General features: G+C 35.4%; 1 protein-coding gene across 1 annotated transcript; it reads left to right on the top strand.

Annotated features, from left to right (window-relative positions):
* Positions 1 to 22,088: 22,088 nt before the first annotated feature.
* LOC150100104 (uncharacterized) lies at positions 22,089 to 33,979 on the top strand. Its single transcript, XM_090403211.1, has 6 exons — positions 22,089 to 22,142; positions 25,306 to 25,406; positions 26,957 to 27,044; positions 29,169 to 29,286; positions 31,961 to 32,190; positions 33,695 to 33,979. Exons 1-6 carry the CDS (start codon positions 22,089 to 22,091, stop codon positions 33,977 to 33,979), a joined length of 876 nt encoding a protein of 291 aa, XP_090259337.1.
* The last annotated feature ends 38,110 nt before the right edge of the window (positions 33,980 to 72,089 follow it).

The following is a 72,089-nucleotide window of genomic DNA, read 5'->3' as shown; positions in this document are numbered from 1 at the left end:
TACCTTTAGATAAACTGTTTTTTAAAAAAGATGTCACGATTTACTTATTGTAGTGTTTCTCGCAGTTCAAACAGATTTTATTAGATATTTCTAATAATTTTATTAGATGATTCTAATATTTCTTATTTTAATTTTAAAAACGTTTTAGTACTTGCTACCATTCATTGCGTTAGTTTGCATAACGAATAAGTCAGAAATTAATTCAAAGTTATTAGTATTAGCGAAACATGGCTTACGGAATATAATGTAGTTATTAGTATAGAATATGAAGACTATGGTATTTTCAGGGCGAATATGATTGATTTTTGATTGATGATAGTAGATAAACTGCAATAAAAAAGAGTATTATGAGGTCCTTGAAATGGAACGTAGTTCATTTCAGTTAGAATCCAAACAGGACAAAATATACATTCCGCTTCTGCTATAGATCAGAGAAATGCAAAGGAAGATGTGAATGGTATGCGACGGCAAATAAACTCAATCAATAGAGGATGGCTACAAATTATGAGATATGGTGCATAGATTGCAAGAAAAATGGGTCACTTAAACATAAGGAAATGGAATTATTGCAGCTAATAAGGAATAATTACCTAAGACAGCATGGGATGAGAAGTATTCGAGGATTAAGAGTGCTGGATCTTCTGATTAAATCAGAGGATTTTGTCTATAATTAAGACGCTACATTGATAGCAATCTTCAAGAACCACTTTAGATTTAACCTGGAGGTGTATAAACGTGTGGAAGTTTCAGTAAAGAAGCGTTACATGTAGAATTACAGAGCTAATTAGGACAAACTCAAGAAACTGCTTGCAGAGGTGCCACTACTGGGAAAAGGGTGTTAGTAGTGCATAGGAAATGGTCAAAGTGTATTTGAAGGAACGACTAATAGACTGCATATTTAGTTTCAGGAGGATAAATCAAGTAGGAATTAAATAAATGAGTTTATTATTTAAGCAGGAGTTTAAAAGCTGGGGAAATAGTTCCGTTGCCTAAAGAAGGCTCTAAGAAAGAAATAGCATGTTATCGACCGATAAACATATTAGGAGAAGTGGTCAACATATTGCAGAAGTTGATTAAAGGCAAAATATAAGAATGAGTGGACAGGAATAGGATATTCTATGGTTGGTAGCATGTTTTTGTGAAGCATGCTACCAAGGTCATGGGTCAGTAATTTACTCCCTTTGATAATAAAGTAAAACTGAGTTCGATAAAGGTTAACGATGATATCGCCGAAATTTAAAAAGCATTTGGAAGTATATCGCACAGAACTTTGCTGAATGAACCGTAGCAAATGGGTTTGGGTATGAAACCAGTGACGAGATTAAGCGATTGGCTAATGGATATACAAGAGTAATTTATGAAGTCCAGGAGAAGCCGTGTGGCTGGCGATGTGCCACAGAGCTCTATACTTGGACCAGTGCTATTTAATTATTACATTAATGATACAGGAAATGTTGCGAATATTCAGTTATTATCTAATAATGATGTAAAGTTGAGTGAAACAACAGTTAATGAGAATAATGTACAGCTATCCCGATTAGAATTTAGCATATTTAAATAATGGTCATAGATCCATCGCTTTAATTCGAAATATGTAAGTAATGGATCTATAATACCCTCTGTACCAAAAACGAAATTAATTCACTACGAAATTTATAAATTACAAAAAAAATGAGGAAAATGTACCAAAAACGAAATTAATTCACTACGAAATTAAATTAAATTACAAAAAATGAGGAAAATTTTATATAAAGTTTTCAGTCATTAGTCCTTATAAGGACTGCAGGACGCAGGACATATATGGCGCAGAGGGTGACCCTTGACGCTTTTCATATTCCCTGTTGTCTGTTTCGGGAGCAGTGATGGAAGAGATTTGTGAGCTACTTTAGCTCCCCCTGAGTGGGCAGAAGTGGTTACTCGTCGTTGAGTATTAGGATGGCTTTCGGTCTTTTATCTTTCCAGTGGTCATTACCGTCATAGCTTCCGGCTTGCTGTATTAGTTGGTTTGGATGCGTAGATGTCTTCATAAAGAATTTCTCTGCTAGGGAATGTAGTAGTGGAGAGATGTAGGGGATATTTATGTCTTGGTGGATCTGGGCGTTCCTGGTGAACCACGGGGCATCCAGAATCATTCGCAGGCATTTGTTCTGTATTCTTTGTAGCTTGAGGATGTTTGTCTTGGAGGTATGGCTCCAGGCTGGGGAGGCTTATATGACTGTGGGAGGGATCACTGTCTTGTACAGTAGTATTTTATTTCTTGAGCTTAGTTTGCTGTGTCTGTTAATCAAGGGGTATAGTTGGGCGATAACTTTTGAAGCTTTGGTGCACGTGCTCTTGATGTGGCTGTTGAAGCATAATCGCTTATCGAGAAGTATTCCAAGGTATTTTGTTTTAGTTTTCCAGGGAATTTTAGAGTTGAACAGGGTGATGTCTCCTTTGGGGGATGCTCGTCTTCTTGTGAAGAGTATCGTTGTACTTTTCTGGCGGTTTAATTGTAGTCGCCAGTCTTTAAACCATTTTTCTAGATTCAGGATGGTGTCTTGTTGTGTTTTGGTAACAAGAAGTGGTTGACGAGATCTGGCTAGAATAGCCGTGTAATCTGCATAAAGGGCGATGGTGGATGTGAGAGGATTTTGAGGGATGTCTGCCGTATAGATGTTGAACAGGATCGGGGCTAGCAGTGATCCTTGAGGAACTCCAGCGAGGATTTTCCATTAGGTTCAGGCTGTTTCATTGATTTTGACTTGCATCCTCCTGTTGGAGAGGTATGATTTGATCAGGTGTATCATATTTAGTGGAAGGTTAGCGATGATAAGTTTGTAGAGGAGACCTTGGTGCCAGATCTTATCGAAGGCCTTTGAGATGTCTAGAAAGAGAGCTCCAGTGTGTTGATTCCAATTGAATCCTGTGGTGATGTATTCTACCAGGCTATGGATTTGATGGGTGGTGCTGTGATTTTGACGGAAGCCAAATTGTTTTTCTGGAATGATATTTAGTTGGTTGACATGCTCTTGGAGTCTGATGAGGATGCTTTTCTCAGCTATTTTCCCTAAATTGGATAGCAGGCTGATGGGACGGTAATTTTCAGGTAGGTGTGGGTCTTTGCCTGGTTTGTGAATTGGGATGATGTCAGCTATTTTCTATGACTGGGGGGAGGTGCTGCCATTGGAGGATGGAGTTTATGATGTTTGCCAGATGTGCTATGGCTTTGCGTGGTAGTGCCTTGATGACTTGGTTAGTAATGCCGTCAGGACCTGGGGCTTTTTTGATCTTGAGATGGTTGATGATGCCGATTATTTCGATAGGTGAGGTAGGCATTATAGGACTTGGATTGACATCGGGACGATTTACTGTGAACCTGACTTTACGATGGATCTTGTATACGTGGCTGATGTTTAGGTTATCATATGCAGGACTGCCTTGTTTCTCTAGGTATCTTTGCTATGGCTTCGGCTTTGTCAGCATCTGTGTATGCAAGGTGCTGTTCTGCTTGCAGAGGGGGAAGGGATTTGCGCTTGTTCCTGAGGTTGTTTAGGAATTTCCATATGGAATGATCTGCTGTGGAGATGGAGGTGAGCTTGTTGTCCCATTGCTGGTTCCTATGGTTCTGGAGAGCTTCTCAGACAGATTTCTTTAATCTGTTGAGGGCTGTTTTGTCCTGGGGGAGCACGAGTGTTGTGATATCTTTTTCTTTGTCTGTTTTTTTCCCTTATTAAGTCCATGATTTCTTCCGGGAGATGATTTTGTTTGTGGGTAATCGTGGATACTGTGGCTCCTGTTATGGCTTTATTGATTTGATTGGTGAGGTTCTTTATTGCCGTGTCTATTTCTTCCTTGGCTTTTATATGGGGGAACCGGACCAGTTTGTTCTGGTAGCACTTTCTTAAGTTTCTCCCAGATGGTGGAGGTTTGGGGGGGGGGTGACTGATCTTTGTTCCCTAAGTGAAGTAGGATTGGGTTGTGGTCTGATGATAAATCGTTCAGTGCTTGAATGCTGTGTTGGTATTTGATGTTGTGTAGAATGGCGATGTCTAGGATGTCGGCTGTTCTAGTTGGGCTGTGGTGGGTTGGTTCAGTGGGTCCTGTTACGACAGTGTTGTTTAATCCTGTGTAGTTGAAGAGGATACGGCCATTTTTATTTGTGGTTCTGCTGTTCCAGGAGGGATGTTTGGAGTTTAAGTCCCCAGCGACGATGATGGATTCGTTTGTGCCTAGTACAGCATCCAAGTCAGAAAATAGCAGGGTCTTAGCAGGGGAGTTGTGGGCGGTAGATTTTAAGTCTTCCAGTTCAGTTTGTGTGGACTTCGACACCGGTGAGTTCTAGGTTGGAGATTGGGGGGGGGATGAGTATTCCATTGCGCCTGATGCAGTTCCTGATAAATATGGCTGTACCACCACCTCTGTACTCCAGTCGGTCGTTTCTATATAGTGTGTAGCCTCTCAGTTTTGGATTGTCTGCAGGTCTTAGATGAGTTTCATTAATTAGGATGACGTCAGTGTTGTATCTGTGAGAGAATTCTTGAAGTTCCAGAGTCTTGTTTTTTAGGACATTGGCGTTCCAAGCGGCGATCTGTAGTGAGTCTGGGAGTAATCTAGTTTTATTCATTAACACGCATTAATAATATGGTTTGAGTTTCTTTTAGAAATCTTTTTGTGGAGTTTGGTGAAGGGTTTGACTTACTGAAGTCTTGAAGCATGTTTGCAAATGAGGCTGTGATGACTGTTATAATGTTTGGAAGAATTTGGTCCTGCTGGATATATTTGGATGAGCGGGCTACTTCGGCTTATGTCCTTCTTCGACGGTGGCTTTCCGGACTGTTGGTATTTTCCACTTGTGAGAGCTGGTATTTTGTTGTCTGTTGTTGGTGTCAGGCAACTGGGGAGCCGTCAACTCTGGTGCCTGTGGGCAGGGTTGAGAGATCTGTTTCCTTTTGTTGTCTGTTTTATTCTTAGGGTAGTGACTGCAGCCTCTGTAGTTTGCCGGGTGGGGGCCCCCGCAGTTCGCGCATTTGGCTGGTGTGGTCCTGGGTTTTGAGGAGGTTGCTGTGGGGTGGTTGTGCCCACATTTGAGGCATTTGTAGTCTGCTCTGCAGAGTTTCTTTGCGTGTTCGCACTTCTGACATCTGTAGCACTGGCCTGACGAGGCTCTTTTTCTTAGTGGTTCTGTTGTGATTTTCAGACCACAGATCGTTGTTAAGTTGTATATGTTCTTGTGTGTGTTAGGTATCTCAACGAGTACTAGGGGCATTGGACTCTTGTCAGCCCGTAGCATTCTGCTAACTTTGATAGGTGGGAGATCGTGGAGGCAGAGGTCTTCAGTAATTTCATCTGTGCAGATGTTTTCTGTTACTCCCCTGATTACAACGTTTAGGTTTTTCTCCGACTTCAGTGAGTAAGTATGATATTTAATATTTGACTCGTCCATTGTTTTTGTGAGGAGTCTGTAGTCGCCTACTGTGGTAGGCTAGATTTTAACTCCGTCGTCTACGTTTTTTGCTCATGAATAGGCAATTTGGTGGTTTTGCATAATAGGTCTAAGGGCCGTCCAACGTTCTTTTTCCCGTAGAACAATTAGAGGAACGTTTTCGTTGTTGGGTGTGGGGAGGTCAGTGTTGGGGGTATCTTCTTCCATCCCCTAGTTTATCTGAGTCTCCGCTGTTTTACGTTTTTTCCGTGCATGGGTTTCTGTATCATGTTTTGGAGTGGGAGCACAGATTATCAGGTTCATCTTCTCTTCTTCCCCTGATGTTGAGTTGTCTCCTTCTGTGGAGTCGTCTGTCGCTGAATATAGGTTTAGAAACCCTGGCCACTCTACCTCGAATTTCTTCAACAGTGTTTTGAGGAGGTCGAGCGCCATCTTCTTATCCAACGATTGGATAAAGTCATCGGGACTTAAACTGGTCATGTTTAAAATATTCAAATATATGTTTACCTGAGCTGGATCTCAAGGATTTCCGTATAGCTTATAAACACAAAATATAACACACTAAAGGACTATCGTGAGACCGCAATCACTAATTAACAACACAATCATCAGCTACTTGTTTACTTGCGCTTTCCGCTTATATCAAAAATCTGAATCAACACTCCGTATTATTCATAACAACTATTAAAATCACTGATCATGTATATAAACACTTGGCAACTGCCATCACGCACCCTATTCTGATGATCTCCGCGTACAGGTATCAATCACACTGGAAATCCGGGAAGGTCAATATCCCTTATAAGGACTGTCCTTATCCTTATATATATAATGACTGGCTTAAAGGGGCGAAGCAAGATTGCTTTTCATCTTCCCCGTTATCTGTAGAGGACAATGTAGGGATAAGGTGTTATTGAGCTATTAAAGCTCTGGTCATGGCAGGAGGGTAACAGCAATAGCCAAGCCTCGGTTAGAACTTCATTGGCTACAGCAATGCCATCCATTACCCTCCAAGGGTATTAATTCACCGCATCTCACGGTCGATCTTATAAGGACTGTTCTTATAAGAACTGGGCGATGGACTGAGTCCTTGACTCTTTATCCCGTCATCTAAATGAAGAGAATCTGTGTGGATGGAGTGTTGTTGAGCTAAAAAGCTCTAGTCATGGCTGGGTAACGGCAATAGCCGAGCCTCAGTTAAAACTTCACTGGCCACAGCATTGCCATTTGTTACCCTGGAAGTCCTAAAAAGGACTTTTTTTGAATCACTGGCTTAGTTGTCTATTTATATATTTTAGAAATATTTCAATTATAACAAGGTGTGAGAAAGTTATCATTGTTTATTATTTATTTTTTCCGCATTTACATATGTTTTTGTTAATTTGAATTTATTCTGTAGAATAATTAATTGATGTATAGACAAATATGAAAAATTATCGAGAGCATCATGGGAATTGTAATGGTGTGACCTACTCCTGAGATGTTAATGCAAAATAGTTCATTATTATTTATGTTTAATATAAATACTTATTTATCTATTATTATTTTCATTGAGACTAATGGATTATTGATTATTATTTATTATTGAGAATAATAATTTATTCATTCATTATTTACTATTTAGCAATACATTACATATTTGAGACAGCTATTTAAATTCGTTTGTGTATTATCTATGCCCACATTGCGCTATATCTATTGGTTGAGGCATTGACCGTATATTGCACTCTCGTCGTTGTCCTCTGTTACCAATACCGCTCTCATATTTTTAAATTCGGTAACTTGGAAAATACATTTTCTGAGATGGAATACGAAGTATCATTTCAGAGTGCCTTATCTGATGAATATTTGCAATATATTTTTATGATTGGCAATATTAACTTTCATCTCCAAATAAACTGGTATTAATGTAAATCCTTATAAGGACTGGCTTAAAGGAGCAAAGCAAGAATGCTTTTCATCTTCCCTGTTATCTGTAGAGGACAGTGTAGGGATAAGGTGTTATTGAGCTATTAAAGCTCTAATCATGGCAGGTGAGTAACAGCTATAGCCGAGCCTCAGTTAGAACTTCATTGGCTACAGCATTGCCATCCATTATCCTCCAAGGGTATTAATCACCGCATCTCACGGTTCATAAACATTAATGTAAATATCTTAAAGTTTTTAAAAGAACTGGGCGATTGACTGAGTCCTTGACTCTTTATCCCGTCATCTGAATGAAGAAAATCTGTGTGGATGGAGTTGTTGAGCTAAAAAGCTCTAGTCATGGCTGGGTAACGGCAATAGCCGAGCCTCAGTTAAAACTTCATTGTCTACAGCATTGCCATTTGTTACCCTGGAAGTCCTAAAAAGGACTTATCTTCCAATGTATTGTTACCCTGGAAGTCCCAAAAAGGACTTATCTTCCAATGTAAATATAATGCCCTCTCTAATAATTTAAGTAAAATCATATTAATAAATAAAAGGTGTTCTAATAAAATTTAATTTTTACCTGAAAATCTAAAAGTTTTATTATTTCTTTTATAAATATAATATAAATTTTATTTTAGATAAGAGTTCTTTTTTTTGCATAAAGCAGAATAATAATTTCCTGATAATATAATATATATATATATTCACTTAGAATGACTGATATGCAACATTTTATTCTGTTTTGATATTTTACCACTTATCTGTCATAGAATATAGCCATGATTCTTCATCTCTAGAAAATGAAGGAACATGCTTGGCATTTTTCGATTTATGATAATACACGTACACTGTATTATCATCGTATGCATTATGATATAACGGATATAAAACACATTATATAATTTGTGTTTTAGTTGTCATTTTTACACAAAAGTTTTGTTAACACTCTGATCCCATTTTTTTCTCCAAAGACGAAAGCCAATGTGTTAACATTGACTTTATTGCACTCATCATGAAAACAGTGAATTCCAATATTTTTTAAAGTCATTTAAATTCTTACATCAATTATCGGTGCATTTTCCATATATATCAACAGCTACGATTGAATTTCTAATGATTATTTATGAAATTATTTTATTTACCTGTTTATTAATAGCAATTTGATACCTTTTTTAAAATGATTTTTCAGAGAAGGACAATTTTTTCAAGCCAGTGCTTACCACATAAGTTTAAACAATGTGAAACTGTGCACTTGATACTAAAGTACGACCATTTGGGAACTAAAAGAAAACAACATGGTTTTATTTTGGGGATTGTTAGAATATTTATACCCATTTCAATAGGCGTGTATTTTATTGATCACAGAACTAATGTAAATAACTATTTGGGAACATTGATCAAGTATAAACGGATAAGTATTTTAATACCGACTAGTTTCACCAAACTTAAGCTATTGGCATCGTCAGGGTACAAGCACTGAGGTTAAAACATATTATAAAATAGGCCTTAACTGTAAATTCTAAAAATTATAGTTACAAGCTAAAATAGCATTGAACGTGAATAATACACGCATACATGATTTACTAGTTGTTGCTAAGGAACGTTCTATTGCTGGCATTAAAGTTCATTTCTTGTGTGTTCAGAGATCTAATTAGGGTTTTCCATATCTCTGGAATTACCTCTGGAGATTAGGCAGAAGGAACACATTGGTTATGTTAAAAATAACAGACAAGACATATCAGGCCTGTCATGACATTTCTCCACAGCAAACCATATCATTGAGTTGGCCAAAGCAAGTTGTACCCCTTACATAGAGGAAGAATACCGCTCTCGAATGTTTAAAGCAGTAGCCACAGTTGCACGCACTACAGATAACCTTAACAGGAACCAAGGTTTAATACTTCCAGAGATATGGAAAAACCTAATTAGATCTCTGAACACACAAGAAATGAACTTTAATGCCAACTATAGAACGTTCCTTAGCAACAACTAGTAAATTCATGTACACGTGATACGTGTATTATTCACGTTCAATGCTATTTCAGTTTGTAACTATAATTTTTAGAATTTACAATTAAGATCGATTTTGTGATATGTTTTAATCTCAGTGCTTGTACCCTGACGATGCCAACAGCTTACATTTAGTGAAACTAGTCGGTATTAAAATACTTATCCGTTTACACTTGATCAAAGTTCCCAAATAGTTATTTTACATTTATACCATTATGTTATTTCAGAAATTTCAGGTTGGATTCAACAACTAAATACAAGTTTTCAGGCATCGTGTGCTAACAAATCATATATTATTCCCAAACGATAGCTATCTGTACTAATTTATTTTAAAACCTTTATTAATTTGTATTATTAAAATGTTCTCTTTATTTAGAGCAGATAAATCCGACGCAAGATGCAAAACGAAACATTTTTTTTCATAAGTTGTCAAATTTGAATCGTTACTATGAAATGGGAGTGTGAAAGATCAACATCGAGTTTCTTGGTCACTAGTCTTGGCTGCTAAATGGCTTTAAATGACATTAATTTAAACATTAAAATAAAACAGCTGTTTAAGAAATTTTCTAGCATCATATTTATTTAAATTATGAGTAAAAGAATGTCTGGACATTCTTTAAAGAGGTTAGAACTGTTATATACCATAAATAATTAATATGTTTCCAGCAATAGTTCAGTTCCTTCATTCGATCGGTTGCAAAAAAAAAAAAAAAAGGTTTCATTAAAAGTGATAGGACAAATCAACCTGCCGAATATTTAATCCAATTAATAAAAAAATTCAAAAAGAATATAGAACTTAGAATACAGAACGAAAGAAATCATGAGGACAGTAAAGAGATGACACCATTTCATAGAAGAATTAGAGGCAGTTCTTATTTGACAAAATGCTTATAAGTACTACTGATCAGAGCCAACAGAGATCCGTACATAGTTTTAACAGTAACAAACAGTTCCCGCTGGCAACAATGCTCGCAATCACATGTGCAACTTACATATTTCGGATAATATTTGAACACTTGATTTTATATCTTCAGCAGAAATGGTTACGAATTCTTTCACTCTTTCAATCGTAAAGAATTTCTTTTGCAGGTGCGAAGAAAATTTCCATGTAAAGTTTCGCTATATTCCATTTCTTCATCCATTATGACTTTGATTCTTCATTGTCATAATCGATGACTCTTACTGTTGGTCTTGATTTATTTAGAAAAATAGATGTAATATAATGTTTATGTTATCATTATACAACAAAATAGTAACTTTTAAATATATTCAAAAATAAATTATAATTTTACGTATTTATATTTTTGTTAAATTTAAATTGCAAGTTTATTTAAGACCTTTCATTTTTTTAAATAACTTAATATTTATAATGACTACCAAATAGACCGTTAGATGCGGAGAAGAATGGATCAATCGACCGTTAGATGTGGTGATTGGTTCATTCAATCCAATACCCTTTTGGAGGGTAATGAATGGCAATGCTATAGCCAATGAAGTTCTAACTGAGGCTCGGCTATTGCTGTTACCCTCCTGCCATGTTCAGAGCTTTAATTGCTCAATAACACCTTATCCACACACTGTCTACAGATAACGGGAAGATGAAAAGCATTCTTGCTTCGCCCCTTTAAGCCAGTCCTTATAAGGACCGTTAGATGTGGTGATTAATACCCTTGGAGGGTAATGGATGGCAATGCTGTAGCCAATGAAGTTCTAACTGAAGCATGGCTATTGCTGTTACCCTCCTGCCATGATAAGAGCTTTAATAGCTCAATAACACCTTATCCCTACACTTTCCTCTACAGATAACGGGGAAGATGAAAATCCCTACACTGTCCTCTACAGATAACGGGGGAGATGAAAAGCATTCTTGCTTTGTCCATCTAGCCAAAAAAAAAAAAAAAATATATATATATATATATATATGATGTGTATGGTCTGTGATCCAGAGGTAACAGATAGCAATGCTTCAGCCAATGAAGTTTTAACTGAGGCTCGGCTAATGCCGTTATTCGGCCATGACTAGAGCTTTTAGCTCAATAACAACCCATCCACACAGATTTCCTTCATTCAGATGAAGAGATAAAGAGTCAAGGACTCAGTCCATCTCCCAGTCCTTTTTAGGACTTTAGCTGGTTTACGGTTGTTTGTCAAGAACATCTACATCTACTTCATAATTTGAGCTCCATCTAATGACGTTCGTCATTGGAGTTGTGCTTGTTTCCTGGGAACCAGAGAGGCTGTGAATGGTGATTTGTTTTTGCCTGTCACTGAGTGTAACCGCCGCTGAATTTCCTGTTCTGGAGTGATGAGTTTAGTGGGGAATCTTTAGGGTTACTGAGTGAGATAAGATATAGAGTGATCGTGTAGATCATCGGTTCCCAACCGGTGGTAAGCGTACCCACGGGGGTACGTACTGGGCCGTTCAGGAGTACACGAAAAATTATCAGTAATGGCGAAAAAAACAAGTAAAGTAAACAAAATGCAAAACGTTAGTTATGGAACAATAAATGTTAAGTTTGAATCACCTTCAGTAACACTGAACTAGTGGAGAGAGCATCTTCTTCTTACACTTTAAATAAATACCGCAACAAGTTTGATGCAAGTCCGGATTTAAGACTGTATCGTGCATCTTTTGAGCCTGATTAAAAGAAACTAAGTGCATCAAAGCAAGCTCAATGTTCTCACCAACACTGTTTAAATCGGCTAGTGATATGTATACTAGTTATTACAGACTTTTCAGATAACAGAAATATAAACAAGTATTAAACGTGGTTCTCTACCATTTTTAATACTTGTACCACAAAAATCAAAATTTAAAAATTGGTACCACTTATTAAAATCCGAACGTAGCTTGAAAAAATTCTATTTGTTGTCTATAGCATGGTTTCTGACTGTGTAAAAATATTAAATCTTAAAATGATCATAACACAGACCCAGATACTTGTCTAGAATTGCAGACCGATTCTAAAGAAGTTGGTCTTGCATTCGACCGATGTTTTAATTTTTCTCAAATGTACTGAGGCTCCGTGTTCAGATCACAGTTCTGTGCTCACCCATGTAACATTTCCACTCCATTTCTTCAAACTTTCCACAAACGTACAGTTACTTAACACGGCGCATTATCATGTTGACAAACAACTGGATCGTTTCCATAGAAGCCACATAAGAAAATCGACATGTGTTCAGAATGTCGACATAACATACGGAGTTTACTTTTCCACTCAGCACGAGAAGGAATCACAATTTAAGAAACGTTTCTATATAAACTGCGGAGCGATATAGACTAGTAAATGACGATATCCTCGAAGTCACCATAATTAAACTCCATATTAGTTGAAAATATTCCTCACTTCATACCAAAACGCTGTAATTGGCAAACTGGGTATCACGTGAATGAATCATGAGCATTGTTTAGAGTGATATTTGACTTAATAAGCAGCAGCTCTCTCATGAAGAAATCGGGCTTAGGAAATTCAGTAACTTAATGTTCAAACACAAACCTCTACAGCGGATGCCCCGAATTCGTGAGTTAGAGATTCTTTTGTTGTATGTATAATATAGAAAACGGACAACTATATTCAGCACTCTTCTATCAGTTTATGTATTTCACTTGTTCTTTTCATCATATTTTCTTGTATTACTGATGCAGCCACAGTTAATTTCATGAGGGCAATCAGATTACCCAATTGATTAGTAATTCATTAGTTTATGGTAGCACATCTGTGGAAGGCAGATTTTCTTAACAACGGTTGATTAGCGCTATACATTGTCTTTATACTCTGCTGTACTACATAGTTCGCCTCTAATTATACTGATGACATATCTCTATGTCATCAGTATAATTTTTCAAGATGTCGTATATATGTTTAAAATAATTTCCTTACTAAGTTATGCACTGAAAGAGTCAGTTGCACTCAATGGTCTAACAGTAGTGTTCTGAGTTGAAAAATTGTTGGATGTAACGTGCATTCTGTTGGATGATGTATTAGATTTATATTAAGAAGAATAATGTACTAAAAGATAATATTTTCTATTAAATGAGTTCTCCGTGTTCATAGAAGCACCTCTTCATTTCACAGGGTTAAAGCTTGATTACAATATGCGTTTTTCGATATGTTTTTGTTTAGAAGAGTGTAGCTTAATACAGAGATGTTTTCTCTATATCTTTGCGGGTTTCGTTAACATCAAAACGTTTTATCTACTTTCATATTAATCCACTCGATAGATTTTGCTATCGACTGGATTAATTATTTTTTTTTTTCGTATGATTACGCCATTGGACATCTTATTACACCCAAAATGCGTGACTTTATATTTACTGACATTCAATAGCTATTTTCACATCCGCACAATGCCAGATTTTTCAAATCATTTTGCAAGCAATACAAGTGGGTTACTTTCCTGATTACTCTGCCTAGCTTTGCATCATCAGCAAATATCTCTATGTCATTAGTTTATAGATTGAATAACAGTGGAAAAAGGACTGATCTCTGTAATACACCACTGGCCAGCTTAAATCTTGCAGACGCCTTTGCCACATAAACCAGCTTTTGATATCTGACAGTAGTTTATAATCTAATCCCACATCCCCAACTTACAGGGTGTTCGGGATAAATTTGACAGTTTCGTAAGGAAAAAGAAAATCTTCTTTGTATCTATTAAATTTAATGAATTGACAAAAAAACATTACAGGCAGAGTTAATTACAATACTATCAACAAGATTTACTCAAAATAACCACCATTAGCATCGATCACAGCTTCAATTCTGCTTCGGAACCTCGAACAAGCTGATGCTACAGTCTCCCTGGGAAGGGCCGCAAAAACTGTTTTAATTTTATCCATTAACTGGGCTTTTGTATTACTGGAAGTGCGATTGGTGTCTTTTTCAACTGCGCCCCATACAAAATAATCCATGGGGTTAAGGTCTGTCTGGGGAGTTTGGAGGCCAAACATTTGGACTGGTGAAGTCGTAGAAATTTTCAGACAACCATTTTTGACTTTTCCCAGAGGTGTGGCAAGGGGCCGAATCCTGCTGCCATACATACGGCCTACCATTGGCTACCCTTGTTATCCAGGGCTTGACTACAGTTAGCAACTCCATGAACAAAGCCCGAATTCCAATGCCAGGGTTCTTCAACACCTGTTCCTGCAGATTTGCGAGGAATTCTGCTGTACGAACGCAATCAGATCGTCTGCTAGGGATCTTTCTTCTTGCTACATCCTCGTAGTCACCATTGCAAGTCTCTAGTTCATGCCTGATTGTTTTTACTGTATTCAGGGAGCATTGGGCAGCAGTCGTAATATCCTTATTTTGATGGCGGGCACGAATCATCATGATACAAGTTATTCTCTTCCATGATTCAGGTGGGTTCCAGCTATCCATCCTTTCTGACATCTTGTATATGAATGAAGAAGGGTCCAAACTTTTAAATGAAGAGAAGTGTGTGTTAATACATGTAACTTACGGAAAAATATAATTAATTATAAATATGTCAAATTTATCCCGAACACCCTGTATTTAAAAGTCTGTTTCAGACCAATTTTTAAATTTTGATTTTTGTGGTACAAGTATTTAAAAATGGTAGAGAACCACGTTTAATACTTGTTTATGCAGAATCCTGTCAACCGTTTTTGCAAAGTCCAAACATATCATGATGTATCCATTCCCATTATCTAACACAAGTCACAGTATTACAAAATGTGAACAAGCAACTGAAACATGACTTTCTCTAGTAAACTAATGCTGTTCATTGAAAAGAATAGATTCTTTGAAAACCCATTTCTGTATGCGATTTGTTTTCACATTTTCCAAACTTTTCAATGCCACTCCTTGGATAGTGATTTGTCGATACTTGAATACAGCATTCTTTGCGTTATCCTTGACCAATGGGTTTATCATCTTCTCTGCGCTGAGACTTACCTAATATAGTCATATAAAAGAAATAGCTAGGCCAGCTGAACACTCTTTTAGCAACCGCGCTCATATCCTATCGCGGAATTCTAATCCACTCTATGCAACAGCTCTAGTACTTCTCATATACCTGAGTTTTTATCTTCAGTGTAGTGGTAGCAATGAGTTCTATGTTGTGTACACCAGACTGACAGATTTTATCAAAATGGGCACTCGTTAGTTGAAAAATCGTCTGCAACTGCCACTGGCTTACAGTCCACATTGACGAAAGTTATTCGTTCGCATTCATTCATTCTTTCGTTTATTTGCAGCAAAACAATAGAATTCATCATCATCATCATCATACGTATCAAGGATTTAGGCTTAGTATGGCCTAAATTTCCTTGATACGTATGAATCTTTTAAGAGGACGTCCTGGTTTTCTTTTTCCTAATGGCTTGTACTTTAAGGCTTGTTTTGGTAATCTTTCTGTTTTCATTCTTTGAACGTGTTCCATCCATCTATGTTTATATTTTTTAATTTTTTCAATTACTGGTTCTTGGTTTAATTCTTTCATAATATCTTCGTTTCTTTTGTGATCAAATAGGGTATACTTTGCAGTTTTTCTCATAAACTTCATTTCTGCTGTTGTTAATCTTTGTTTGTCTTTTTTGTTTTATTGTCCAGATTTCGCTTCCATACATTAAGACCGGTAGGGCTAATGTATTGTATACTTTTAGCCTGGTTTGTTTTTGAACTAGGTTTGGTTTAAATATAGAGTTAATTACTCCTGTTATTTTTAAATATTTTGCAATTTTTATATTTATATCTTTTTCATTTTCATAAGTGATCATACATCCTAGGTAGTTAAATGAATTCACCTGTTCTGAGATCTTGTTATCTAATACTATTTTAGTTCTTGCTGGATCTTGTCCTTTAAAGGCCATAGTTTTTGATTTTTCCGTTGATATTATTATACCATAATCTTTGGATATCTCATTTAGATTTAAAATAGCTTTCTGTAAGTTATCTTCAGAATTTGTAATTATTATTTGGTCATCTGCAAAGAGGAGAGTGTTTAAGTTAACTGTAGGTGAAAGTTTAATTCCTTGATGTAAATTTTTACTCCATTTTATTATTATTTCATTTAAGTAGATATTAAAAAGGGTTGCTGAGAGGGGACATCCCTGTCGGACCCCTTGGTTTATCTCTCTTGTATATGATAGCTCATGATTTAATCTTATTTGTATTTGATTATTTTCATATATACTTGTGAAAGCTTTTAGGATATTATTTGGTATTTGTCTTTCTTTTAATATGTTAAATAATATGTTTCTTTTAACTTTGTCAAATGCTTTTTCAAAGTCAATAAATGCAATATGTGTTTCTAAATTATATTCTCTTCTTTTCTCTATTATTAATTTTAGGCAGAAGGCTGGGTCTATACATGATCGTCCTTTTCTAAATCCATTTTGTACCTCTAGAATAAAGTTTTCGGAATATTTAATTAGTTTGTTATTTAAGATTCTGCTGTATATTTTGTAACATGAATTTAGTATACTGATACCTCGATAGTTTTTAGGGTCATCTCTATTACCTTTCTTAAAGATAGGAATCACAATTGCTTTTTTCCATTCTATTGGGGGGATACCAGTTGAGTAAATTTTATTTAAAAATAATAAGCGTCTTCCTTTGAATCTTGTTCCTGCGTATTTATATAGTTCTGAACCTAGCTTATCTTCTCCAGGTGATTTTCCGTTTCTTGTTTCTTTCAGGCTGATTTCTAATTCTTCTTCAGTTATTTCCTTTTCATTTTCGTTAATTGTTTGCCAGTTGTCTTTTTTAAAATATTTGTCTGTCCACAGTTCTGTGTAGTAATTTAGAAATTCTTCTAATTTCAATTCAGTGTTTAATTTTATGTTTTCTTTGGTATCTGCATTTAGGTGTTTCAAAATCGTATATACATTGGGTCTTATTTTATATAAATCATGTACTAAATTAGAAACAAATTTATTCCATGATTCTCTATGTCTTTTTCTGACTTCTCTTTCAGCTATGGCTCTTATTCTTTTATATTCTATTTCATCTTCTAATCTTTTACTACTTAACCATTTGTGATAGGCTTCTTTTTTCTTTTTGATTATTTCTTTGATTGTATCATCCCAGATCTTCAGTTTTTTTCTTTTATTGAATTTTTTGGTCTTTCCTAAGCTTTCATTTGCTGCTGCATTTACTGTCGTTTTTATATTAAGCCATTCTATTTCTGTTTCTTCATTTTGTTTTATTTTATCTAGATACTGGTTAATTCTGTTCATATAGCCATTGTACATTTGTGTCATTCAATAGTCTAGTTTTATAAACAAATGTTTCAATTTTTCTTTCTGTTCTTGTTACTTGTAGCCATTTAGGTGATAATCTTAATTTTATTTTAACAAGGAAGTGGTCACTGCTTATTTCATATCCTCTGTGAACTCTAACATCTAGTGAAAATTTTGATGTCTTTTCATTTAATATGAAGTAATCTAATATTGATTTCCATCCTCTTGCTGCCCAAGTATATTTATGTATGTCTTTATGTTTATAGAAGGAATTCATTATTTTTAGGTTATTATAAACTACAAAGTCAATCAATTTTTTTACCATTTCTGTTTAGAGTGTGTTCTCCATGTATTCCTATATTATTATTAATTTTAGTGTTTCCAATTCTTGCATTTAAGTCTCCTGCTAAAATTATGTAATAATTTTTATTTATTTTATTATATATGTTTTGTAGCTGATTATAAAAATCAATATTATACTGTTCTCTTCCTTCTTCTGGGGCATATAAACCAATTATTGTTAAATAGCCTCTATCTATTTTTATTCTAGCTTCTATTATTCTTTCATTCCATAGAATTCAATATGGGGTTTAACAATAGAATTCTTATGGGGTTTTCTTCAGCTTGTAGAACCCGTTTCTTTTCGTACTCACACTTAGCTTTCCGTATAATAATTGTAACTCTTCTGAACTTTTCTTTTAATTTTCATAACTGACATAATCAGAATCATTTGCTTAAAATGATTGCTTAAAACACATCCAGTTCACTCCCACCCTGTTTATTCCTCGAACTCCAGGGACACATTCCTATACTGAATCGATGTATTTTCTTAAACACTTCCCTCACATGTCCGATATCCTTCCTGTCTAGCAACTGATATCTTGCAATCAAACCTAGTATTTTCGTCAGTTGGTCATAATTTGTTGCTCTGAAGTTGAGCACATAACTTTTTTCTACATGTAATATCCATTCACTCAGCCACTTCGGAGGTCATGTTGTACTGAGTGAATTCCAGTCTTTTATTGAAATCCCATCTTGCATTGTAATCAGTTCTAATACTGTTGCATAAAGGTCTGGCAACAGCTCAATAAATTTGGATTCATTCATTTTTCATGAGATTTCACTTTTATCCAATCAGTGTTCTTATAAAAGTAGCCGATGATGTTAATCATTAAATATTCACTAGGTTTATTTGAAAATACATTTCATCGTCACTAGCAGCTGATTTGAAGCAAAAAAAAAAGAGCAGATAAGGTAGAAATATATAGAAATAATAAATAGATTTTATAGAGTAAATGATGAAGAAATGTTCAACTACATAACAGGACAGTACAGCGCAAGGGACAAGACTTTTGCTTGGAAAGTGATGAACAAGTAGAGCTGATTGTTAGAAGCCGTCGTTAGTTCTCTGTCAGCGGATGAGTCCAAAGAGATAATATGATAGGTATTGTGTTAATGATGGTTGGCATACATAAGCCTCCCATGATGCGTCCTTGGGGTATATGGAAGTTCCCATTTAATAATAATAATAATAATAGTAATAATAATAATTCCTTAGAGTGGTTGTGATTTTTATAATTTTTGATTTGATTATTGAGAGGATGAATTTATATTACAGTTTGGATGTTACAATATTTTTCGCATGCTTAGCTTACTACAGGGCAATACAAATAAGACTAATTACGAAGTAAAAAAAATCGGTGGGTTATTTGAACGCACTCAACTAAAACTTTAAAAACACAATCAGTATAACTGGTAGGTACTAATTATTTTCTAAGAGAAAAAAACTGAATTAAGTTTTAAGTGATTTCTGTATTAAGCTTATTTTAGTGCTCCTTTCCTTTCCATTTCCTTTTTTCCTCTTTTATTCATCACAACATAAATATTTGGAACTGGAATTTAATGCTTTGTTCTGATGCCAATTAAATTATTTTCCAAAGAAAACAAGCTAAATTCAATCAAACCAGTAATTTATTTCTTGACATTTCATATTTTTAGGCGAACTACTATTGTTGATTACAGCGCCCTCTCACACAAATATCATGCTCTCATTTCATTATAATTAAAATTATGATTCGATAATAATGCTAAATAATGGCACTTCTGTCCGATACGCAAACTATCTTGACCTATAAGATAATATAGCATATTCTTCATTAAAGTATAGAATATCATTCCAGTATTTTATTATTATCATTATTTTTTTTTTCATTCTTATTTTTCGCTCAAATTTATCGTTCATATTTTTATTTCAAATATGAACGATAAATACGACAAAGCATGATTATACTTCAGTACTAGAGGACAGAAAAATCCCCACCTATATCGACTTACATGGTTGCATTAAGATTATTGCTTTTGCATTTCCCTTAAAAAACACGATAATGATCCCTAGTAGTGATGTCACAAAATGGTTTTGTTTTCTTATGAAATTGTTCTAACGATCGCAGAATATTCGACTGGTACTCACTTTCAAATATAACATTATAATAATGCGTAGCCTCATGCAATACTCTTGAAAATTTCCATTGCTCAATGCATGTCACTGGTTTGCCATTTCTTGGAGTAGGTCTCGTCTTGATTCTAACTGTAATCAGGATCTTGTTGCGAAATAAAAACGGTTTTAATATTTTGCCTCCTGTTACGTGATTACTTGCTTGCAAGTCTGAAGAAATGCACTGCATATTTTGCCTGCATATATGCATAGTGAATTTGGCAGTTCTGTTGGTAAGTTGAATTTTTCTAGTTCATGTTGTATTCACTGCATACGCAATTAAGCGCTATAAAAATTATTCACCTGTTTTTATAAATAACATTTAAACACATAATGATTTATTGAAATATAATTATCTATTTATTGAGCGCCATTTATAAATTATCTGAGTAAATTAAATTATACTGTTTAGTCATTTTAAGGCTTAAGACCGAACTCAAAAATGATTCAGATGATTTGTCGTATTTCAAATGTATCAATTGTTTCTGTGTCCGTTACAGCGCGCGCGCGTGTGTGTGTGTGTGTGTGTGTGTGTAAGGATCTTTCCGTGAACAGACAAGAATTTCTCAAAAAAGTCTTGTTGTTTCGATTGGTAAAAACCTAAGTTCCTGTCCACATTTGAGCGAGATCCCTTTATAACGACTCTACAATCGAAGATAAGTTAGCCACTGTTATTTAAGTCCTTAAAAGGGCGAAGCAAGAATGCTTTTCATATTCCCCGTTATCTGTAGAGGACAGTGTAGGGATAAAGTGTTATTGAGCTATTAAAGCTCTGATCATGGCAGGAGGGTAACAGCAATATCCGAACCTCAGTTAGAACTTCTTTAGCTACGGCATTACCATCCATTACCCTCCCAGGATACCCATTTAAGTCGCCTCGTAGGACATGCATGAGCTACGTTGGTGCTATTCTTATCCCGGCAACCACATTTAGCAAGGCTTAAAGATTATATAAGAAAATTATTATTTTGACACTAGGTGGTGTAAACCTAAACTGCGCGCATCGCAAAAGCGTGTTAATCCTGTGGTCTCACCCATCATGCTTTTCACTTTTACGGGCATACTTTATACACGAATATAAACATATGAACCAGGTATTATGGACTATTTTCCTTCAATAAATGTGCCAGTGGGTGCAATGTTGGATACAATTGATCGGGTCAGCATCATATTGCACTTCCGAAAAGTGTTCTGTTTGGTAAGATGGAACACCGCATGATAGTAGAGTCACTTCACATAATTTCCATCAAACCATATCAAGTAGCATCTTTGGTATGACTTAATCCATTACCCTGTTAAAAAGACGCATTGGTCTGTTACCTAAAATAACCATAATATTTTGTACTACATAATGCACTCGAATATAAGACGTTTTCTGGGCATTCGTCACGCCCATACTCCACATCTGATGATAATTCTTCACACCATATTGCGGAATTACGAGGCTACTGACATTTATGATGTTCCTTTTACACCACAGTTGTCTGTGCTTTTGATTGTGATGTTTAGCATATGCACAATTTCCCATTGATAGTAACCGACATTATACAGCTCCTTATCTTGCGTTCTGCTACTAAACTGACCTTCTGTATATTCTGTGATCTCCTAATTGAGTGTTTCCCACATCGTACTGTGATATATTTTTGCATGATCCTAGTTCTTCTGTTTCCTTGATAGATTCTTCAGTTCTTTTGATTTTATTGGACAAAGTGGTCCAAACGATTAGGGTGTTGCAGAGTCAGTTTTGGTTTATGTAGTTTTTGTTTTTAACTCATATCAGAAAAAATACGCCAAATTAAAAGGACACCGGTATGGCATTGTAACTCTACTTTTCTTAAGTACATACATTCTTCTCCATATATCATTGACAGTTAACTCCGAGGTTAAGGGTTGAAAGGGTGAAGCCTTATATATAAAGGATAATTACAGCAATAAGCATATTTCTCTTAAACAAGGAGTGCCTCATCACTTATTTCAATATAACATGTATTTAAATAGCGTATATTGGAATTTATATAATTTCTTTTTCTAGACGTAAAATGCCCACAGGAGTCCGAATGTCATCCTGTCATTTACGAGTCGCATACGTTGAAGTAAGTAACTCTTATGATCTAGAGAAATTTTACATGTAAATGTGGTTGTATGCATTGTAATTTTCAAGAGCGTAATTGAGAAATTATTTTCGCTACACTTTGTATATATACATATTTTACACTTCGCAAAATCAGAATCAAATCACTTTCTAATCCATTTATTTTCAAGCCTCATTATCTGATTCAAAGAAACAACTTATTTCTATATGAAGATATAAAAACAAAGAAGACAGATATAAGCAATTGAGTTTTATGCGCAACCTGTGTTTCTTTACAATTACATCTGATATTTTATTCCAGGTATTTAAAGCATTTCAAATTAATGATTAGGATTAATTCATAGTTATTTATTTCGAAGTTTTTGTCAAAACTTTCACAAAAATCGATGTTGAAGGGTTACACGATTAGCTTTTAGAAACATCTGAATAGAACTTGAAATAATTTTTCAAATTCAATTTTGTTATTATATATATATATATATATATATATATATATATATAACGAGCATGTAGGATCTATTTGAGGGCAAAACTAGAACTCCTCGCCGTGAAAATAGCCTTGTTGTTCACTAATAGTTCTTTCTTCTCTTACAAACCACTTAGAGCTTTAGCTTTCCCTAGATAGTAACACCTAGAAAAATATAAAAGAGGTTTGTAAAATTTTTTGCTTCTAAATCTCAAACTGAAAATAAGCAAAAACTATTCAAGAAATTTAATTTTCTCACACGTCAACAAGTGCAATCCTCTTTCTCCAAACCTCGTCTAACACAAGACAAGGCGGTTATAAACAAATCTAATCATAACCTTTCACCGGCCGAAATAAACGTTCTCTCAACAGGCCTCAATTTTGTTTTGTCGCCGAAGTCTATTCCTAAAGAACTGTTTCTCACTTAGATTGAAAAGGCTGCTTCTCTCTTCCTCACTCAGGACGCAAACTTACTCCATATTGGATGGATGTTTATTATTAACAGTGCCAGACCTCCTGCGGATAACTTTCTACCTTCCGAACGACAAGCTCTTAAAAATTAAGGAATAACCAAGAATTCTTCCAGCAGACAGTGGTAGTGCCATAGTGGTCCTTAACAAAACAGACTACCCCCCCAAAATATCCCAGATGTTTTGGTGGTAGTGTTCTTATTTTATTCTTATTATATTATTATTCTATAATATCATAAAATAATACTTATTCTATTCTCAACAGAGATCCAACCAGGGAATTGCACAATCCCAATAATTTACTGAGAACAACTTTAGAATTACTTAGAAATGTTCGTCTTTCCCTGCGTTCCCTACATCCTCTAATCCCACGACTTTATGGTCTTCCTAAAATTCACAAAGAAAGTATTCCTCTTCGCCCCATAGTGGAAGGTATATCGATTCTCCAACTTACACCCTCTCAAAATTTCTCGCCTCTTCTCTTAAATTTTTCACAGGAAAATCGACTTCCTTTATTAAAAACTCCACAGACTTTGTTTCCATGCTAAGGATTTTACGATCACAAACTCTGATATTATGGCTAACTTTGACATAGTAACGTTATTCACAATTGTTCCTAACGAAGAGGTACTTGCACTTTTAAAGAACAAAAGTTTGAAGAAGATCTTCACCCTACTGACACACTGCTTTTCCTCAGGCTATTTCAAATTCAAAGACTCTATATACAAGCAGAATTCAGGGTTAGCTATGGGCAACCATTTATCTCCAGTGCTTGCCATTATTTATCTAACGAACTTCCAGGAGAAAGGCATCTTCTGCCTTAAACCTAGGGTTTCGTTTCGCTACATGGAAGACATTTTCTTGGTCTGGGAGCATGGTCTGGATGCCCTCCGGCTATTTCAAGAGCATCTGAATAGTATTCATCTTAATATCAAGTTCACATATGAATCAGAGGTTGACGGCTCTCTCTCTTCTTAGATAATAAACTTTCCCTGTCGACAGAACAACTCAAGTTCTCCATTTATAGGAAATCGACTCAAACAGACCGATACTTTCATGTTGACTCACACCATTATCCTCCCCAGAAGTTACATATCATCTCTACTCTAGGTCACCGAGCCCGGTCTCTTCTTTCGGAAGAACAGGAACTTAAAAATGAACTCAATCGACTTCAAAGTACATTCATACTTAATGGCTACTCGAAGAAGACTATAGATAAATTATTGTTTAACCCTCATCAACGACGTAAGGAAGATACTACTATTTCTAAAAGCAGTATTTCTATGCCTTATATTAGTTCTATATCCTCGAAATTAGCTAAAATTCTAAGGAAATATAACATCAAGACGTTCTTCATACTCCTTCCGAAACTACGTTCAATCTTATGTCGTCCTAAAACTAAACACAATAATCTCAGATATCCTGGTGCGTATAAGATTCTTTGCGAGTACGCTAAACCGTACTTCGGACAGACGGAGAAATCAGTCGAACTACGTTTAGAACACCAACGAGACATCAACTACAGCAGAACCCGTGCCAGTGCCTTGTTAACCATGTTCTATTTTCAGCTAATTCGAATGAAGAAAACCTTCAACATCAGGTACTCTGGCATAGAACTGACAATATTCACAGCGGTTGTGACGAGATAGAGAGAGAGAAAAATTATAGAATCTAAGGAAATAATACTCAACCTCATCCATATTAATAACAATCTAAGCTACAGTCTACCGGACTCTCACAGATCTGCTATTCAATATTGGCGTGCTCGAGATCTCATACGCATGCATGTGCATAATAATAGAACCAGAGTTTGTTCTTCTTTTAGAAACTGTAAGCTGTAATCTCTACAGTTTGTTTGATATGTCTCTTAGTTTTGTTTTTTAAAATACGGGTTCCTTTTCGGTTTAGATGGTATTTTTTGGTTACCCACCTGAAGAAGTCTAGCCTTAGACGAAACTAGAAGTGCAAATAAAGTTTTTATTTTAACTTCGGTTCAAGTCATTCAATATTATTAAATATGTTATCAAATCGAGTAAATTTTCAAATGAACATATATATATATGCTTTTTTAATTAATATTTTTATGTATATTAAATACATTTACTGATAATAATTGAATTTACCTGGAAATATCATTCCAATTATCCTAGGGTTACCTAGAGTGATCGGTGTTTACAATTTAAGAGTATTTGAAAAGTATAATAATTACCATTCTTCCTCTGATGTAGTGGTATCCTTGGGTCAACAAAGAAGTACGTGGAAATGAAGTAAAACTGACAGGAATTATGGCAGAATTTCTTGCTCTTCTTGTGCAGTCATTGAATTGTAGGTTAGTGTATTTATACCATACGCACTATTTTGGTCATCTACTATTGTCTGTTTTATAATCGTATATATAAGGGTTAAATATGAAGCCCAAGAGTCCTTTCTAGAAATATTTTATGCAAAGAAATAATTTAGTTCTCTTAGAAATAAATTATGCAAAGCAATATTATGTAAAACATCGATACTGGATGATAGCAGGCAGTATAGAGACTACTAGTTTTTGATGAAATAGCTGAGAATAAAATGTTTATTTTATTCTCTGAATTTTTATTTTTGCTTTTCAAGCAACACATGCGTCTTGCCGATTTAGCTGTTTTGGCATCCGTTATCCCAAGTCATAATATCAATAACTGTAGCAGTGGATATGGGTACAAATATACGCAAATTGGAATGTATATCAGTGTTATGAAATATGTTGGATGTAAAGTGCTTTGAGTATTCTTGATATAAATAAATATAGTCAAGTCGAAAATTATTTTATGATTCTAGTTTACTCTTCATTAAAACCTTTCCAAAATTTCGTAAATCGCCAAGGAACCTACAAAAATCCAAAATTTGTAAATAGTTATAAATCTTTATAAAAAACCGAATGTTAAATTCAGTTTTAGGTTTATTAATATTAATGGCATGGGTTTTATACTTCTGTGGGTTTGGCATGCATTTTTTGGTTGATTAAATATAGAGAGATGTGATCCAAAAGGTTTTAGGCTGAATGCCAGACAACACTAGAGTACTTAGTTATAAAGCACACCAGCTAGGTGTAGGATGTTTGTATTACCTGTTTCCGCTCTATCAAATATGGAAGCTTCATAAATAAAACACATCAAAGTTGACTTCGGATTTTTAAAAAATTAATAAAATAAGTACTACCGAAACTTTAGAAATATCAAAACTTGTTCAGCATAAAAGGAAGCATTTGATAAGTTTAGGATATACCGGTATATGCTGTTAAAATTTGGTTTAGTGAAAGCAAAATATACGATTGAATCAAATACTCTTCTTACATTGTTTTCTTTGTACAGGAATTCTAGTGGATGCAAAGCATGACTTACTAGTGTTACTGGTACAGAATCACTCTCCCATATCTTTGCAACTTACATTTTTTTCCCCAAAACTTTTCCAAGGGGAAAATATTTAATTATATCAATAGTGTTTTAACACACACAAAACCTACAGACCTCACAAGGATGTTTCTAACGTCGAGCAGAATATAAACTCGAATTTTCAGGTTTGGGCAACTTTTTGTTTGCAAGCAAAGAATTTTTCAAAAATGATGCAATGATGAAACTCACAAAACAAAATTATAATTATTTTACTATCATAAACAGCTTTAAATGAATGATGTTTGAAAAGGGCAATTTTGCACTTGTATAAAAGTTCACATCTGGAAACAAATCAGCATAAATAATTAAAGTATTTCTTAGTGACATTTTGTGTAATTTATATTATTTTTTGATTGTATTATATATATATATATATAATACAGGTTAGATGACATAAAATATTTTCTGTTGGTTTCAAAATCCTATAAAGAATTTTTATTCCCATTTACAGCTATTCATTATTAGCTCCACCAGATGGCGAATGGGGAATTAAACGTGGAAACAATTTTACTGGAATGATTGGCATGATTTTCCGCAAGGTAAGAGAAGTGAAATCCGCTTTTTTTCTGACTTAATTCCGATTCCCATTAGTACGAATATTAAAAAACAAACAAACAAATAATATCAATTTATTTTTTAGAAACAGAATGCATGTCATAATTGTTTAATTCTTTAATATTTGAATGTTTAATTTAGGGAGAATAATGTATTATAAATTTTTCAGTTAGAGCGAAAGTCTCAATACATGAACATATAAGTATATTACATTGAATATCATACAACATCTTGCATTTTACATAATAAGAAAGTGCACTACAATTAACTAATAAAATTCTTCGGAAAGTCTAGAGTAAGATAGTGCTTTGAATAAACAGGTACATGGTTAACAGTACACGAGGAATCTACGAATAGAAAGTGACCTGTGACACTAGACAAGAATTTGGAAAAGAAATCGGAAGCTCTTTAGTATTGTTGGACGCCACGTAAGAAGACTAAAGACCACTGAACACATAAATAAAGAGGAAGAAAGGGTGAGTAAGAAAGAATGACAATAATTTCTAAAGATGTGATTCGGCAGAAGTTACAGCAGAAACATTCGATAAATACTTTTCCAGTACATTTATGCTAATATAAATATGTTAATATTGAATGCAGTGATTTAAGAAGAAAAAAACAGAAGAAAGAAGCAGAAAATGACATAGATTGGAGACTGGCTAAATCATAGACATCCACGTATTACGTAGAGAAGGGAGTGGGGAGAAGGATCTTAGAAAATAAGAGTGATAATTGTGATACTTCTGAGTTCTGTGCTGATGTAACATCACTTCAGGAAGATTTAAATAATTTGTTGGGCTCTGGACTATCTCTTCAGTATCGTCATTTAGAGATACTTTCGACTAAAGATATCTAATGCAGTGTGCTATATGGAAAAGCAGTGCTTTCTACGACAACGACATTTCCACTGAGTGGTTTCATGCACTGCAGTTCCATCAAGCACACTATCTGATGATACTTCAGTGCAAGAGATGGAGGAAGCATAAAAGAATTGGAAATGTATAGAATTGGTCTTTTCAGTATAAAAGAGATGAAGTTAACAGGTAAATAATTACGATGATTTTACGGCTATAGAATATTGGCTAGGACAGATTAAGGGCTATATATGTTGCAGATTTGTCAGATAAGTGGAGGAAGGAAAAATTGAATATGAAGTAATATTGAGTTAATGTTTGGATTGTACAAGATAGATGTAGGGGAAATGTTTCAAACCTAGTAGGGGGGAAAACTGGAGATCATTTTATGAAAGTCAAATAGTAGTTCGGTCAGCAGTGAAATGAGAAGCAGATTTTTTATTATTTATTTATTTATTTAATGGGCAAACCAAATATATTGCCTGAGAATGCATTATGAGTAAATGAGTTTTAAGAGATGCGACCTAATCGGATCATATAAGTAAATTATATTACAGCCAAGATAATATATTCTTCTATGAATATATTCGGCTTTTTACTATACACACAAAACGTAAAATATACTGAATGAATTGTTAGCTAGTGCCAGTCGCTTCGGAATACATTACAGTTTATATATTCTATCACTTAAAATAAGTCGAATTGCATAAAATGCATTAAGAATGCATTAAAGTATCGATGATACCTTTTGACTGGAAAGATCTAGATCCAATCATGTCTTGGATGAATCGAAATTTTATAAAGGCTTTTATTTAGCTGATGGAGACTCGACAGGTGTCATACGGATGAGCTGAATTTTTAGCCCAGGAAAGTCGAATTTTTCCTTCCCAAAAGGGACAGCGTGTGATCTTAAAAACAGATGCAGTTTAATTTCTTCATAAGAAAAAAATCAATCCAAAGCCTTTTCTAAGCTCGCGAGTTTTAAATAATGCATTATTAAGGCTGTTTGTCTCGAATAACATTAAAATGATCGTAGTAGAAATATTTTCATTCTCTTCGCGTAGAATATTCTTATTCTGCACGTTTGCATTTAAAATTAAAAGCTGGATTTATTGGAATCCCAAAATGTAACAATACAGCTAACATAGAGACTTTAGATAACTGATGAATAAATTAACATAACTTTAAATTATTCGTTGTAAAAAAAAAAATTAAAAAAAAAAATAATTAAATTAAAATGGTAATTTATTTCAGGAGGCAGATATTGCTCTCGGCCCTTTCGGACCGACTCCCGATCGATTTGAAGCAGTTCTTTTTAGTTCGCCGATTGGCGATGGTTTTCATGGCATAATGTCACGAAATCTTCCAGGCAGTAATGATTTGCTGTTTCTCTTCAAGATATTTTCAGTAAAGGTAAAAAGCAACACTTCTCACTGTGCTTTATTGTAAACACTGCATAATAAATAAACATTGGCCATAAAAATTGTTAAAATAATCTTTAATTCCTGTGACCTACTTATTTAATTATATACGATTTTCAAAAGATATTACCCGTCTGCTATAAAAAGTCTCGAACCTTTCTGGACTGTCTTGAAAAAGGGAAATTTTGTTGTTTGGCAAATGTGTGTGACTGCTTTTAGTCCCTTACATTTTCTGCGTTCAAAACACGCGCTAGGAGAAGTACTCCTATGTCATCTCTCTCTCTCTCTCTCCTATATTCAGGATTTTGAATGCAGTGGGAAATAAAGGCACTTATCGGAGAATTATTCTTTCTGCGATAAGTGCCTATAAGTGTCGCAGAAAGACTAATTTCAGTTATTCGATCGGAGCAAGTGCTTGGATAAGAAGAGCAGAAGCAGTAATCTCTCCACGAGAAAAGAAGCTATAAGAGAGGTGATCCTTATCATTCTCCCAACTTACTGGAGAGACATTTCAGACAATCATAAATAGTGTTAATGGCCACGAGATGGCGGCAGTTGTCTGTCGTACGTGTTATTTATATTTCAACGGTAGTGCATATTGTTATTGTTGATATTGATCCATAATATCGGGAAAACCTACGTACAACTTTCTTTACATGAAATTTTGTTGGTTTGTTGGCGTTTAGGAATATATTATTATGATTTTTTTTTTCATTTTTGTAGCGTTTTTGATATTTCTGAATAATATTTATTAGTGTTTTGTGGGCAAAAGATAATATATTCAGGCCTCCTTCTAGGCACATCCTGGTGGAGAAAACAGTAGAGCAGGATTTTTTTTTTTCTATTTGATTAGAGAGCCTCCCAAAGCGTAAGCATGTTCGGCCTGTGCACATTTTTCACAAAATGATATATATATATATATATATATATATATATATATATATATATATATATATATATATATATATATATATAATTACGTAATTATATATATTACGTAATTATATATTTATTACGTAATATATAATTACGTAATTATACGTAATTTTTTTTAAATATTTTATAAAATATAAAAAATTTTATATTTTATATAAAATATATAAAAAATGCATATTTTATATATTTAATATATATCAAAATTTATATATATATATATTAAATATATATAAAAATGTATATATACATTTATCTCTCTCTCTCTCTCTCTCTCTCTCTCTCTCTCTATATATATATATATATATATATTAAAAATAAATAGATCCGTTGACACCTTTTATACCCCAAAGGAGAAGGCTATGCCAATTAACATAGCTAAGTTTTTTTTTTTTTTTTTTTTCGGGCGGGAAGTTCCAGCTAAACTCAACCTTTAGCCACTCAGAGATAATTGCCTTAAAACTGTCAGTGTTTTGAAAGGCGTCTGGAAATGATAGTACGGAAGACAACTACCGCCATCTCGTATTCTCTAATGCTAACACTGTCTATTATTATAGTCTGAAGTAGAGTGAAGTGCCAGATCTCAATTTTACAATGGCTACATTTAAAACAATAAACAAATACATTTATTTTTGAAGACAGAATATTATCTTTACTTGTATTTATTCCGAAGCTAGCCTATTTTGTTTGCTGCACTTCCTTCGAGGTCCAGAACTATAAATTGTGAAGTAGAGTGCCATATGTCAACCTGTCAGCAATGTTTTTGTTTCTTCTTCTTGTTCTTTCTTATACGTCAGATGATGGGTTGAATCCCCTATGTGCAAATCTTTACCATCCGATTCCATCTCTGGCCATTTCTGTCATCTCTGTGAAGCTCAATAATTGTGATCTTTACTTCAATGACTGTTGCAAGTTCTTTTTGGTCTACCTCTTGATCGTCTTCCTCCAATGATTCCATTCAAGACTATATTTGGTAATCTTTGAAAGGATATTTTCTAGAGGTGTCGAAACCATCTTAATTACTGTTTAAGAATTATAGCTATGATATCTTCCCTATAGTTTCCTTTATCTTTGATTTGCTCATTTGTTTTGTGTTCTAACCAGTGAGTTATTTATTTTTCTTAATTTTTATAAATAAATAGTGTAGTGATAATTCGATGTCTGAATTAACTTGGAAATAACGAGTATATACCAACTATGAGAATTTTACAAACAGCATTGTTACGTAACAAACTATTACGTAGAATAACAACAAATAGAATGATTTATGAATCACGTATACAGTAGCTGTATCTATAACTGAAAATGAAAATAATTAAATAAAAAAAATGAATATAAATAAGTAAAAATAGCAATAAGTAATTAAATAATAATTTAAAAAAATATAGCATCGCTTCTAAATGATATACACTTTATTTTCAGGTATGGATTTGTCTTCTGATATCACTATTTGCTGTCACAACACTCACTGCTTTAATTGACATAATTTGTGGTTCCCTGAAGTCCCAGAATTCATCCCTCATTTGGACAAAATACTTTGGGAATTTCTTGGCCCTTTTGCTATTTCAAGGTTAGGTATTTTTTTTTTTTTTTTTTTTTTTTGCGATCGTTTCTAACTTCATTAAATATCCGACGTATTAGTTTCAATTAACACACTGCGTACGTTTAATATTTAATTTTTATTTCTTTTAGGTATATCTGGAACTAAAATGCGTAAGAGAAAACGGTCCATAAAAATAGTTTATATTGTGTGGATCATTGGTCCAGTGTTTATTCTGATGTCTATTTTAAGAGGATCTCTAACATCTGTTCTCGCCACAGAAAGAGAAAGCCCAGAGATCAACTCTCTTGAGGACCTATATAAAAAACCAAACGTTATTCCAATCATCAACAAAGGATCAATGTCTGAAACATTTTTCCGGGTAAGCAACGTCCTCTAAAAAATGAGAAACAAATATAACAGGTCATTTTCTTCTTACAAAAACAGAACGAAATTTTTTTTTTTTTTTTTTTTTTTTTTTTTTTTACGATATTATGTGCCGTCATAACACAACACTCCTACAAAAAGCTGCTCTAGGTAGACTCTTTATTTATATTTGTATAGGAAACTTTATTATATTCCAACATTTTATATTTTCCAGGCTTACTAACTGCCTTGATTTCTCGAAACCCAATTTTGTTAATGGGAGAGCATAGAGCAGCGGCCTGCCAGAGTAACGTCTTTCAGTAATGCTCTGTTTGGAAAGAAGTCAACAAACGCCAAAGTGCGAGGAACAAACAGACATGACGCCAATCTTAGTAAGATGTAGGATCCTCTTTCGCTACTTCCTCCTTTTGCAGATATAAAACAAAGTTTTATTTCTGCAAAAATACTGACTGTGTTGGTGAGAGAAAGAGAATAAGTCACGCAATTTGAAAAGTTCCTGTAAATGTTCATTGCACCTTGGATACGCTTTGTACCACTTCCCATCTTTCCAATCGAAGGGCATAATCTTATCTTGCTATTGAAAGAAATCTTCGCCTTACCGTAAGTGGCATTATGGCACTTGTCATTCAAGTATGATTAACTACTCATTCTGATATCGTCATTTGCCATCAGTAATATCACTGAAATGTCCCTTTCTACGTATTTCATACAACCAGCTGGTGAAGCTGTAATAATTACACTTGACAATAATCTCATTTATATTCTAGATCGCACATTTATATAATATCTGGTTTGTATTTTGTCATCGTTTTTATAGAACATATTTCCATCAGAATTTCTTGATGGCCACTAAGAATATTCGCAGTTCTTTCTTAAATAGTGTTTGAAAAAAAATATAGAAGCATTTTAAGTGCACTATTTTTTAAATATAATTTCCATCCACGAAAGGTTAACAGATAGCATCAGCCGTTGTTGGGCCAAGGATTTGTTTCTATTTTCTATTAATTTTTTTATAGTTTAGCATTTTTCCCTAATCCAAAAAACCTGATCTAGAAACCAAACATGGATCATTTGTAAAACACTTCAGGCCTCCAGTAAGCGAGACAGTAGTCTTAGAGCGTGGGATTATATCCATTTCCCACCTAAATGCAATCACAAACATCAATACCCACGATGGGATTGGAATCCACTACCACCTATTGCTTGCAGAGCAGAAATGCAAACCACTCAGCCAACCTTGGCTGCTCATTTGATAAAACTAGAATTACAATTTAATACGAGATGTAAATCACAAACTACCCATTAATATAAGGATATAATTAATTAAGTATTTTGCTTAAGAAAGAAATAAACTCTAGGAAATATATTGATAAAGACAATCAGAAGACTATACTTTTAATTAAGATAAGATTTACTTCTCAATTTTAATTTAGCAAACTTTGAAATACAAACTGGTTTAACGTCTTCATCCCCATCTTCCAATTTTTTTCTCTTCTTAGGATTCTCGTAGCTTTTTGATATCTTCTTTATGGAAACGTATGAGAGATCATGCTACTACGTTTTCTCACATGCGCTCATCACAGATACTTCAGAAAGTTACTAAAGGTACGCATGTTATTCTAAGCGACGTTAGCGAGCTGCAAATGTCAGCTACAAAATTCATGACTTCAGAAGGACGCTGCAGTTTCTATCTTGCTCAAAAAGCATTTGCTCCATACATCAGCGTTGTAGCTATGAAGAAAGATATATGCCCGAAACTTCGAGAGCACATAAACGCAGAGTAAGTGAAATCATTTTAGTAAATTAAGTTAATAATAACAGATTATTATAAATTAACAAGTCTAGTCAATGAATAATATAAAAAAGAATATATTTACCGTATATGTCAGCGTGTAAGATGATATGTGAAGTTAAGATAAAAAATGACTGAAACATAGGATCGCCCTATATTTTAGGCTTAAAATCTGAATCATTCATTTCGAAAAGAGAATCGTTCAGCGATCGTCTAGCTACTGCCTTAATATTTTAGGCTTAAAATCTGAATCATTCATTTCGAAAAGAGAATCGTTCAGCGATCGTCTAGCTACTGATTTAATATTTACTGTGTATGATGTTATGTTATGTTAACTGCATGTACTCTTGTCTAATGATCGTAGAATATTAATATACTGATATATTTCGTATATACATTTGTTTTTAATAAATCTATTCGTTAGGATAAGCAGCTAGTTTTTTTCCTTCTGTTTTCATTTAAATTTAATGAAACAACCTTTGAAATGATAATCACACGAAGTACAATATACGAAACTAAAGACTAGTATAAGCACAACAAAACATTTTACTGATAGTCTCGTACTGGAAAATATCATTTATAAATTATACTAAAAAAACATCAGCTGAGATTTCTGCAAATATGCCTCCATGAAACTAAACGGGATGTGTAAGAAGCTGTCAGCAGTAAGTGTAAAATTTGTGGTGGTCTTATGCGCCGTATAACAACATATAAACAAGGATCATGGTATATGAACATTAGCCTTGCATACGCTGTCATATACGGTAATTCGAATGAAAATATCATGGGATTTTTATCTTTATTTACTTTATTTAAAAGAAATACCACTTAATAAATTCTGAAAGTTTTTAGAATTCCAAGTGAAACGGTTAACTCTGATTTGAGGAATAAAAGACATTGTTGCATTTTTTAAAAATAAAACATTAAATTTAAACTTAGACTGCTGTATTTGTAATGAAATTAAAAAAATATATATTTCTGATGGTTTGGTCGTTAAATTTTTCGAATTAGACTTCTTTAAAGAGGTCATAAAATTATAATACATAGTGTACAATATATAAAAATATATATATTAGAAAGCATTATATAAACATGGAGAAAATATTTTTACAACGAATATCAAAAACATTATTGTTAAAACATTTTAAAATGTGTGTCTTAATAAGTACACAGCTAAATAAAACTCTTTATTTTTTACTGAATTACCGTTTTTTTTTCCCGTTATTTTTCAGAGTCACAAGGTTTTTTCAAATTGGCATACCTTATAAATGGATTAGTGTATTGGAGACCAACTATACTATTCGAGAATGCGCAGATGAACCACCCTTTATGCCTATTACGCTAAGTGGTATACGAGTGGTTCTGTTACTATGGGCGATAGGCATCATTGGCTCACTAATTACACTTTGTCTGGAGATGGTTTTCTATCGATGTCAGCAGCAAAGAGCAAAATCGAAACTTTGTAAACTGAGAACCTAACTTTTTTCTCTTTGATGTAGCAAGACGTTCGAAATGTCTGTTGTCTGTTTCCAATAACAGTAAATGACATCTCAGTGGTTCACACTCTTCATTATTTATTTTTACGTTATTTAAGGTTTACTTTCATCCAATTCTAAACAATGAATTGGCATCACTTTTCGAAAATAATTCAGAGAAAATATAAATACTGAGGAGACCATGGATTACTAATAACAACGAAGACAAAAATCTTCAAAATAGGTGTCAATGTGTGCTGTCTGTTGTTTGAATAACTTCTTTCGCTGATGTGGGGCCCTCTGTTCCCCCCCCAAAAAAAAAAACAACTAAAAATACAATAATTAATGTAAATAAAAGGTAATATAATAATAAATAAAATAATTTAAATTAATTTTTTGAATGTTAATTTTGTTTAAAAAAACAAAAAAACAAAAAAGAAATAAAGAAAAAAGGAACTATTTATGGGAAAAGGATTAAAATCAAGTATATAGTATAAAATTTCTTGGTATCTTTAACGTATAATACATACAATTCTACAACTTTCTCTCGTCCAGGGATTTTTTATTAATAATTCAACCTTTTGTATATTTATATGAGATATATATGATTTCTGCATTAATTCATTGGTGTGTGTGTGTGTGTGTGTGTGTGTGTGTGTGTGTGTATATATATATATATATATATATATTCCCGTTTCGATAAAAATATTAAATTTTCATGTAAGTTTCAACATGATCTACTTAGAAATTATTAAAAAAAAATGTTTTATGTTTTGGTTGATGTAGACGTTTTAATTTTGCCTTTGTAACATAATCAGAAAATCCTAAATAATATCATTTAAAAGATTGAATTTGGTGCCATCCTAATATAAAATTTTATGTACTATGTTATTAACATTAAAATTGCATTTGAAATATTCTTTTATAATTTTATATCAAAATTTAAAGAAATCGCAATTTTTTTATTTTTAATGTAAAATTATTTTAACACCATAAAGTAGTTTGAATATTCTCTATTTAACTTTAGCGATATGCTGTGATAATTGTTCGAGGATTTTAAGGAGAGAGGATGAATCAATCGACCGTGAGATGCGGTGATTGATTTTATATGAGATGCCCATACATATAGGGTAACGGATGGCAATGCTGAACCAATGAAGTTTAACTGAGGTTCGGCTGTTGCTGTTATCCTGGGTAAATGAGTTCGCTCTCTTAGGTTTTGCCCTAAGGGAGCACTTTGAGTCTCCGGGGTAGGTGTTCTCCGGCACGGCCCGCTGAGGGGTTCTTGCCGGTGAATTATTTTCCTCGGAATGTGAGCGGTTCTGCTCGGTAATCGTGTTTCACTGAGCACTGAGTAGAACCAACGCTGAGATTTGGACGGTCTTTCGCCCACGAATGAGTGGCCTAGAGATCGTCCGATATTTTTGAGATATCACCTTTACTTACACATACGGTGATTGACTTTATATGAGATGCCCATATATAGGGTAACGGATGGCAATGCTGAACCGATGAAGTTTAACTGAGGTTCGGCTGTTGCTGTTATCCTGGGTAAATGAGTTCGCTCTCTTAGGTTTTGCCCTAAGGGAGCACTTTGAGTCTCCGGGGAAAGTGTTCTCCGGCACGGCCCGCTGAGGGGTACTTGCCGGTGAATTATTTTCCTCGGAATATGAGCGGTTCTGCTCAGTGGTCGGGGAGCCCGTCACTGAGTGGAACCAACGCTGAGATTAGGACGGTCTTTCGCCCACTATGGAGTGGCCTAGAGATCGTCCGTATTTTTGAGATTTCACCTTTACTTACATAGTCGGTGATTGACTTTATATGAGATGCCCATATAGGGTAACGGATGGCAATGCTGAACCGATGAAGTTTAACTGAGGTTCGGCTTTTGCTGTTATCCTGGGTAAATGAGTTCGCTCTCTTAGGTTTTGCCCTAAGAGAGCACTTTGAGTCTCCGGAGAAAGTGTTCTCCGGCACGGCCCGCTGAGGAGTACTTGCCGGTGAATTATTTTCCTCGGAATATGAGCGGTTCTGCTCGGTACTCGATTTTCACTGAGTAGAACCAACGCTGAGATTTGGACGGTCTTTCGCCCACGAATGAGTGGCCTAGAGATCGTCCGATATTTTTGAGATATCACCTTTACTTACACATACGGTGATTGATTCATTCAATCCAATACCCTTGGAGGGTAATGGATAGCAATGCTGTAGCTAATGAAGTTCTAACTGAGGCTCGGCTATTGCTGTTACCCTCCTGCCATGATCAGAGCTTTAATAATAGCTCATTAACCTTATCCCTACACTGTCCGCTACAGATAACAGGGAATATGAAAAGCATTCTTGCTTCGCCCCTTTAAGCCAGTCCTTATAAGGACTATAAGGATAATCGTTCGACGATTGATAGATCCCTCATCAGTAAAAATGTGGCTCTGCCATTGTCTTTGATGAGAACGGACGTGTTATTTTAGAATGAGCCTGATTACATTGCATACAAGGTTAATAAATCTCACATTGCACTGGAGCTGACACAGTTTGATTCCCACTGTCTCCCCTCTGCACGAAATACGCAAGAGGTCAAATGGCAGTCAGGCTCCACCCGCAATGAGGACCAGTGGTGGATTTAAGGTTTTATAGGAAGGTAGGTTTCCAATCTGTGGCCAAGTAAGATACTGATACTCCTTTGCCCCAATTAGTAGGTCGCTACAAGACTAAATTTTGCTAGTAGACCAAGTACAGGACTTTTTCTGGCAGGCTCCTAGCCCTGCGGGATTATATTTTGCTAGTAGTCCATCTAGGTATACAGGATACTTTGCTGGCTGGTCCCTGACCCTGCGGGATTATTTATACTACTGTCAAACAATTTCTTCTGCCAGGAGATCGCCACTCTGACATGGAAAACATCAGAGAGCAGATACATATCCTTAATAAGGAGCAGTCCCTAGAGGTACTGAAACTCATAATAGGCTAGTTTGAATCTGACTGACCGGGTTTTATAAAACGGTACATTCACTCTAATGATTAAGATGGAGAGGAGGAGGAGAATGAGATATCACAAAAAAAAAAAACTCATTACTGCTCTGTCACCAAAATCCCCCTGTCAAAACAACTCTTGGAGAGAGCATTCTAACAAAAGACGAAGAACTACAGAGGACCGGATGTCCCGAGGAACACCGAAAATGTTCCACCTGTTATACTAAGGGACAAGGACAAATGGACCACTGTCACATCAGCCCTTAGGGAACATAAAATCTCATATTACTGGGTTAAAAATCAAGATGAAGGAGTTAAATTCCAGCCAGCCTCAGTCTTTGACTACAGACAATTAACAAAACTAATGGATAACAAAAGTCTTCCTTATCACACGTTTGCTTTTCCCAGTGAAAAGAATCTGAAAGTAGTACTTCGCGGGGTAACCGATGGTGTCATCTCCGAAGAAATCACTGCTGACCTCATGAGTCGGGGTCTAACACCAGTAAAAGTGAGCAGGATGCTCAGGTCAGATAAACAACCAATGCCAGTGGTGCTCGCAGAAATTGACAAGGCACAGAAAGAGATATATGAACTGACTGCTATCTGTGGCCTCAGAATTTCTACTGAGCCACTAAGGAAAAAGTCGTCAGCTGGGCAGTGCCAAAGGTTTGGCCATGCCCAAAAACTTTGCAAGGCAAATTGCAGGTGTTTGAAATGCGGGGATGGCCACCAGACCGTCATGTGTCCCAAGCCAAGATCCACACCAGCTAAATGCGCCAACTGCGGAGGACTTCACCCTGCCAACTATATGGAAGGCATTACACACCCGAAGAACCGAGGGTCAGCAAAAACTACCCTTCCAACACATTTCAGCGATGCTCAAGACAGCCTTGCAAGTCAAACCCAGGTCCAAATTATCTCCAGCTTGACAATTCAGGAAAGAAAACAAATGCTCAAAAATTACGCAGAGGCAGCACGAACAAAGGCTGCTCCATCCCATGATCAAATAAGCTCAAACGTAACATCAATAATATTAAATGCCTCACTAGCTACCATGTCACAAGAATTCAGCATGATAAATCTGTCGCCATCCTCCACGAAAAGATTCCTACAAGGTACCGACTAAATTTTGACAGCCGTCAATAATGAATAAAAGAAAATTCTATCCCAACTCTCCCATGATCACTGCATGGAAAGTCAATGGACTGAGTAACAAAATCCTACAACTGCAAGAGTTCACTCACAGACACAACCGTGACATAATATTAGTAAATGAAACACATCTCAGGCCAGCTAATAACCCCAAGTTAAGGAACTATATTATGTACAAAACAGACAGACTCACCAGCAATGGAGGAGGAACAGCCATATACATTAAAAACTACCTAAGCCACAATGTTCTGACCAATCCACAAACCAAGAGCCTAGAAATAACAGGCATTGAAGTTCATACCAACAATGCTGGCAGTATCAAAATCTATGATATATATAATTCACTCAGCATTCCATTACTGGTATCTTACTTGGACACCATTCTCGGCTTCACAGACTCCATCATCATGGCTGGTGACTTTAATGCCAAACATACAGCCTGGTATAGCTCCACAATCAACGACAAAGGTCGAACTCTAAACCATTACTCAATACACAATTCTATTGTTGTAGCTGGACCCACAGAACCCACCCATCACAGCTCAGCTGGAAGCTCAGATGTACTTGACATAGTCATCCTCAAAAACATCAGATACCAATATCAGCTGGAAACATTAAATGAACTTTCGTCCGATCACAACCTTATTCTGCTTAAACTCTGTACACAAGAGCAATTCTCCCCTCCCTCACTCTTTCATATCTTGGGACAAGCTCTCCAGAATTCTCCCTGATCACAATGGCCCAGTCCCTGCTATTCACACTAAAGAGGAGATGGACTTTGCTGTAAACAACCTAACCAGTCAAATCAAAAAAGCAATAAAGTCAGTTACCCAAACTACGGTCTTTCACCATAGTGGTCGGATCTCCGAGGAAATCATGGATTTAATCAGGCTGAAAAACAAAACCAGAAAGAGGTACCATAACACAAGAGCGCCACATGATAAAACAAACATGAATAAATTAAACATACAAGTCCGTGAAGAAGACTGGGCATCCAAGCTAACGAAACTAAACCCAGAGGACAACTCCATTTGGAAGTTCCTGAGAACCTTCCACACTAAAAGGCAACTTTTACCCCCAATTCAGACCAAGAAGGGAATAGCCCATACTGACAAGGAAAAGGCAGAGGCTCTGGTAGACAGCTTGGAAACTCAATGCAACCCCTCTTATGAAAATTTGAACATCAATCTTATCTACATGATTTCCAGCCGAGTCAGGCAGGCCATAACACAACAAAAGGATGACCTAGAACCTGCCACACCCACTTCTCCAACAGAAGTTATAAATATCATAACCAACCTGAACAACAATAAGGCTCCAGGGTCAGATGGAATCACAAACAAAATAATCAAACTACTCCCCAGAAAAGCCATTGTACATCTATTCAACATAATTAAACATAATTAATGCCATCCTCAGATTCAGGTATTTTCCCTTAACATGGAAGATAGCGGATGTCACGCCAATCAAAAAGATTGGAAAAAGCACCAGCTCCCTGAAAGCTACAGACCTATCAGTCTTCTGTCCAGCCTTGGAAAGATCGCAGAAAAAGTAATCCTTACAAGGCTTCAATCAGAAAGGGATAAACTAGGTATAATTCCTAATGAGCAGTTTGGATTTAGAAAAAACCACACCACCGTTCAACAGATCCGCAGACTGATCGAATTCATCTCCGAAGGCTTCATCCGGAATCTCCACACAGCTGAGGTCTTTATGTATGCTTCCAAGGCTTTTAATAAGGTGTGGCATCACGGTCTCCTCTACAAGCTCATCCCATTTAATATGCCGACTAATCTAGTTAAAATAATTCACTAATACCTCAAAGATAGATTCATGCAAGTCAAAATAAATGAAATTGTGTCAACCAGATGTAAAGTCCTGGCGGGTGTGCCGCAGGGCTCACTCCTGGCACCCTTGCTGTTTTCTATCTATAAAGCTGATATCCCTCGAAACCCAAGCTCAACAATCAGTGCATTATATGCAGATGATACTGTATTATTAGCAAGATCTTTCAGCCTCAAACTAGCCATCAAAAGACTCCAAAACAGTATTCACACACTAGAGAAATGATTGATGAACTGGAGGATCCAAGCAAACCCACAGAAGAGTTCAGTCACACTCTTCATTAGAAAGAAGCCTCAGATCAAGGAGGATATACATTTACTAGGAGTAAAGATCCCATGGCAGAATACAGTCAAATCTCGGCGTAATTCTCGATAAAAAACTACATTTCACTAGTTATATAAAACACATAAGTTCAAAGACATCCAAAATAATTTCGCAACTCTACCCCATGATCAACAGAAAAAGTAAACTGGACACTAAGAACAAACTACTCATATACAGGATGGCAATACACCCAGTCATCACTCACACATCTCCTGCATGGAGTCATACCTCGAATACAAATATTCAAAAGCTACAAAGAATACAAACAAATATCTGAGAATGAGTTTGTATGCCCAATGGTTTATCAGAAACTCCCAGATTCACAGAGAAGTCAACATTCCCCACATCACATCCCTCCTTCATGACCTAGCAGAAAAGTTCTTCATCAAGAAATTAATCATCCGAACCTACTGATCAAGCAAGCTTCAGGCTACAATGAATCAGATTTCTGCAAACACAAAAGACCCAAGTCATTGCTATGCTCAGCTGAACAACAGCTAATCTCACTGCCCTTTCAGGGCGAGCTTAAAGCTCAATAATTCTCCACTCAAAGAACTTTCCTTCTCAGACAAAGGGGAATATGAAAAGCATTTATGCTTCACCCATCAAGTCAGTATCGTTCTACGTTCTGCGGTAATCGTTCTTTATTAGAATCTGTAAGTCGACCTTGTTGTTTTAGAACTTGAAAAGGCATTTGATACGGTCTTGCTTCATCAACGCATTCTCTACAAGCTTATAAAAGTAAGCATACCAACAAATCTTGTAAGACTAATAAAAGCACATCTCACCGAAACATACATGCAGGTGAAAGCCAACGGAATTATATCATCGAGTCGTAAAATTCCAGTTGGTGTTCCACAAAGCTTTTTGCTGTCCTCCCCGTTATTCTCAGTATGTAGCAGATATCCTACACAACTCTAGGTCAACCCCTATATGCAGATGATACGGCAATACTAGCAAGATTTCTTAGTCACCAACTGGCAATCTGTCGACTACACGATAATGTCTCTTCTCTAGAGAAGTGGTTCTTCGATTGGAGGATCCAACTAAACCGCCACAAAAGCTCAGCCATAATTTTCTCCAGAAGGAAAGTCCCCATCAATGATGACATCCAGCTTTTCGTAGAAAAGATTCCATGGCAGACAGAAACCAAATATCTCGGAGTACAATTTGACAAAAAAACTCCCTTTAACAGTCACATCAAACTCATTGGTACTAACGCATCCAAAGTCATAGTTCAAATTTATCCCATGATCAACTACAGCAGTAAACTAAACATATAAACAAATTATTAATATACCTGATGGGGATACGTCCTGTAATTACTAACGCCTCCCCAGCATGACGTCATACCTCAAAATCAAATATTCTGAAACTACAGATAATTCAAAACAAGTGCCTGCGGATGATTTTGAAGGCCTGATGGTTCATTAGAACCATCCAGATCCATCGAGAGACCAAAATCCCATATATCTCCTCCCTTTTCACGATTTTGCTGAACAGTTTTTCCCCAAGGCAAGCAAGCACCCAAACCCGCTAATCAGACAAGCCTCCGACTAGGATGAAGCAGTCTACTGCAAACACAAAAGACCCAAATTACTTCTACTCCCAACTGAACACAACTAATCCCACTGACCATAAAGGGCGAGCATAGCGCTACAATCCATCCCATTCACAAAATTTCCTCACTCAAAGGAGAATATGAAAACCAGGTTTGCTTCACACGTCTAGTTAGTAACATTGTAATAGCTGTAGTAGTAATCGTTCTAAGTGGACATATTCTGATTGAAACATAACTTATGCTTGCGATTTGTTTGACGTAAGATATTTTCATTTCTTAAATTACGCGAAACTTCTAATTACCATAGGTAATTAACATTATGAAGTTACATTGGTTATTTTGTTCAAGTTGTCTTGCCTCATATTTTCTTTAATATTCGAATTATTCTGTTTAGCAAAATATTTAAACCACAGTACTCCGTCTGAAAAGTCATTGAAGTAATGTTAAAATTGAAAGCTCTTTATTATCAATTACGAGAATGTTTGGCAGTGATAAATTATTTCTCGAGTGGGTTTTAAATTTATTAACTAAACACGAATTATCAGTTTATAATTTTCTTTATATTTGAAACTATCACAAATCGAACTTTGTCAAAAATGTGTTAACTCAAAGAAATGAACTTTTTAATTTATCCATCAATAATAATTTCTGCTTTTCTTTTCCTTGACAATACCTGTATTCATTTACGTGAAATGATCTGCTGCAACCTAAATGAATCAAAAATGACAATGAAAACAACAGTATTATGGAAAACATTTAACTTTCTTAAAATTAACTGATAATTAAATTCGCTATAATGTCATCCCAGATGCACTTATTCTGAGTTTTAATACTGCACATGCGCAGAATCTAAATTGCAGTTGTCAGATAAATGCATTCTTTCTACTAAAATGCTCTCTTTACAGAATTAAATACACAATACGTCGCCGCATATTTTTTCTGAACATGTAGTGTGAAACGGGAAATGCAGTATAATATGAAATCTAGCAAACAGGGTAATAAAAAAGCATAATTAGGGAAATCTTTAAGATGTGATTTTAGAATTGCTATGAATCTTTCGGATTAAAAATTCGTAATTTATTTTTAATAGTATTTTCTGAAGATTGTAGCAGTGCATGTACACATAACGTCCACTGCTTTATAGACCTTTGTGCAGATGTACGTAATGTACGCAGCGTATATGCAAAATACTTGGTGAGGTGCGTCACCATGTGTTCTCGGCAACTACTTAAGAATACCGCTGGTCAATAATCGTCAGCGGTATTGATCATAATGGGAAAAGCAAGGATCTTTCGGAATTCGATAAAGGGCTTATAGTGGGTCCGTCTGACTGGAGCCACGGTTTTGAAACAGCAGAATTAATTAATTTCTCATAAGGCGAGATATCTCCTAGTGTTTAATCATTGGAAAAATAACCCACACTGCTTGTCTAAGAGGTGGGCGTAACTGTGGTCCCATGACAGTCTTTTGGGAACGAGATCGCCGTCGCTTCGAAGGTACCGAGCAATTGCATACCTATACGAAACCACCGTATTAAATAAAAGTTTATAATTCAGTGGTTCCTAAGGTTTCGAAGATCGATTTTCGATTGGATGTTTGTGATTGTCTTTAAATGGGAAATGAATTTAATCATGAACACATGATTAAATTCATTAATCAATTAATATAAAGAGTCTGTATGAATGTATGTCAAATAAATCAAAAATTAATTTTCAACGAAAATAAACTTTATGATTATTAAGAGTACATGAGACCATGAAAAGTAATTTTATATATTTTATTCAAATATATCTTTATGCAGTTAAGACCTTAAGTCGATAACAATATGTTTTCATCCGTCAACCCATAGGTTATGGGTGTGTCCACTCTCCTAAAATCCTTTATCAGTTGGATAATTTGAAATTACTTCTAATTAAAATTTTAATCTCCGAAACCGTGTATTCCAACAATATAAATAAATATATATATTATAAAATTTCATTTTTAAAACACCAATAATTTAATTTAAACATGATAAAATTATTTAAAATATTTTAAAAATCATTTGACACCCTTTTGAAATGTAAATATCAAATTTTAAAAGTAAACTATTCATGAACTACATTGGTGCTATTCTTATCCCGGCAACTACACGGGAAATAACGAAAAGTAGATGCCGGGATAAGAATAGCACCAATGTAGCTCATGCATGTCCTACGAGGCGACTAAAGTGGGTAATCAGGGAAGGTAATGGATGGCAATGCTGTAGCCAATGAAGTTCTAACTGTGGCTCGGATATTGCTGTTACCCTCCTGCCATTATCAGAGCTTTAATAGCTCAATAACACCTTATCCCTACACTGTCCTCTACAGATAACGGGGAAGATGAAAAGCATTCTTGCTTCGCCCCTTTAATCCAGTCCTTATAAGGACTTTTCTTTATGTTATTTTATATAACAAATCATGATAAGTCGTTCCAAAGTGATCGAAATGATCAAAACATACCGTCGTAGCTGAAAGTAATTTAACTACATATATCATTGCACTATTCGTATTACTTAATTATTCTCAGCAAAATGTGTAGTTTCTAAAAAAAAAGTAGTTTGTGTTTTTATTCGGATATACATTTGACTAGCCGCGTGAGGGCGCTCCCTCTGCTTTGGTTCAAATGCCATTGTGCCATGGATATCTTTGATGGTGTCTTTACATGGTGGAAGAAACGTATTCATATGAGAAATGGGTGATCTCACTCATTCACGAGTGAGACCACCAGTTCTCTCTCTCTCTCTCTCACACACACACACATGAACACGCGAAAAAATGCAAATCGCATTCATTAAGAGTTTATGAGAAGAAAAACTCTTCTATTCTTGAATGAGATCAGCTAACTCGCCTGTAGTTAAGAAACCATTTGGGGATATTTGGAGAATTCTGACAGAATAACTTGGGGAAAAGACGAGACATCCTGGGAAGCTGAGAATGAAGGCCTCCAAGAAAGGGTGTGAGCGCTAGATTTTTCTTTCAGAGGGTGGTGCGTGATTGGAATGAATTGCCATTAAATGTTGTGAGTGCAAGCAGTGTGAATGAATTAAAGAATAAATATGATAGCTGGTGCGTGTTGTATGTGGCCTCCTTGGAGGTCTCTCTTAATAATAATAATACTAATAATAATAATAATACATTTATTCAAGAAGATGATGAGAGCAGAAGGTTTGTTGAGTGCATGAAGTTCGAATGAGTTCAATGGGATATGTAACCTTCTTCGATGGCATCATGTGTTTTTCTTAACAACAACAACAACAATAATAATAAACTTTATGGATTATCACAATTAAATAAAAAGTAAATAAATAAACGGAAGCAAATTTATCTTTGAAAACAGCAGTGCATTTGTGAAATTCTTTGGTCTCTTTAAGAATCCTAATAAAAAAAGGACATAATGTTCTTTTTTTATTAGGCCCTATCTTATCTGCCCTAATAGCTATACTAAATAGCTATTAGGGCAGAGTATTGGGTCGTCCAGTTGATGAACGTCTCACCGGTTTTCCAGTTTTTCAGAAGAAAAAACTGTCTACGTGTCTAGAAGGACTGATTTCTCTCATTGGGTAAGGAAAATTCTATGAAGTAAAGATATAAAAAATCATCGTTAAATAGTATGCTCGAAGTTACTAAGTGAGAAAAGTAAGTGATTATGTTTGAAGTATGAGATACAGTTCTGCAAAACGAGATTGCTTTTCTTTGACTGAATATTGCTACTTTTCATGCATGGAAGCAGAGAAGCATGAAAGATTCGAGTCGGTGGAGAGAGGGATGATCATCACAGCAGTAATAAATACGTGTATTTCCATTATTAGGTCTGAGTAGATATTAGAATCGGGAGTTCTTAAATATAATCAAGTCATAGAACGGAGTCGTGTAAGTCACAGAGGCTGTACCATCGACCCTTTGTAACACCATAAGATAGGAGATTTGAATGGGCTGTGTTGATTAAGTGTAATCAGATTGTTGTCTGAGTTAGCAAGAGGAGAAGTGACATTCATGATTTGTTTGGAAGAGGAACTTATGAATTATGTAGTGAAAGATGTTGGAAAGATGGTGGAGATTGTCACGTATTCTGATTGCATGATGGACGTATCTCTTCTAGAGCGTTACTAATGGTGAATACCGAGGCAACTCTGACCCTACGGTATTCAGTGGATATGGGGACGGGAAGACAATTTCAGTTGTGGACATTGCATTCCACAAAGAATATCATAATACCATTTGGTTCATTTGACTGCAGGAAATTAAGCCTTAGACGTAGGTGCCCTAATAGGCCAGAGGTATTTTCTGAATTTATGGAAAGGTAGACATAGCAACAAATGAAGGCATCGTGAATCAGAAGGACCGAAATGGCTGAATTTGGTGATTTAGGCAAAAGTTCTAAAGGTGACTCGTTCGATCCCACGTTTGTGCAGTAATCATAACATATTTATTGACGACCTGGTTGAAGTCGTGATTAGCGTATTCGCACTCCAATCGACGGGCTGCGATTCCAGCCATGTTGTCAACATAGGTGTTTATATCTTTAGGTGGAAGATGACTTTCATCATCCGCTCTGATACAACCGTACCGCTAATGTAGGCCTGAAGTGCATTGAAAAAGTTCAAGGTCTGGTGCCTACAGTAGAAGAATTTTTCTTTTATGTGAAAATAAGAAAAAATATATAAAAAATCAATTGTAATGGGGAAAAGTTCTTAAATATAATATTTTGTGCGTCGATTTATTGCTATGGATGAGACTTTGATTTATCATTACGCACCAGAATCTAAACAGCTGTGAAAACAGTGGTCAGAAGCCGATTATTCAGCGTTAAAGAAGACAAAGTCGATTCCATCAGCAGGAAAGGTCATGGCATCGGTGTATTTTAGGATGCTAAAGGCATTTTGTCTGTTAATTATCTTGAAAAGGGTAGAACAATAACAGGGGAATATTCTTCCGATCTTTTAACCAAACTATACGAAAAAAAGTCGTGAGAAAAGACCCGATTTGCAGAAGGAAAAAATCATCTTACATAAGGAAAATCCACCTGCCCAGAAAGGAGTTTTGGCAATGGTAAAATTAAGGGATCTGCACTATGGATTGTTGGAACATCCACTCTATTCCCTCTGAAGATTTAGCTCCCTCAGAAGTCTGTCTCTTCCCAAAACTTGAGGGTAATTGCAGCTGTGGAGGGATATTTTGCAGATCTTACTGAAAACCACTACAGGGACGAGTTAATGGCTCTGGAGCATCCCTGGAATAAATGTATTACTCTTAAGGGAGATTATGTTGAAAAATAAAAATAACTTTGAAATTATAAATTCGTTTTTTCATTGTTAGGCCGAGAACTTTTCAGATCACCCTCGTGTATGTTTACCCGTTAAATCATTCTGACATTTGTATATCTTCATATTTCTGGTTTTGGCGATCCTGGTTCGATTGCTAAAACTGCCACTTCCTTTGTTCTCCTCTCGCTTGGTTGACTACTTTATACTTCGAACTTTGAAAACTAATTAAAGTTATGCTGCCTTTCAGCATCAGTATGGTTGCCTCTTCGTTTGTGGTGGATGATTCTGTTAGTATTAAAATATCTCTGTTGTCTATTTCTTCCTTCAGATAAACTTGCATGGTCAGCCAGCATTTTTGAATGCTCCTGATGTTGATATGGAGATAGTAGATGGTCCTTTTTTTTGTTTCGTTTTGTTATCGAGTTTAGAATGTGCAATTGTCATGTTCCGGAGTGATTAGAAATCTTGTGGTGGTCTGATTTCATGTAGGTTGGTATGTTGTTCACTTCTTTACGACTCATCAGTGTTCCTTTTACTGTAGCAGCGTTTTGAGTCTTCTACGGATTTTATTTGGATTGGTTTTGCATTTTGTGTCTTTTTAAGGAATATTTTGCTGTCTCTTATCCATATAAACTGGTTATTTTTTCCTGTCTTTACTTTCCTTTTATGGTAGAATAATTTTTAATAATATGTCGTAATGTATTCGAACTAGTATATTAGGGTATTGTCGTCAGCTCCATTCAGATCCTTGACTACTGGTTTTATAATTCCTGCTCGCTTTTATGAAGTTAACTCTTGTCGTGCTGTTAGTGAGTTGCCCCACGACGGGACGGGGTCGGGGAAAACCTCTTCATTTTTTGAGGTAATCGATGTACTGACTGGATTGTATAGGAGCGCGAATTTTCTGGCTTAGTTGGATTACTGTGTTTTAAATATTCAGTAGCAATTTCTGGGAGACCATCTATGAGGAGATAATTTTTATACTGTTGTTGGATTAGGAGGTCTTAATTGTATTAAAGAATTTAGTTCTTGCCGCAGATTCCGTTGTTTCTTTAATTATGCTACTTTTCTTTTAGCTCTTTATCTAAGTTTTTTTTTTTAATTTTTGTAATGGTCTTCAATTGAAATGTTATTAAATTTAATAAATTCTTCATATTGGTTAAATTTTTCGATAATTCGTGAGGTATGTTTTTCAAATAGTTCTCAAACAAAATTGATTAAACAGCCTTTTAGGTTTTGTAATCTAATTTCTAATAATCCATTCAAAAGCAGAAATATGAAATATCATAATATTTCTGCTTTTGGCGATCCTGGTGTAACTGCTAAAATTGGGACTTCTTTGTTGTCCTCTCGCGTGGTTATATACTTCGATGGTTATATACTATCATATACTTCGAACTTTGAAAACTTATAACTAACTTATTACTGCAGTTTTTACATCAATATATTCGACTCGAAGAATGGAATTCATTGATATACTTGAAATTTTATAATCCACAAGAAAAAAACTCTACTTTACAACCTAAAATATCGGAGCATCGAAATGGCTCGCTTGCTACCGCTTGCTGCTAAAGCGCTCTCTTAAGTTAATAATAATAATAAACAAATAATACTAAACTTCATGAATGATCATAATTTAAAAAAATAAAATAAACGGAAGGAAAAATAATTTTTAAACATAGGAATTTTGTGAATTTCGGGAGTTTTTTAAGAATATTTATAAAAAGAACAAAATATTCTTAATAGATGTTTAGTCTGGGACCTCCGTAACTCAGTCGGTATAGACGAAGCCCTTTGGTAGGAAAGACCGTTCGATTCCCGTGAGAAACCTTCATCTGATCTCTTTTGACTAAAGGTGAGTTAGCCGATCTCAAACGAAGGTAGAGTGTTTTTTCACATGGAAATTCGCGTTTTTTGTCCCTCAGAACAGGCAAACTGGTACCGTGAACTCACATGTCTACAGACTTTTGCGTTGATTACTCCTGGAATGAGGAGTAACCAACCTGTTCCGTAGGGATTTCGGTTTCCAATGCCTACACGGTAAAGTGTGGGTCTATGCGAGAGCTAAAATCAGGATTTATGTTTAATCTGTATTTTAGAAAATTCTTAATATATTACTTAATATCCTATATATATATATAAATCAATTAATTAATTAATCTTAAATTAAATTATTTCAGTTTAAAAGCAAAGAAATAATAAAACTAACAAGTAAAATAATGTTAAATTGCATACACTTACTTTTTAAAAATGTACTTTTCTGTTTAAATTTGTTTCTTTATAAATTTACAATTCACGCTTCACTCAGTAACTCCCTATACACAGAGGGAAAACTGACCGGTCACTGTTCACAAATCAGAAAAAGATGAACCAAAAACAGGAACACGTGTTTTATTGTTGCAATAAAACACGTGTTCTATGGCTACCCTGCCATCGGCCAAAACAGGCCAACCCTTCAATATTACTTCAAGAAACTCACTCCATCTTAAAAGCACTCACTTATGATTAGAAGTAAATTTCTTCCAAAATCCCTTCTAATTTCACCTTGGAATGGCAACGGTTTAACCAATAAGACTATGGAATTCATGAATTTTCACTAAGATATAATCTAGATTCCAGATGTTATACTAATAAATGAAACCCATCTAAGACCTGCAGATAATCCGAAACTATAAGATAAACCTGCAGATAAAGCGTGAATATATCAACTCTAAGGAAGCAACTTTCAGTATGACAGTGGAACACCACACACTCTTGTTAATTCTCAGCTTGGTGACACAGTCAAATTAACTTCTATGAAACACGAACTCCTATTTAACTTGCGCAATTTTTTCCCCTCAAATTTCGTTCTCTTTAGCCGCTAATTGGCAGGTAAGTTCAAACAACCTAGCTGCCTGCGGGGTCGCTAGGTTGTTTGAAGTATAATCCAGCAATCTCTCTCTGTGAGATCGACAAGAGAAAGTCACTTTACACTGCGCGAGAGAAACCATCGTGGTTTCTAGCCCAAGGTCTGCCAGTTGGCGAACACGCTATCTATTCGGGTACGCATGCTGACAAATGGTTTGTAATTTAAGGGGCGATGTTAGCACCGTTGTTCATTTCAAATGAACAAAGGAAATGACGTATTTGAAGAGTAAGATGGGAGTTAATGTTTCTAAAATCGCTAATTTTTATTTCTAAAATAGTAAAAAAAATGTTTTAATTGATCTAATTTAGTATGATTTTATTTTCAGCAGATGGCTCCCTCATTCGCTCATCGACTAATGTTTAAGAAACAAAGCGAAATCGTATCGGACAGTACAGAAATCAAAGTACCGGAACGTCTGCAGAACAAAGTTATAATAATATTGTAGGTATACAGTTTCAGATGTTTTTAATTAATCTTTGCTGACTGCTTTGTTACTGCTGCCTATCAGTTATCAAATGAATAAAGCAGTTGAATGTAATAGATTACTTATAAAGAAAGACAAAATAGATAAATCACTTATAACGATTTATGTTTAAACTAATTAAAAACGATTAATTCATTAATATTTCATGTTATTATGGCTTTTATATGATTTGCGTTTATATTTTTATTTTCATTTCTATTGCATAAATTCCATTCCATGGCACTAATATTGTTAACTTTGCAAAACTTTCTCAATAAAATATTAAAATGATTGACATTATTCAAGAACGTTTTAATTTGATCGGTGAGTGAACGTCAAAAAATACTTGTTTACATTTTCAATGGTATAGCCAAAACATTATTAATAACTATTTACAAAGTAAATTATTAAAATAGTTTTAAGCAAGTTATAGTATGAAAATTAAATAAAATGTTTATAAAAAAATGAAAAGCCTCTAAAATAATTCTTATTTTTAAAGACACCTAAATATTTTATTTATGATAGTTAACTAAAAAATCTGGTTTGCACTTGAAACTTGGCGGTGGACTGTCAATCCAATACCCTTGGAGGGTAATGGATGGCAATGCTGTAGCCAATGAAGTTCTAACTGAGGCTCGGCTATTGCTGTTACCCTCCTGCCATGATCAGAGCTTCAATTGCTCAATAACACCTTATCCCTACACTATCCTCTACAGATAACGGGGAAGATGAAAAGCATTCTTGCTTCGCCCCTTTAAGCCAGTCCTTATAAGGACTGTAAGATGAAACTTGGCGGTCATTGAGGTGAATCAATCGACCGTGAGATGTGGTGATTGATTCATTCAATCCAATACCCTTGGAGGGTAATGGATGGCAATGGTGTAGCCAATGAATTCTAACTGAGGCTCAGCTATTGCTGTTACCTTCCTGCCATGATCAGAGCTTTAATAGCCCAATAACACCTTATCACTACACTGTCCTCTATCCTCTATAGATAACGGAAAATATGAAAAGCATTCTTGCTTGCCCCCTTTAAGCCAGTCCTTATAAGGACTATAAGAAATTTGGGTTAGACCAGGGGTCCTCAAAGCATAGCCCGCTGGACTCTTTGAGAAAATACTTATATAACAATAAAATGTGATTAAATAAAAAATAACAACAAAATGTGATTAAATAAAAAATAATTTCAATGAATCCCGCGGGCTACTAAGCAATACTGCGGTATTTATTTAAAATTGTACGTTGCTTTGCAGATTCACAAGGAACGCTTTGCATTTGATACTTTACATAAAATCTTATAAAAATAAATATTAAACAGATGATTCTTCAGCCATCTACCAGCGCCAAGTGGTACTTAAGTACTAGTAATAACGTCGCAGGTAGATGGCTGAGCAGTAGTTCGTTCGAGTGCGCTGTCTACTGTTTGCCAGATACATCTCGGAGGTTCTCGATACTTCTTTATTTTCATATAAATACAAGAGGATCTCATTCACCGTCAGTCGTGAACAGTGTGATATTCGTGTATAAGGCACGCAGGTTCGTCGTATCAGCCATAGCCTCTTATGATTTTATATTGCCAGCCTTTTTTCATTAGTGTGAGACATATTCAGTAGATAATAACCGTTACACGGCCATTTTTGATCCTTTTTTGAATTCACCTTCCATTACTATGGCATCTACGAGTAAAAAGCGTAAATCAAGTGATTCCTGTCGGGTTTTTCACGAAAGTGTACCAATTTGTACTTTTTTCTAACTATCGATGATAAGCCGGTGTAGTAGAATATCGTGCACTCGGAACAAGATCAAGACAAAATAAGGAATCCAGACGGGATTGATTGATAAGATCATTGACGTCAGTGGGTGTGTGATTCTGTGCGTGCAGCCATGAGTGTGGAATGTTTGGAATTTCCCTGGGGGAACATGTATCATTGACTTCACGTCGTGTGTTTTTGTTCGCATATGGAATTGTGAATGACGGTTAGAGATAAGATAGGTGTTTGATAAGATCAGTGACGTCATTGCGTATGATTCGGTGAATGACGTAGGAGTATGAAATGTTTGGAATTTAGCTGGGGGGGGGGGGGGCATGTACCAATGACGACACGTTGTGTGATTTTGTTCACGTATGGAATTGTGGGTGAGGGTTACAGATAAGATAGCGATGGAATGTTTGGCATTCCCAGGGTGCCACATCCATTATTGACGTCACTTTGTGTCTTTGATTCGAGTGATGTTTAGAGTATGGAATTCTGGGGATATTTGTTAGGTGTTGGGGGTCTTTGGTTCGTTTGTGGAAGTGTTGGAAAATATTTGTCTATAGGTGGCAGTATGAATTTTCCAATATAAGGGTGTGGTATTTCCTTTCTGTTATTGCCGACGATTTAAGTTTAGATTCAGGAGACGGCGTCAACCATTAGAAATTTTCTGAATAATTAATTACACGCGATCATTGGTGTCCTTCAGACACACACACATACACTCGCTATTTCTTCTTTCATGTTCACATTTCTAAAATAATTAATTACTGGATACCACAGGTCACACCTAACCCCCCCCTCAAGCACACACACACACACTTTTTTTTTCATACACATAACTCATCCAAATATTTTGATTTGTCTAAAAATTTAAGATCTTAAAGTTCATTACTTTTTTCTAATTAAATGGTATCTTTATTACAAAGTCTAACCAGAATAACTGAGCAAAAACAAAATACTAATAATAATCTATCCTATACTGATAAGTCTTTTTATGTCACGTTTTTTGGAACGTTTTGAAATTCAGAGGCTACTCTGAGTGTCGAGTATTCAAAATTCGAGTCATCAGAATTCAAGGAGAACCTATCTACCAGTCCGGAACACGGGGGGGGGGGGCGAAGGCCCGCTAGTAATAAATAAATAAAAAATAAATAAATTGTGTGTGAATTCACTGCCACTTCAAAAATATATGTGGTCTTACTTAATTTTGATAACATATCAACGACACCAAATTTATTCATTTAAGTTTACACATTTAATTTGACTGAAATATTATTTACAATATTGTAATTTCTGAATCCAACATACAGAAATAGGATTTTTCTGACATCATCTTTGCTGGTGGTGTTTTTCATTTCGTAACATTTCGCCGATGAGACACGTCCGATTAGCTGTTTTTGATACTGCTCCCATACTAGAATACAAAGTTAACAACACACAAACATAAGCAGCAGTACTATAAAAGCAATCAGCTGACACTTTTGTGATAGTTACTGATTTACACCTGCAAACAAAAAAAAAATCTTATTGTTAGTGATACAGAAGTTAGCATATTACTACTACAATCCTAATACAGTAGCTAGTTTTGGAAGTATCAAAGCTTTACAGAAACATGAATTTGCAACATGAAACCGTGAAAAACTGGTTAGTAACACAGCCTATTTATGTGAGACATAAACCCATTAGAAGAAAGTTTAAAGGCAATCAAATCCGACACTTTTCAATGTGATTTGGCAGATATGTCATCCCATGCAAAAAGACAATGCGGGCGTGTGTTTCTTTCTTGTATGCATTGATTGTTTTTCCTCGATTTGTGTGGGTTTGAACACTGAAGACGAAATCAGCAGACGCTGTTGTTAATGCTTTCGAGTATTTTTAAAGAAGCGTCATGCTACATAAACACAGATCAAGGAAAGGAGTTTTACAACAAGTAAGTTTGTGCATTATTTAGGAACCATAATATTCATTACTACACGACCAGGAGCGAAATGAAAGCACCCATTGCAGGAAGATTTATCAGAACATTGCAAAGGAAGATCTACAAATGGATGACGTATACTAAAAGTAAAAGTTATACGAAAGTGTTGCCGACCCTTGTACATACATATAACTTCTTGCCACACCGCATGATCGGTATGGCTCATTCGGAAGTTAACGTTCACAACGAGGATTGTATTTGGAAATTATTTATATTAACGGGATATTAAATCCCACATTATTTCAAAACCGTATAAGAAACTCAAAGATCTGAATCAAAGAGTTCCATGCCGAATATAGTAAAATATAAAAGTATCGGCGAATACTAGTACTACGTAAGTTTGTACTACGTAAGCTAAAGCACGTAGTACAAACTAGGGCAACTCGTAGCAAAGGTGGATAAAGATCTGATCACTATTCTTAGTATTTCACATTATGTAAAACACATCACCTAGGAGATGTATGATGTTACACATTATGGTGAGAGGTAACTACCCAGACCGGTTTCGACCTTGATTGAGGTCTCATCATAATGTGTAACATCATACATCTCCTAGTAGATGTATTTTACATTATGGGAAATACTAAGAATAGTGATCAGACTTTATCCACCTTTGCTACGAGTTGCCCTAGTTTGTACTACGTGTTTTAGCTTACTCAAGTATTCGCCAATACTTTTATATTTTACTATATTCGGCATGGAACTCTTTGATTCTGATCTTTGAGTTTCCTATTTGATTAAATCCCACATTCTTTCTTATGAAAGAAAGTTGGATTTAATATCCCCTTAATTTAAATAATGTTACATCGCCGAAGTGAAGCCTATTGGTTCTTTATATTTAAGTATTTGGAAATATTTGTACGGAACCCAAGAGGAGCGTACCAAACCAAAATCTCACTTAGGCGATAGTGTGGTGTTAAGCGATGATACCCACAAATTTAGAAAAGAGTTTTGGGGTAACTGGACAGGAGAATTGTTTACTATTGCTCAGGTTATTAATAGACACCCTGTAGTATATAAAGTTCGCCGTCGGGATGGACAGATAGTTGAGGGAACTTTCTATGAATCCCAACCACAAAAGGTTGATATACCCAATGAACTTCTAGAAGACGTGTACCTAATAGAACGAGTACTTAAGCAGCGAAAGCAGAAAGGAAAGCCTCAGTATTTTATTAAGTGGCTCGGTTATCCCTCATCATATAATTCTTGTGCTCGTAGCGAAGATGTTTTACTTAACCCTTCCCAGTAACGCCAGCATGAAAATGTTTCCTACTAACACGCAAACGAAATCTCAAGTGGAATTACCACACGAGTTCAGACTTAAAGGTAAATGGGAAGTTGCTCTTGCCAAAGTTCATCTTCAGGGATAATTTAATAACATCGATTCCGTTTATGATGAGTTTCATATGATACGTGGTGTAGAAGGAGGAGGAGGCGTCAATATCATCGACAACAACAACATCACAGTAAAATGTCTAAAGAAGGTTTTTACAAAGTGTATACGATTCCCCATGGCAGTTACAAGTCACCTTCTGAACCTCTGCAAGCAGTGTTTTATGTGAGTTCTGGGATTATCGGAAAAAAAGAACCCAAACAACACCATTTCTTTGACAGTCTCAAAAGATTATGACCTGTTGTTTTCCAAGAAGGCCCCTGGGTTGGGCATTCTACTGGGTTTTAATTAGATTCGTGTAAGACTGAAAGGCGTCATCACTGGGAAATATCCAGTGGATAAAAAGAGGGGTGTTGCAGCCTATTTTGTTTATTCTGATTTAATCCAAGAGCAAATAGTTGGTGATACATATGCACCATTGTTACGAGTTTTTCAGTGCAGCACCAAGTGTTCCTTTGTTTTTGCTCACGCTGATTATTATCCGTTACGAAAACAAACACTTCACTCAATCAGCATTGAAATTCGTTCTGACAGTTGTGAATTGTTTCACTTTCGTGGCTGTAAGACAATAGTTAAATTACATTTCCGACCCGTGAAGTATGACTGATTATCTCAGGTATTACACACTGTAGGTATGTGGGCTCAAGTATTTACGAAGCCCCCAAATACAGCGTGCGTACGGATTAAGTAACATTTTCAGAAGTGCCTTCTCCTTTTTCAGTCCACTTTTAAAACATGCAGCTCAGTTTTTCGGTCGTCAAGCCTTAAAAGCCGGTCAGCATATGATAGGAGATGTATTGGAAGTAGTACCTGTACGTCGAGTTTATATAAGCAGAGATCAGAACCTGGGAAAACCATTGCTGATAAAGCTCACAGCCGATTACTTCAGAGAGGTCAAGGAAACAAGAAGACGAATATTAAAAAGTGCAATAGAGATGACATCTTTTGCTGAGAATATAATGTCAGAGTTAAGTCTTTTTTCCTTCCCTCGTGTCAACTTGTGTGTGGAAAGAAGTTCTTATGTCACATACCAACCAATATCCATTACTGACAGTGGAGGTCCCGTGGAATTTTGCATACCAGAAATTTTCTCCATTCCCTGTTCAGTTAAATTGACTTTTTCCTCCAAGACAAACTAGTGAGTGTGGAATCAGACACGTATCCTTATTGGACTTATATTGAAAACATGCTAATTTATGACAGAGATGCTAAAAACAATCAACTGCCAAGCGAGCTATTTGTTAAAGATAATGTGGCTAATGATAGTGATATGTTTACCAAAAATAAATGTGGTATGGGTAGACGACAAACTCGAATTAACCAATCGAAAAGTGTCGAGATGCTTGGCCTAATAAACGCTGACATCATGCATCAAGACCGGTACTTGATCAACAACGTTTCTGTTCGTGTTCGTTTGGTTCGCAGTACTCCCGAATTTTGTTTACTGACAGCAGGTGCAGATGCTAAGGTTAAAGTGCAAATTGAAGAGGCTATACGTTTTGTCCGCAACGTCAAAATAACCCCAAAGATACAACAGACTCACCTGTCTGTGTTAGACAAGTCAAACATGGTATATCCCATAAATCGAGTGCAAGTGTCTTATTTTTCGATTCCAAAGGGCGTGTCAGATGCCACACGAGCCAACCTGTATCTAGGATACCATCGAGATTAATTATTGGCCTGGTCGCTAGTGATGGATTTAATGGCACTTTCAACAGAAATCCATTTAATTTTCATCATTTCAATCTGCATTTTCTTGTGGTGACAGTTGACGGTATTCAGTGTCCCTCGCAATTTTTGGCTGCGAACTTCAAAGAAAGGCATTACAGCAGATGCTACATGTCACTGTTCACATCGCTCAGTAAATGTACCAGAGAGTGTGATAATTACATTTCTTACGAGGAATACGTAAAGGGAAACGTTCTCTATGGATCTGGCGTATCACCAGATTAATATGCCGTTGTCTCCTCCCCCCCCCCCCATATCAGTCTGTTAAGAAGAGGAAGTGTGTGCCTCGAAGCTAAATTTTCTCAACCTCTTCCTGAAAACATCACAGTGGTTCTTTTCTTTATGCAAAATGTGAGTGTGAGTATCCATAACAAAGGATCGTTCTGTGTTACTGGACTATGAACACTGAATAATTAGTAAGCATACTAAAGTTAGAACCCACCACAAGAAAAGTGGGTTTAGGAATTTGTGCTCATGACGAATTGCCACTTCATCCGTTCAGACAACAGTCGATGTTCGTCGTGAACACAGACAGATCCAATCTGGTTGCCAGAACAACGTTGGCAAGGTATCTATATCAAAGGCAAACGCGGCGATTTTTTCGATAGCTTCGGTCGTCCACCCGTAAGCGACATTGTTAACTTTCTGAATGTCAACACTAATATATGGCACTATAATAGTGTACCTGTACAAGCAAGGAATTTGTTCCGTGTGGTTTGCACTGTGTATATTTTTTAATATTGAGATGTTGTGGTCTTTCTGTGCACTGGACTATGAACACTGAACAATTAGTAAGCATACTAAAGTTAGAACACTAAAACTAAAATTTGCTAAAACTAACATTTGCTAGTATTAGCAAATGTTATTCTAATGATTGGTGGTTAAATGACATTGGTATCACTTATGCTGTAACAAATCATTTACTGAAAATAAAAAATAATTAAAAAATATATTTTTTTTTCACTTACCATTTTTTCCACACCAGTTTCTTATTCTGACGCAGTTTTCGAGGAGATAAAAAACAAAATTGGCCTTGGATCTTCGAGCTCTCCTCTGGATGGGGAATGGACTGGAAATATTTTCCTCACTGGGAGTTACTGATGTTGATGCCTGACGGGAAAGGGGCTGAGTATTCTGTTTCCGCATTGTATGATGCGGATGCTTTTTTTTCCCGAATGTGACAGCCGATGCTCCTGTTCTTCTCCTTCTGTGTGAGTCAGTTAGTTTTTCAAACCTAAATAATTCTGCAAAACACTTAAATATGTTTTTACTTTTTCGTCTGGTTTTTAATTAATTACTCTTTTTTAAAATGGCGCTCATTTCATCATCTAGATTGACACGAAGGTGGGAAAAAAGATCTAACTCTGACATCATATCCTCAGCAAAAGATGTCATATCGATTGCGCTTTGTTAATATTCGTCTTCTTCTTCTTGCTTCCTTCACCTCTCTGAAGTAGTCGACTCTAAGCTTTATCAGCAATGGTTTTCCCAGCTTCTGATGCTCTGTTTATAAAGGCTTGACGTACAGTTACCCCTTCCAATACATCTCCTATCATTTGCTGACCGGCATATAAAGCTTGACGACCGACATATTGAGCTGCAGGTTATAAAAGTAGACTTAGAAAGGAGAAGGCACTTTTGAAAATGCTACCTAATCCGTACCCACGCTGTATTGGGGTCCCTATAATTACTTGAGCCCCCACCTGCCTGCACTGTGTAACATCTGAGATGATCAGTCATTCTTCATTTGTCGGAAGTGTAATTTAACTATTGTCTTGCCGCCACGAAAGTGAAACCATTACCCACCGTCAGAACAAATTTCAATGCTGATTGAGTGAAATGTTTGTTTTCGTAACGGATAATAATCAGGGTGAGCAAAAACGAAGGAACACTTGGTGCTGCACTGAACAACTCCTAACAATGATGCACATGTATCACCAACTATCAGTTCTTGGATTTAATCAGAATAAACAAAATAGGCAGCTTCACCCCCTCTTCATATCAACTGGATATTTCTCAGTGATGGTGCCTTTCAGTCTTACAAGAAACTGATTATAACCCAGTGGAATGCCCAAATCTGGGGCCTCCTTGGGAAACAAGATGTTATAATCTTTTGGGACTGTCAGAGAAAAATGGCGTCATTTGGTTTTTTTTTTCCAGTAATTACACAAGTACATCAAACAATGCTTGAAGGAGTTCAGAGAGTGAATTGTAACTGCCCAGGGAAATCTTGTACAGTTTGTAAAATCCTTCTTTAGACTCTTCGAAAACATTATTTCCTCTGATGTTTTGTCGATTATATTGATTCCTCCTTCTCATCCGACTCCACGTATCATATGAAACTAATCGTAACTGGAATCGATGTTATTAAATTCTCCCGGAAGATGAATTTCGGCAAGTGCAACTTCTCATTTACCTTTAAGTCTGACCTCGTGTGGTAATTCCACTTGAAATTTCGTTTGCGTGTTTGTAGAAAACATTTTCATACTGGCATTACTGGGAAGGGTTAAGTAAAACATCTTCGCTACGAACCCAAGAATTATACGATGAGGGATAGCCGAGCCACTTAATAAAATACTGAAGCTTTCCTTTCTGCTTTCGCTGCTTAAGTACTCGTTCGATTAGGCACACGTCTTCTAGAAGTTCATTGGGTATACAGCCTTTTGCAGTTGAAGTTCACAGAAAGTTCCCTACTATCTGTCCGTCCCGACGGCGAATAACAGGATTAATAACAATTCCCGTGTTCAGTTACCCCAATACCCTTCTCTAAATTTGTGGGTATCATCACTTAAACCCACACTATCGCTTAAGTGAACTTTTGATTTGGTACGCTCCTCTTGGGTTCCGTACAAATATTTCCAAATAGGATACTCGTTGTGAACGTTAACTTCCGAAAGAGCCACACCAATCGTGCGGTGTGGCGAGAGTTTATAAGTAGGTACAAGGGTCGGCAATACTTTTGTATAACTTTTACTTTTATTATACATCATCCATTTGTAGATCTTCGTTTTGAATGTTCTGAAAAATCTTCCTGCAATGGGTGCTTTCATTTCGCTCCTGGTCGTGTAAAAATGAATATTATGGTTTTTAAATAATGCAGGAAGTTTCTTGTTACAAAACTCGTTTCTCGATCGTGTTTTTTTAACATGGCGCTTCTTGTTCTTTAAAAATAGACTTGAAAGCATTAACAACAGCGTCTGTGTGATTTCGTCTTCAGTGTTTGACCCACGCAAATCAGGAAAAACAATCAATGCATACAAGAAGGAAACACACACCCCATTCTCTTTTGCATGGGATGACATATCTGTCAAATCACATTGAGCAGTGTGTAAAAGTGTCGGGACTTTGATGATTTGATTGCCTTTAAACTTTCTTCTAATGGGTTTATGTCTCACATAAATAGGCTGAGTCACTAACCAGTTTTTCACGGTTTCATGTGGCAAATTTATATGTTTCTCTAAAGCTTTGATACTTCCAAAACTAACTACTCTATTAGGATTATAGTAATCTGCTAACTTTTCCATCACTAACAATGAGATTTTTTTTATTTGCAGATGAAAATAGAGAACTATCACAAAAGTATTAGCGGATTGTTTTTATAGTACTGCTGCTTATGTTTGTGTGTTATTAACTTTGTATTCTAGTATGGGAAGCAGTATCAAAAACAGCCAATCGGACACGTCTCATCAATGAAATGTTACGACAAGAAAAAAAAAAAAAAAAACACCACAGGCAATGGTGATATCAGAAAAACCTTATTTATAATTTATATGTTGGATTCAGTAATTACAATATTGTAAATAATATTTCCATCAAATAAAAAGTGGAAAATTAAATGAACAAATTTGAGGAGCGTTGATGTGTTATGCAAAATTAAGTATGACAGCATATATTTTTGAAGTCACAGTGAATTCACACGCACGTTGTTTATTATTGTTATTTTGTTTTTGCTCAGTTATTCTGGTTAGATTTTGTAATAAAGATAACATTTAATTAGAAAAAAAGCAATGAATGCTAAGATTTTAAATGTTTGGACAAATCAAAATATTCGGATGAGTTATGTATATGAAAAAAAAGTCTGTGTCATTGAGGGGGTGATTCGGTGACACTCCGTAATTAATTATTTTAGAAATGTGAACATGAAAGAAAAAAAATGTGTGTGTGTGTCTATTTGAGGGACGCCAATGATAGCCTGTAATGTAATTAATTATTCAGAAAATGTCTAACGGTTGACGCCATCTCTTGACTCTAAGCCAAAAAGTCCCATAGGTAATCACAGAAACGAAATACCACACACTTATACTGGAAAATTCATACTGCCACCTATAGACAAATATTTTCCAACACTTCCACAAACAAACCAAAGACCCCCAACACCTGAACAAATATCACCAGAATTCTACTCTAAACATCATTCGAATCAAAGACACAACATGACATGAATAATGGATGTGTCACCCTGGCAAACATTCCATCTCTCGATGGAATGTTTGCCAGGGTGATTCACCGGTAAAGAGAGCGGTTTTATACGGCATTTCATAATTGCATTCAAGACGATAACGAAAAAAGATGTATTAATTAAGACCGGATTGCAAAAATTGATCTAGACGATGTCGGTTAGAGGAAAAGCTTAATTGAAAAGGATGGCGTGCAGATTTTAAGAATAATAAGCCATACAATAAGGTAGCAAGATTGGGAGTAATTAAGGCAAAATACTCACAATGACACAATACCCACTTTAAGAATCTGATAAATTATAAGTGATTTAACCATTCTTAGTGTTTCACTTGAATTCCAGTACATATTTCTCCAAATAAAGTAACAAGAAATAATCTCATTTTAAAACATTGAGCAAATCTCAGCCTAGTTCACGTGCTATTACAAAAACTACCCTTCGCTCAGGCAATTCTATATCAACGTTCTTTGGTTGGAAAAGCGTAAGTTCGAATAACATCGAAATTGTACAACTTAATTGTTATCCCCTTCAACCCCCCCCCCTCTATCTATACACCGTTGCATACGAATGTTCCACTGTTGGGAGCAGTGCTGAAAGTCATCAGGTGTTACTGTTTCAGTAGCTCTGCCGTTTTCTACTTTACCTCATCCACTGACTGAAAATGGGAGCCCTTCAATGCGTTTTTCAACTTTGTAAAAAGTAAAAGTCGCATGGAACTAAGTCCGGCTAGTAAGGTGGATGGTCCAACATTGGGATCATCTCATCAGTCCGATACTACTTTACAGACAGTGTACTGTGGGCTGGCGCGTTATCCTGATGGAGATTCCAAGCGTTGTTCTTCCACAGATCGGGTCTCTTCTTCCTAACTCGTTCTCTCAGCTTGGCCAGAAGGTCAAGGTAATAATGCTGGTTAACTATCTGATATTCTAGTACCCATTACCCCGCACTGGTTTACAAAAAAAAAAAAAAAAAAAAACGATCAGCATTGCCTTCAGTTTTGACTTGTTCATGGTTGCTTTTTTCATTTTCGGTGACCTAGAGGTTTCCAGTGAACCAGTGCATCGATTGTCTCTTTGTTTCTCACAACATTCCTGGTCTGAAACACGCCGTCTACCCAGATGTCAATATAAATTCTAACGCCTATTTAAATAGAGTGCCAAGGCATTACTCCACGCCCTAACTTGAACAGGAATGACTGCCTTTCCTTGTTTATTTTTTAATTAAGGCCATCTAGATACTACATCTGTCTAATGATATTGTAAATTTATATAAGTTATTTATTCTTTCCTTTCATATTTAACTTTCTTCAGTGAAACGATATCGTGATTAACGATGTAACATCAACGGGTTCATTCTAATTTCTAATAATCAATCGTTTGTATTCTACCTGGTAAAAGACTATCAGATTGTTAGTTTCAAACTGAAATATTTGGCAGTATGCACCCTTCATTAACAAGTATTACAATTAAAATGAAAACAATAAATAAAAGGTGTTTTTAGTTAATTAAATATATTTAGAAAATATTTAAAGTAATACCTAAATAAAGTTTAAAATTTTAAATATAATTTATTTCAAAAAGTGATTTTATAGAAAATATTATTAAAATGTATATTGCATAAAACATTTAGTGCATTCATTTAAGATGCGTTTATCTTAATTCATTAGAGATCAGTGAAACAAAAATTCTTGGAGTCGGATTATACAACAAGGAATGGAAGTTGTATATATTATTTACTGTATTTAATCTATTATAGAAAAAGCCTGTTAATAAGTTGTTTCATCAGCCTTCATCATAATAGCCTACAACTGATGAAAATAGAATAGAAGAAAATTAAAAATCAAACGAACTTGATATTGATAAAAAGGTAAGTTTTGCTTTGTTCTAAATATAAAAGCTATAACATTTATTTTGACACATACATGTATATGTATAAGGCTTAATTTTTAATGACATATCTAGTTGTATTCTTTCCATCGAGGTTTATCTTTATTGAGATAATATTGTATTGGAAAGCTGCAGTGTTGGAAGTTTCTGTTAACTGGGATGCCACATCGTGTTTCACATTAAAACTATGTTTGCCAGAGAACTGAAAGATCGCCATCATGAATTTCCTATTATGTATCCTCAAGGAATATTCAAGCTACTATGACTGCACTGCATGATTGAGTTTACATTATTAATAACCTACTATCAGCAATTTTCCTCCCTATTTAGTCTATTACTTGTAAACACTCCAATATTGAATGTGCATTTTGGTCTTCTGATGCACTTACGACTGAATCAATCCATCTATATATTTAAGAAGAAATTAACTTAATTGTAGATTTTAATTTAATTTTGGATTTGAAACCCTTCTTGTAGAGTTTCAAATCCACAATTTGTAAATTTTTATCGTGTGAAGCTTACAACATTAATATGGTGAACATCACAACAAAAGCAAAAAAAGATATACATTACTCGGCTTTTATTAACACCCAAAAATAAACAGTTGGACAAGAATTTCATAAACGATTACGGTATTTCAAGAATATCCGATAAATAAAAAGGGTTCTTTCCAGAAATATCTAATTTGCTATTCCGGTTAACACGAGATCAAATCTGATTGGTCCGAATGAGTAATCCGGTACATTAATAAATAAAATCCATGCCATAGAAGTTTCACACACGAGGGCTGAGCTTGCATGTTTCTGTATGCTTTCACTTTGAAGAAAATTGACACACACACACACATACGCACACGCGCGCGCGCACGCACGCACACACACACACACCAGATACGAGGTGGCTATACTGATCCTATTATTATGGCTGCAGAATAGACAGACTGCAACTGTCAAACAAAAAATAGGATACTCTACTGCAACTTATCTTTCTCTAGCTTCAGAAATCGTTCTCTAGCTGAAACAACATGCATTTATTACGAATGTACTTTCTAAAATATGTTTTATGTCCTAACCAGGAATCGGATTCGTTCCTCTCCATACAAACAGCACCTCCATTCGGAGATCAGTATCGTTTTGATCTGCCTTTCATTCGCTGCCTCGGAGGTTATTTTCGGTGGATAACAAGTTAAGTAAACCTTTACAGAATAGTGTTCGTAACGGTCTTTGAATGGACTTGTTACGAGTCAGAATTTGACGGGCAATTGATGTATGGCGATGACAATAATGTCCAATCTCACGAAGTTTCTCATTGGGAATCATGAAATGAAAATATTTTCCTGTTCTCTACACAGCTTTCCCTTCGCGTCAGAGATCGATTCAACGACAAGGAAGCAACGAATGTGTAGCCGTAAATTTATTTCCTAAAACAATCTGCGTCGAAACAAGATCGAATTCAAGGCACCCCACTGCAACTTATCTTTCAGAGTATATCAAAGCCATATTTGCAATTCCATAAATTTGGATGTTGAAACTCAATTAACATGCAAGGTGAAGGTGTTATATTATTCATATATAATAACCAAACAAACTGGAGAGATAATCATAACCACATAAAATTACAATATAACAACAACAATAATAAAAAAAAAAATTTATTGATTGCTAAAATATTTTTACATACAATAAACATCCTGTGTGACATTGCACCTAATAATTTTACAGAGTTCAGCACGAAGTGCTGCAATTCCTACATTGGATTTCAACTAAAATTTTTAATAATACTTTTATGCCTTTATATTATGTATTTATAACACATGTTCTTCTAATATTAACAATGAAGATTATACAGAATTTATTGTATAATTTGTTAATTTTTATTTTATTTTTATTTTTATTTTATTTTTAAAGTTTGAGAAAGAGTGATTAAACCTACAAATTTCTGCATTTGCGTATAAGTAGAATTGTATTTTTCTATTTTCTAGATTTGTATTTGTATATTTATGAAGAGAGTGGGATTTAGCCTTCACTATTTGTGTTGTTGCTACAGTTTATGTATAGGATGTAGGCATTGGATGCCAGTGATTTGTGATGTGTATATTAGTGTTAATGGTTTCTTAACTTTGTTAGTATATTTTCCAGAGTTCGTTTTTTAAGGTTCTGTAGTTATCAACGTGTTTTAACTTTCTTGGTAGGTTGTTGAGTTGCGTAGGTATCTGATGTCTCTCAAACAAGAACCGTATGAGTTGTTGAAGGGTGTAGGGATGTAGAGAGTTGTTGTAAGTCGTGTTATATGATATGTGCCTCTGTTGTTTCGATAGGTGATGTTGAAGTAATTCCTTGTTAATGTCATGTAGTGGGTTCAGGGTTTTTAATGCTCAGAATTCTGTGTATTACCATGTGCTTGTCGGATATTGGTTATTGCGTGTAAGGTGTCCAGATCACTGTTGACACGATTTTCCTGTGTAGTGTTTCTAATTTTGTTAGGTGGCTGTTTGATGTATTTGCATAGACTGTTATTCCGTATCTGAGTAGGGATTCGCAGATACCGTGATATAGGAGTTTTTTTATGTTGGGTGGAAAAATGTCTTTAACTTGGAAGAGTTTTGCTGCGATGATCCGGAGTTTGCTGTGTAGGTATTCTATATGTTTTGTCCATTTAAGGTGGGAATCTATTAGGAGAGCGAGGTATTTTACGTGTGTTACAGGTTTGATTTCGGAACATTGGCAGGTATTTTTGTTGTTAATGCATCGGTATTTCTGACAATGTATCGATAGTGATGCAGGGCGTATGATTCTTGGGTTGTGTATTATCAACATCTGTGTTTTGGTGCCGTTGATTAGAATTGCGTTTTGGTGGAAGTATGTGTGATTTCATTTAGGTCTTGTTGTGCTTTGCAGAGAGCTGTGTTAATGTCAGTGTGCATTGCTAGTAGTGCAGTGTCATCTGCGTATTGAAATATTTGACTTCTTATGGATATGTTATGAACATCGTTAATGTATATGTTGAATAGAGTGGGTGATAATATGGCACCTTGAGGTACACTGTGTTTTATTTGTATACTCCGATTGTGACATGTATCTATTTTTGTTACTTGTGTTCTGTTTGAGAGGTTGTTCTTGAACCATGCATGCAGTGTTCCTCTTATACCTATTGAGTATAGTTTGATGAGTAGTATGTCATGTTCAAGTGTGTCAAATGCTTTGGTTAGATCCAGCAGTATAAAGACGGCGGACTTGTTTTTGTCGAGAGTTCTGTTTATTGTGCGGCGATGGCTTCTCATAAAGTAATGGTGCTTTTTGTTTTCTGAAAGCCATATTGGTTTTGTGAAATGATGTTATACTTCTGCAAATAGTTCTGCAGAGTTTGTCTTTAGTTTTGCCTGAAGAAAGAAAATTTCAAACACTTTTGTGGATCACCCATTATTTTACTTTACATAACACAAAACACCACAACACAATACGACAGCAGCACTGTATGAACAATGGCAGTAACTAAAAAGGCACACGACTCAATTGTTATTCCTTATAGTACTGTGTATCCTGACAGTTTGTTCAATAAATGTAACATTCACGCAGATGACTCATTAACGTGTTTTCGCATGCTGGTGCATATGATGTTGATGTGATTTTATCTTACTTTGTGACATCATAGGGTTAAGCTTATCTCTGAAGCTCGAATAGTTGTCTATATTATGTTAAGTATTTTTTCGAACACAAATAAAGTAATTATTTATTATTGTTTTTATTGTTCCAACTGAACCTTAGGTCTGATACTATGCCTTTCATGTTAAATCTTCTGTACTAAAAAATCTACCTATAAATTTCAAATCTAATTCCTTGTGCTTCCATACTACTTCTGTAACTGAATTTTTCCCCAAAAAAGGTGACGAAGTTTCTTGAAATATTTGAAGGTTGGCATGAGCAAATAAGACTAATAATTCACAAAGTGGATTTTCAAAAAATTCTCTGTTTAGTTCGGGGCAAGAAATGATACAAGATTTTTCTGCAAACTTGCAAATTTCTTTTGGATTTTTCTATTCTGATCTGTTGGATACATTTAATATAGTAAAAAAATTGTCACTCACAATTATAGTATTTGCTAGGTCTATCTTTTTTGTTCAGCTTAGAACAGTAGGGTCATAAAGTTTTGAAATAAGTTTCGATTGTCAGTGATATGATTTTAAACTTTTATCATCTACAACAACCATGTGAAAAGAAATGAAAATGTACCTTCTCTTCGTTTTTGAAAAAAACATTGAGAGTTACTAATATTACTTGCTCAAACAGCATTTTTGATCTAAGACAAAGTGACTAGTTCTGTCACTAATATGTCTGAAAATTGTTGGGATGGAAAAAATAACATTAAGTGGTGGAGGGTGACAGGGTAGTTCGAGAGGGTGCTTCAGACTTCCCTACAATGACCCCGCACTCCACCTCTCCTCCAGAAGATGTCGACTCAGTCAGAGGAGATGAATGACTTCTCCGTTTGCAGATATCTGTTAGTGATATCACTATCTCGAACTGATATCCTCTGTGGTTATCAGTTTTTGGGTGACATCACTAACAGATATATGCAAATAGAGAGGTCAATGTAAGAGCAAGTGACTAGTTCTGTCTCAAAACTTTACGACCCTACCATTCTACTAGCAGAACAGAAAAGATAGAGCTAGCAAATAATGTAATTGTGGGGTTTTTAATGGATAAATAGCATTAAGTGGTGGATAACGGTGACAATGGCATTACTATATTAAATGTATCCAACAGATTAGAATAGAAAAACCAAAAGAAAACAGTTGCCAGTTTGCAGACAAATCTTGTGAAATTTCTTGCCACAAACTAATCAGAGACATTTTTGAAAATCCACTCAGTGAATTATTAGTCTTATTTGTTCATGCCAACCTTCAAATATTTCAAGAAACTGTGTCAACTTTTTAGGAAACAAATTCAGCTACAGAAGTAGCATGGAAGCAAAAGGAATCGGATGTAAAATTAATAGCCTGAATTTTTAGTGGAGAAGATTTAACAAGAAAAGTATAGCATCCGACCTAAGGTTCAGTTGAAACAATAAAAACAATAATAAATAATTACTTTATTTGTGTTGAAAAAAAACTTAACATAATAAGGATAAATAATATAGAAAAACTTTTCGAGCTGCAGAGATATGCTTTGCCATATGATGTCACAAAGTAAGATAAAATCACATCAACATCATATGCACCAGCATGCGAAACACATGTCCATGAGTAATCGGCACGAAAGGGTACATTTTGAAGAAATGGTCAGGGTCAGTACTACAAGGAATAACAATTGAGTCAGGTGTCTTTTCAGTTACTGCTGTCGTTCATACAGTGCAGTTATATATTGTGTTGTGGTGTTTTGTGTCCGGTAAAGTAACATAATTGGTGAGCCACAAAACAATTAAGGTGATGTTTATAATAAAATTAAAAACATTTAATTTGAAAAGTAATGAAGTTTTCAAGATCGTAAACATGACATAGAAGCAGTAAAACTGAGATTACAATAATTAATTATTTTAGAAAATATGGGCATGAAAGAAAAAATAGTGTGTGTGTGTGTATGTGTGATGGGGGTGAGGGAGATATGACTCATATCCAGTAATTAATTATTTTAGAACATGAAATGAACATGAAAGAAAAAAATGTGTGTGTGTGTTTGAAGCGGGGGGGTGAGGGAGATACCACTGATATCCAATAATTAATTATTTTAGAAAATGTGAACATGAAAGAAAAAAAAATGTTTGCGTTTGATGGGGGCAGAGGGTAACACCAGTAATTCATGCTGCCACCTATAGACAAATATTTTCCCACACTTCCACAGTTGAACCAAAGACCCCAACAATTGACCAAATATCCTCCCATAATTCCAAGCTCTAATCATTATCCAGAATTCCACCTGAACAAAAAGGTTCATCTCACGTCACTGACAAATACACCCACATTCCAGAATTCTACAGTCTGATCATTACCAAGACACGTTTATGTAAAAAAAATATATATTGCTGGTACCATCTCTTGACCCTAAACTAAAAATTCTTATAGTCAATAACAGGAATGAAACTCAACACACTTATATTGGAAAATGTTTGCTGCCACTATAGACAAATATTTTCCCATAGTTCCACAATCAACACAAAGACTTTAACACTTGACCAAATATCCTCCCAGAATTCCAATCTCAAATCATTACCCATAATGCCACACACGAACAAAAAGCTCATCTCATGTCAAAGACAAACACAGCCACATCCTATAATTCCACCCTCTGACCATTACTCACAAGTCTACACTCAAACCAAACACACAACGTGATATCATTTCTGTAATTCTTATCTCATCTACATCTGAATCTTGTCAGAATTCCATACTCTAACCATCACCCAGAATTCCATACTCAAATCTTTACCCACAATTCCACACATGAACCAAACACACAATGTCATGTCATTGATGGATGTGTCATCCAGTGAAATTCCAAGGATTCCATACCCTAGCTAAGCTCTAACTATCAGCCACAATTCCATACACGAATTACCCAGAATGCTATATGCGAACCAAATGACACAACGTGACGCCACTGACATATATCTCCCCCAGCGAAATACCAAGCATTCCATAATCATGGCGTCTCTTATCTAATCACACAATAATATCACTGATCTTATCACTACCCAGAATTCCATACTGAAACAATTACCCACAATTCCACACTCGAACCAAAGATATAACGTGACATCACTGACAGATGTGTCCCTCAAGGAAATTCGAAACATTAATTACTCATGCCTCACGAATTCTAATCTTATCTTGATCTTGTAAAAAGTGCCTCTAATAAGAAGATATTTCTGTCTTTATCAAAATATTATAATGATATTCAAAAAATGAAGAACAAATTAATAAACC

The sequence above is a fragment of the Typopeltis vanoorti genome, chromosome 13 (genome assembly GCF_054136105.1).
Source record: "Typopeltis vanoorti isolate ZY-2024b chromosome 13, IOZ_Tvanoo_1.0, whole genome shotgun sequence".
NCBI classification, from domain to species: domain Eukaryota; kingdom Metazoa; phylum Arthropoda; class Arachnida; order Uropygi; family Thelyphonidae; genus Typopeltis; species Typopeltis vanoorti.
This window is presented reverse-complemented; position numbering and strand designations above follow the sequence as displayed.

Excerpts from the sequence above, each read along its gene's own strand:
- LOC150100104 (XM_090403211.1), top strand. The coding sequence starts at position 22,089 with ATGCCCACAGGAGTCCGAATGTCATCCTGTCATTTACGAGTCGCATAC. Across the intron at positions 25,407-26,956 it reads GTGCAGTCATTGAATTGTAG|CTATTCATTATTAGCTCCAC; the intron begins GTTAGTGTATTT and ends TCCCATTTACAG. Across the intron at positions 29,287-31,960 it reads GTCACGAAATCTTCCAGGCA|GTATATCTGGAACTAAAATG; the intron begins GTAATGATTTGC and ends TATTTCTTTTAG.